This window comes from Ornithodoros turicata, unplaced genomic scaffold (assembly GCF_037126465.1).
Source record: "Ornithodoros turicata isolate Travis unplaced genomic scaffold, ASM3712646v1 Chromosome32, whole genome shotgun sequence".
Taxonomy (NCBI): domain Eukaryota; kingdom Metazoa; phylum Arthropoda; class Arachnida; order Ixodida; family Argasidae; genus Ornithodoros; species Ornithodoros turicata.
In genome coordinates this window covers 607,373-679,461 of record NW_026999357.1, presented here as the reverse complement: position 1 = coordinate 679,461, position 72,089 = coordinate 607,373, and the positions used below count along the sequence as shown (strand labels likewise).

The window sequence follows — 72,089 nt, the reverse complement described above, 5'->3', positions numbered from 1 at the left end:
AGAACGATGAGTGCCGAAGCTGTTCGGCACATATGTTCACAGTACACTATACCTCCGAAACACTTACGAAAGCTTTGAGTCCTCCTCCTTCTTGTTGTAGGTGATGAAATGAGTCAGTCAAAGCGCGTCTATCAGTCAAACATGGGCGCCAACCAACACGTCCCAGAACACAGGGGTGACACAAACCCGCCATTTTTGAAGCCTCCCCCAAGCGGTCACTTCTGGCAAAACCGCCATCTTGTCGTGGTCTCGATCGTCCAATCGCATGCCTTGATTTTTTTATCGCGCTTTGTCATCTGCTTCGCTTCTCCTACGGACGGATGCGTTTCCGCAGTTTCTGGTTTCATGTGTGAGTGGCAATCCTTTACCTGTGACGATGGTTGTGTGCTGCTATATTGGCTGCAATAATCGTTCAACGCGCGCCAGCAAGGAGTCTGGCGTAACTTACCATCAGTAAGTACTCTCACTACGTGCGTGTTCCATCACCGCTTAGTTTCCGTTTCTGTATCGTGTTCGTTCGACGGTACCATTTAGCTTTCCCCGAGAACCCTGTCTGCGATTGCAATGGGTCAACGCGATCGGGAGGCAGGACTGGACGCCAACAAAGAACAGCGCTGTCTGTTCGGCACATTTTCGAAACGTGGACGCAGGTAGGCAGCTATGATGCGTGTTTTGCATGACGTCGTTTGTGACATCGTTGTGAAATTGGCAGGTGGTGGTGCTGCCAAGCGTCCCTGGACTGGGAGGGCAACAGCTCTCATTTCCACAGGTAAACAGCCATAGTGCACGTATTGATGTCGGTTGTTACAGTGTTGTTAAATTTGGCAGGTGGTGGGGCTGCCGGGCATTCCAGGGCTGGGAGAGCAGCAGCTCTCAACTGATGTAAGCATGGTGTTTATAGCATTTGTGGTGTGATGAGCTGGACCCTGTTTATACAGGTATGTGGAACTCTGGGTGCGCCTATTGCCCCTGTTGTAGGTGTCGCACATCCGTTGCTTCACATCCAACAGGTAAATATCCAGCTTTTGCATTATCGCCTGGGAGCTCTAGTGTGTGTTCAGTTTTTGTGCAGCTAACCATGTACGTTTGTCAAATCATCAGGAGGTAGTCCCATCCAGCAGAGCTTCAAGTGAACATATTTCTCCTGCTGTAGGTGTCACGCATTCCCCTGTAAAGCAGGTAAACAGCTGCAGGGTGTGTTCAATTTTAGCTTGACTCACGACGTTGTGAAATCTGCAGATGGTGGGCCTATCAAGCATCCTAGGGACAGGAGGACAAGATCTCTCGGCTGATGTGAGCATATGCTAAAAAACATTCATTGTGGTATCATATGAACATGACCGTGTCATATTACAGGCGTGTGGAACTATGGGGGCACTTGTGGACCCCACTGCAGTTAGTACCACTTTCTAGTTATTTTGATATTAGTGTACTCCAATTTTTATTTCCTTCGAAATTCATATTAATAAATTGAGACAATTCATTCATACATGCCCATTTTGCAGCAGGGCACATCATGTTGTCCCCTTGATCCACAGCTCAGTGGAGTAAGTATTCTTAAGTTAGTTTAACAATGCTGTACAACTTGCAAATACCATTTGCTTATAGTTATCAAGCATTGGACAACTATCAGGACATAATGCATTTATAATGCAAGGCACATATGACTTTGGGATTTTTAACTGTGCTCACCACAATGTACAAGACCCAGAGTATCACACACCTCTTTTCTAGGTGAGCACCGGACTTGGCCTCGGTAGCACTTCAGTGTCCAGTGAATGGCCTGACACGACAGCACCAGTAAGATGTTTTCTGGTTACTGTCTTCATGTAGTTCGTATTCACATTACTGCTGGTTGGCCCATAATGTAGCCACCTGAATTGGTTTGAGCATGTACTATTGTGTCCTGCCTTTTCAGAGCTTATTCAATGAAGGTGAAGCTAGTCCCGAGAGAGAAGGGCAAATGTTGTCTACAGAGTCCCCTATGGTATGCATTTCAAAAATTTTCGCTAATTGCATGCTTCCAAAATCTTATCAGTACCATTCATATGAGGGCTTTGAGACTGGGGGCCAGCAGAGGACAGTCAGAATGCATGTTTGCGCATAGTTATCAAGTGACGATGATGGAAACTCGTCGAAAACCCTCAATGGAGTTGTATTGTACTTCACTCCCTTGTCCCCAGCCCCAGGGTCTCAGATGGATAGAGATATCATCTTGCACATTCTTTCGTAGCTACTCATTTTGCGCCTTTTTTGTTTCGATGCATATTTAGGGGACATCCACGTGCCGCTTCACCCATTCGACTCCAAGCACCAGCAGACATGACCCTGTGGTAAGGATAGTACTCTGAGCTGCTAAGGATTGCATGTTTACAACTAACAGACTTTGTGCAATGGACACAGTGCCAGATGGGAGCCATTTAGGTATCAGATAGGAAATCAGTAAGCTGGTCCATAATGACACACAGAGGCTGGGGGAATAAGAGGCAGAAAACAGCACACGGGGTGTGTGTTTGTCTATCCTTTGTACAGCCAGGCCTCGATGTTTTGTTATGCACAACAGTGGGGTGCAGTTGTGTGAGTCCCCAAATCATACATCTCTCGCGCAGGGTCGGCGTCTACTTGCGGTGCTGGGGGGGGAGGTAAGCAGCGAAATTTGTGCCCCTCGTCCAGACATCAATAAAGCAAATGGCAGTTTGTGCCCCCCTTTCAGGCCAGTTCTGGGGGGGGGGGGGGAATGCCACCCTGTACCCCCGTTGACGCCGGCCCTGCTGTCACACTATTTAAAACGCACTTCAAATAAATTAATTACGGCCCATACCGGGGGTGGGGTTCTGTGGTAAGATCACTTCCTGCTGTTACTTCTGCAGTGCTTTGCGTTAGTGCTACATTTTGTGCTGTGTCTAAGGGATTCTCCAGTTTATTGTAGAGTTATGCATGCTGTTGATTATAACTAACCTACGTACCTGTCACAGATGAATTGTACTCAGTTCAAGGCAATAAAGATGGACTTGACCAAGTTTGATCACATTGTGAAGATCCTGTGATTTGCATGTCTGATTTCTTAGTCATCACTCATCAGCAAAGCTGCAATGCAAAATCAGCTCTTCCTACACAGTAAGTGTGTCACAGCAAAGTTCTGTCAGTGTTAGGTGGTGCATGTGATATGGTTAGACCCTGAAGCATAGGGTTTAACCCTTTTCTCCCCAAATTTGCACCACAAATCTAGGCTAGTCTGATTAGGGGTAAACCCGATTATTACCCATGACACTGTTCCTAAGCTTGTCACTTCAGGGTAGCAATATACTAATCCTCTACAAAATGCACACTTCTAAAGCTGCAGATAAACAATATAACAAAAGGTAGTTCCATGAAAAGCCCGGTTCCTCCTTGAATTCGGTCTGATACTAATTTTTCCTCCCGTATGTGCACAAACTTCTGACGTAGTTATTTCTGCCGAATTTTTACCTCCCCGAACTTGGGAACAAAATAGAACCCAAAAACTTCAGGGTCTCGATATGGCACAAAATAGCCGGCTACAACACACGATGGCATACAAGTTACAAAGCGCATCTTTCTGAGCAGACACATAAAACAGGTGTAGCTGTTTGCAAGGCTATGAAAAATTAGCTTAATGACTGTAATCCTGTTGACAGCTGACAAGTCACCATCAGTAGTGTGAGGTGCATAACTGAGGTGAATTACTACTAATAATCATGGCAGTGAAACCATTTCATGACTGACATCATTTTGTTGACCAATCTTAATGTTAATTAGGTCCACAGTTGTGGCCGACAAGCATGCTATTTCAACAGAAGTGCTTGTGCGTGTATGTGTCCGTTTTTATCCTTGTGTCGTACTGTCTTTTAGTCTTTCACACTGCTTTTATCGGTTTTAACAGATAGTGCAGTTTTGTTGCAAAGTAGCATCGAAATATATACCTGATCTCCGCATGGGATGGATGGCATGACACTTCTTGTGACTGTCACTTTCCTAGTTATCTTCATAACAACTAATAAAGCTTCTGACTACATGCCATCATAGGAGAAACCGGCTGAGGACACACCAGTAAAGGCCTTTCTCAAAAAAGAAGTTGTACGCATTGCCAACCTCCATACCGTTAGTAAAAAGAAGATCAAAATCTTGCAACAAACACAACGGCGGATGAAGCGGAAGGTTGCAAAACTACAGCACGTCATATCAGATCTTACGTCCAAGAATATTTTGCTCCAAGAACAGGTGGGATGTCTTGAGAACCTGGCTGGGGCTAACAAGGACCTGCTGATGAGACAGACGGCTAAACAAAAGGGGACTAGCCTGCCTCACACTTATAGCCCTGAACTGCGGGCGTTTGCACTAACCCTGCATTTTTACTCGCCACGTGCATATGACTATGTACGCCAGGCCTTTGATACGTGTCTGCCCCATCCACGTACCATTAAGAGGTGGTACACGTGAGTTGATGGTGAGCCGGGATTTTCAAATGAAGCACTTTCAGCACTACAGATGAGAGCAACAATTAACAAACAAACAGGAGCACCAACAATATGTAGCCTTATGGTTGATGAAATGGCCATCAGAAGGCACATAGAATGGGACGGGCGCCGCACATATGGCTACGCAACTGTAGGACCAAGCTTGGAGGATTCCTGTGTCGTAGCCAAGGAGGCTTTTGTTATTCTGCTTGTATCACTACATGAACAATGGAAGCTGCCCATTGGGTACTTCCTTGTGGATGGGATATCTGGAGAACAGCGAAGCAATCTTGTTCTTCAAGGGTTATCTCTTGCGCACAACGCAGGGGTCACAGTCGCATCCCTTACCTGTGACGGCGCAGCGGCAAACATATCAATGCTACAAAGCCTTGGATGTTCACTCCAGCCTGACAATTTAAGGACCAGTTTCTCACATCCAGACACTGCAGAGCCTGTAAATGTATTTCTTGATGCCTGCCATATGCTCAAATTAGTGAGGAATGCATTGTCACACTTCAAATCTTTTGTCGATGAAGACGGCTGTGAGATATCTTGGAGCCACATCGAAGCACTCCACTCACTGCAGCACAAAGAAGGGCTTCATGCAGCTAACAGACTGCGAGCAGCACATGTTCAGTGGAAGCGACAGCCCATGAAAGTGAGCCTTGCTGCAGAACTTTTGAGCATGTCTGTTGCAGATGCCATACATGAGTGTCGTGACCTTGCTGTACCAGGATTTGAAGACTCAAGGAACAGAGAGATTCCTTAGAGTTATGAACAATTTATTTGATGTGTTAAACTCGGTAAATATGCACCAAAAGTCATGGAAAAAGCCACTGTGCCCCGAAAACATTGACAGAGCTCACGCAATGTTGCAAATCGCATCAACCTACATACATAATCTACGTAAAGGCCACTCTGGATCACTCCTACTGCAGACGAACAGAAAGACCGGGTTCCTTGGTTTTGTCATATGCTGCAAGAGCATCATTCAACTCTATGATTTCCTGGACTCCAAATCTGCAGTAAAATACCTACCAACACATCGGGTTAGTCAGGACCACCTAGAATTATTCTTCGGCCTAGTACGTGCACATGGGGGATTCAACAACAACCCCACTGCAAGGCAGTTTGCTGCAGCCTACAAAAAGCTCATCATCAACACAGAAGTGGATAGCAGTCAAAAAGGGAATTGTCTACCTCTTGAAAATGTATCTATACTTCACGTGAGCAGTGCTACACAACCGCGGTCAGAAGACGTCATCAACTGGACGTCAAGGGGAAGGAGTGCAGCAGGGGAACAAGAATTTGAAGAGGACGAGCTGTGTGACCACGACTATTTCGCGGACCCAACAGAGCCATCTGTTTTTGGGGACAGAGTAATCGTGTACATTGCCGGACATATTGTGTGCCGCCTTCAGGTGTACCTGAAATGTGAGGTGTGCATTTCCCAGTTGACAGTTGATGTGCCATCCCTTCACCACTCTTTAATAGAGCAAAAGGAGCGGGTTCACAAACTTCCCTACCCATCAGATGATGTCATCATCATCTGCAGGGCATCAGAGAAAATGCTGCGCAGGGCTCTTCTTCAAGAGGGCATGTCTTCAACGACCCTTCTACAAAGAATACTCCTGCAAGTACTGGAATCTATGGTGGACAGAGGCGTTTTCAGGTCTATACGGAACGATCACATGCTTGAGCAAACTTCACTAGAGAATCACTATTTCCACTTAATACGGTGCATCTCTCAGAAGTACTTGAAAATACGTATGCATCATGCTAGCAAAGCACGCACAGAGGAGATGCACAAGATGCGATGTCGGCAAATGTTTACAAAGCTGACTCAGTTTAAAGGACAGTAAACAGGGGTGATGCCTCGAACATGTACCTAAAGTGAGTATCGCCAGGTGTACCTGATGCTTACAACTTGATATATGTACATAAAGCAAGGGTTGTGGGGTTGTTTTGTAATTATTTGTAAATGCTATGATGAGGACTATTTGATTCACGTTTCCTGACAAAGTGCAGGGAATAGAAGAGTTATGTCCAGTTCCCAAAGACCCCTACTTTTCACAAGTTCCAGTTCCAGTACATGCTACATTGTCATAACGAAGTATAACCACCAGTCCTTTTATAATCAGATCATGTAAATTATGTAAATAATCAGGATTATGTCTATAATGGTTAACAGAGACGACTCAAACTTTATTCCCCAACTTCAGTTCCCTCTTTCTCCGTCTGTACCTGCATTAAGTAATTACTACGAAAACCACACGATCAAAATCTTGTTAGAAAATGCAAATACACCACGAGTAAGGCAAGGCACCCCAACGCTACCAAAGAATAAAATGTCCAGTTGCACAGTCGTACGCTGCGACTGAGTATCTACTGTGTATGTTTGCTTCTCTATTTTCTTGTCACTCCTGTTTTCTAATTCAAGGTGACAGCGTGTGGTATTTGTATGTTCTGATGCGGGTGTGGGCTATTTAGAAGCAAGTCTGCACTCTGAAAGGAGGGCCTGTGTTGTTCGACTGCTCCCTTCGTCTGTATCTGTTTTGCGCCATATGAAGATGTTTACTCTGAAAGGACTCTGTCATGGTAAGCATGAGCCAAATAGCAAAACCCAATACTGAATCTATCAATCAACTGCACGACGCAGATGAGCATGAGCACATGTTATATTTAATAACAGCAGCTTGCCAAATTAAATCGGCGTTCGTCTAATGATTCACCCGAATCTGCCAATGTCGTACACGAGATCTGTCAAGTCACAGTTCACTGGATAATAAGCGAATAACCACTATGAAATGAAGTTCCAAGATTTTCTAACCACAGGCAGCACGGCAACTGTTTTGTTTACATCTTGCTCAGGCGAAAGCCATGGGCGCCGCCATTTGCATGGTGGTCACGTGGGATGCAGCTAGACCACGACAAGATGGCGTCCAGCGGCACGGTATTCTCTATGGGCCGTTGTATTGTATGCCACCCCTGTGTCCCAGAAAATGAGCCAGTCAGCCATAACATGCACAGAGAAAAACCCGCGCGCTGTGGCGGCGACACTGTATAACAGTGTTTAAATGCGAGTTAACTTTTTGGGAAGCACAGGGATTTTGAGCAAAAAAAATCAACAAAGAAGAAACGAAAATAAAAAAGGCAGAGACATGGTTAGGTCTCCCTAGAAACGGGGTCGACGCTTCGACAGTGGCACTGTCTTCGTCAGGACAAAAGATGCGCAGGGGGTTACAGATTGCTTAAATAGGTTTGGTGTGTGACGTCATCATCGGTACAAGGCACGCCACAGGCGGTTGTCGGTCAGTCAGGTACGGGAATATTCCAGAAGGTCAAGTCCGGGTGGTGACGTCATTCTCCTTTGGTCCCTCTCCGTATTTGGGATTCCTAAGCAGGGTGAGTGCTGCTTCCGACTTTGCTGAAAAAAAAGGAAAAACAAAGAATGGAAAGAAAGAAGCTCAACTAGGCGGCCAGATTTCTTACCGTTGACAGTGCTCCGAGATCTTCGTTAATGGTTGATTGGAATTCGTGAATCAGATAGGATTCGCGTTGTTCTCTGCACCGATCTGAGCTAAAATTTGACTGGAGAATGAAGAGTGACACATTATTTAGGGCATGACCTGGTTGTTTGAAATGACGAGAGACCGGGAGGTTTGGCTTTTTTGTAACGTCAGACCGGTGGTTGTTGAACCTGATCCGAAATGATGTTTTGGTGACAGTGCCACAGACAGTGCCTATTTATGCAATCTGTAACCCCCTGCGCATCTTTTGTCCTGACGAAGACAGTGCCACTGTCGAAACGTCGACCCCGTTTCTTATTCAACTTTTAATTTCTGCCCATTAAATGAACTAGTGTTTCTAATTTCCCTAAAATCTGTTGTCCGCGTCTTTTTCCTTCCACAACTGTAAGACTTCGTGGCCGTTTGACTTTTGTATTTCCCTCGACCTATATATAATATATATATATTAATATATTGGGACTTATAAACATATGTTCAACGTGCAGCCAAAGAGCGTATGCTATTTTTCTTCATTTAATACTTTACTGGCTTCGCACTGGGCTTTCAGAGGTGAGTCACTCACCCTGACGGGAGGACATCACGTTCATCGTTCAACATCACGTTCCACATGACCTTCCGACGCCACTCGCTCAAACGTCGCCCACCTACGCATTGCTGATGAAGGTCCAATAAGGCCGAAACAGCTGTCCTATGCTGGTGTGGCGACGTTTGGGACTTTTAGAAAGCTGTGAAATATACAAATCATCAAATGTAAATAATTACTGTATAGCTCACCTGCTGTGCACTTTCCAGCTAGGGACTTCTTGGCTTAACTACCTTTTATATTGGATCTCCATTGCACTACTCTGTTAGCCCTAAATGAATGTTCACCTTTTATTTCTCTTTCATGCATTCCAGATAATCACTCCGAACCGACTTCAGGAAGTGAGGCTTGTGAAGACTCATCTACAAATGATCTGCATGACGACCTACGAAGCTTCTATGCAACATTTCATCCCTCCCACATTATGTGTAATGCAATAATTGACATTTTCCGGCGCCACTGCCACGACCTTCCTCGAGACTGCCGGTCAATATTTCAGACAGATCGAAAAACAAATCTGAACGCAAAAGGATCTTTTGTGCACGTCGGATTGTTGGACGGCATCAAAGGAGCTTTGACGTTTGAAAAAAATTCCTACAAATATAAAAGTGCAGGCAAATGTGGATGGCTTGCCATTGTTCAAGTCTTCTGGAAAGTCCTTCTGGCCCATTTTATGTAGAGTCACAAACTCTGCAGGCAACGACACTTTCATGGTGAGCCTATATTGTGACACCGGGAAGCCCAAAAACTTGCAAGAGTGTCTGCATCCTTTCCTTGAAGGACTGCATAACTTGATTCAAGAAGGATTCATTTACAAAGGTGCCCATATAGAAGTTAAACTCACGATTGTAATCTGTGATGCCCCAGCTAGGAGTTTTCTCAATCAGATTAAATCGCACACTGGGTACTACTTATGCGACAAGTGTATTCAGAAAGGGCTATACAACAACCGCAGAGTGACGTTACCCGAATCGAATGCACACAGAAGGACATATATGTCATTTCGACAGCAACAACAGGCAGAGCACCACATAGGCACCTCTCCTTTTATATCACTGGACTCATCAGCCAGCTTTTCCAAGCAGAGTGCATGCATCTTGTTTGCCTCGGTGTTGTGCGAAAACTACTCGTAATGTGGGTTCGAGGTACCCATCCACACTGCCTCAGTGCAACGCAATGCAGGTTATTAAGCGAACATTTGAAGGCATGTGCAAAGCATTTTCCATCTGTGTTTTAGCGTAAGCCAATGGGCATAGAGGAATTGGAGCGGTGGAAGGCGACAGAATTTCGGAGCTTTTTGTTATACATGGGGCCTGCAGTAGTGAAACATTTGCTTCCCGTGTAAAAATATGAGCACTTTCTTTGTCTCCATGTTGCTATCAGACTGCTGGCTTCCACTCAGTTTTGTTCACACTACAACAGCTGTGCCAAAGAATTGCTCACAAATTTTGTTGGAGACTTTGCTGACATCTATGGCAAGGACAACATTGTTTACAACGTACACAACATGTGGCATCCTGCAGATGATTGTTTGACACATGGCGCCCTGGATTGCTTTAGCGCATTTCCTTTTGAAAATTTCCAAGATGTCAAAGCTCAAGAGAATCCTAAGGTCAGGAAACCGACCTTTATCACAGATTAGCCGGAAACTTTCAGAAGGGGTGTTGGTACGGCCTTCCAAGAAGAAAAAAAAACTTGTTGGCTACTGTTATCTCAAAGGTATATCTAAACTGGTAGCGAAAACAAGAGAAAATACCAAATCAGACCCATCGGCAAGGCTACCATCATTAGGCGCGAGCGATCCTGGGTGTTGCTAGTAGAGGTACGACCGTAAACAAAAACAAACAAAAAAAAACTTTACAACAAGGACATGGCTTGTGTGTGTACTAATAGGTTATTCATAATTTCAATGTAGAAAAAAATTTCGGTTGCCCCACTCGTGTACAAATACGAAATCATCACCATCCGAGTTCATTTCCATATCCTGCTCCTTTGCGCATATGTCACAGTGGGCGTGTTTATCCGTGTATCTCTGTATCCGTGCCGTGTGTCCGCGCATTGCAATACAGAGTTCGTACACTTTTTGGGTTAAACAGGAAGCGACGTTCACATTTGATTAACACGTGTGAACAGATGAATACAATGCATCTCCTGTTGAGGGCCCCGCGAAAAAAAAAATTTCGTCATGGGATGAGCGGCCATCATAGCGTGAGTGTTAGCAGGAATCAGCTGTGCACCAGCGATGCATGTGATGTCTTGCTGCATAATGGCCGCTCATTGAAGAAATGCAAACCTCGTGCAACGTGTACGTATAGCTCTAGGAGAGAAATGAACCTTAAGGGGACCTTCCTAATTTCTGTGTGGTCATCACGATGCCCCTCTGCTTGGAGTTGTCAAAATCTGTGATAGCTGTATGTATTTCGAATTGATATGTTTCATTAAACCTGACATGATTTATTTTTCAGTGTTCTCGTCTGGTATTGTTGCCTGGGTGACGAAAAGGAAATACAACGCAAACGAAGCGACCGAATGTAAACGTCTGATTATGCACTACTTATTATTCATACTGATGACGTCATCTCTGACGCCATTTATTTACAAACGTAGTAGTCCGCGCAACGGATGGATGGCGCTGACCGTCTCTATGATGGCGTCATTCTGAAGACACAGAGGCCTATGGGAGTTGCGCTACCTGTTTAGATATACCTTGTTATCTCCTCGATGGAACGACACCTGTCGTTGTCCAGGCAGTAAATGACACTGACGCAGGTGTTCAGCTGTTATCTAGAAAGAGCAGCTTTTTCTCAGTGCCATTGCCATCAGCTGAGATGAATATTTATATTTGCAATCGTTCAACGTCTCACCGTATCTGTTCTATTCAGTCTGTCAATGCATCTAGATAATGTGTACGCCTGCCTTACAAGAGCACTGCGTTGTCTGCATGTTATAGAAGCATCAAACATTTTCATTTCATCAGTTAGCTTATGTTCTGTAGGAAGCACGGTTGTCAAAAAATCAGCACTCCGTGATGTACTCCATCTCAAATGTTGCATGGCTATTTCTTTTGAGTAAAAAACACGTGCAGCACATGGTCCACCTTCAAATACAGTATTCGCACAACACTTTCAGGCGCAACGCAACTGAGCCAATATAAGCCTTGGAACTACTCAGAGGGTTTTAGCTAACCATGTCCCCAACAGTACAATTGGTTTACGGTACCGTATGTTACATTGCATTTTTCCTGTATTTATTAAACTGTGGTACGCAGCACTTACATGCATTTGCTTATAATAATTTAAACAAACACACACGCGTACAAGTAGAAGTGTAGAAGCTATATACTCTAGCGTTACCCATACCTGATGCTATGTGCCGAGTGCGCCAATATATTGCAGAAACGTTGAACGTTCACTGATCAATGCAAGAAGTCAGGGACCGAGCTGCCTAGTGCCTTGCAGTGGCAAAAGCTATAATATTACAAAGTAGCTGCATGGTCACAGCTACAAACAATGGGGTGCTTCTGTCTAGGGGAGTTTATTGCTCTGCCCGGTCCTTCATAGTGTAAATCAATAAGCATGCTTCTGATATCTAGCTCATGCATTTATGCAAGAAAGGAGAAATAGCATTTTTAAATCCACTGTCATAAAAAATAATTATCATGTGATAAACTCTAGCGCAGCTCCTAAACGTTGGTCTAGCAACTTCGGCATTTCCAATGGTCATCAAATAAAATGATAATATTCTTTGAACCACAACATCTTTATTTGAAAAATGATGAATGGGGAGTTTCATAAGTGTTTCAGCCACATCATAAGTCAATCGCTTTCATACCTAAAAACCTCCAGTTTTCAGCGAACTGCATGAAAAATCACTGCAATTAATATTTCTGACAAACAACCTCAATATAACAGTGAAACATTGCCTTACCGTACGAAGCCGCCGATATTTCGAACAGAGACTGTTGTTCTTCTGGGCACCGTCCTCATCATTGGCATGGTACTTAAAGGGTTAGGTGTGACATGTTAAAGGTTCATGCGAATTGTAGTTCTGCTTCATTTAGCTCCTATAAACATGTGGTCGTTATAACATGCGATATTGCAAGGCGGAGATTAAAACATCTGTCAGTGACGTTCTCAACCTTTTGAAAAAGCGCGCAAAAAAGTTGCAAAAAGGCGCCAACCAGCATGCAAACATTCTGGCAATAGTGGGTGAATATCGGGTGTACCGGGCGAATATACCCATTATTTTGCCAATATTGCAAAAGTACTGGTTATATTGGGCCGGTATATCAGTCTTTCAGACCATACTGGGAAACCACCGGGCATCTCGGCCCGGTATACCCGGCATCTAGCCTATATTGGCTGAATACTGGGTATAACGGCCCGATATGCACAATATTCAGCCAATATCGGGAGGACATTAACAATACTGGTCCAATATTGGACCGCTTTTGCCAATATGTAACCAATATTGGGCCAATGATTTGTGCTGCCTGGGCAACGCCGAGCGAATATGGGCCCAATATTGTGTGCTGCTTGGGTGGTTGTGGCTCATGCAGTGGCATGTTGGGAGAAGGTTTGCAGAAAACGCTTCTAAACCGAAGAGAAATATTCTGAGGAATGTATTGTGGCGCACACCTCAATGTTTTGCCGCTATCGTAATGGCCATTATCTCTTAATGACCCTTACTCAAGCGGTGTAGCAAGCTCGTAGTGAATCTGACATTCGCTTGGTTAGAGTGCACTTCACGAAAATGACACTAAATTAGCCCGTGTGAGAGGGGTATTACTTGCAAATTTCCATGAGTTGTGCGCTGTTCTTTTTTCTTCTGCTCTGATGGTAAAGTGAATGTTGGGACTTCATGCCATACAACAATGAGCGGTGCTCTATTTGGTCCATTTGCTGTGATGGAGCTGTTGGTGAGGACGTGGAGATGTGGAAACATTGTCGTGCCTGCTTATTTTCCTCTCATGCGTCAATGCATTCATTGAGAGCTGTTCTGAGCACAATTATATTCCAACATTCAGCATGCATCCAATCAGTACTTGAGAAATAGCTAGCCAATATTTGATGAAGAAATTAAGAGTCATTATGTAGAGACTGACTTGTTCCCTGTTCGTAACACAAAACGTTTTCACATAGGAAATGTTGCTCTGAACCAGAAAGTACTTCCCTGTCGCCGTCGATATTGGATGTCATGATGTTGAATATGCGAACACTTACGTGCAATAGGTCGGTCACACAACCATATTTATTGTGATCAATTGGCCAGAACAAGCGAAATGGAAACCAGTAGATCCCTTTTTTCACTACAACTGACGTCACACTACCTACATCACTGAAGCCACAATAACGGCTGCTGCCAGAGTCCATGCTGGATACTTCAGGCACCCAGCACTCTTGCTTTTGTCGAATTCACAGTCCAATTTCGACGTACCACACAGATTTGCCATTATCTTCTTTTTCTGCTCAAGAAAAGATGCGCTGAATTCATCACCGCATCGTTTGTCCTTTAGTACTTCCGTAACGCAATTCTTGCTGTATTCCATGGAACTGGGAAAGACAGATTTGACATAAAGACTAAATTAAGCTGTTAAAGTCTGACATAGCGTTTTGCAAGGTTGTAGACAGTATTAAACATAATAAGCAGCGCACAAATCTTCTGCTATAGGGTGCGGCAAACTACGTAAAAAAAGGGTAAAGAAAAACAGTAACAATGGTGTCCGTGCTGACGCAATGACTAGAGCGACAGCTATCGTTGAACTACTAAGGTAATGTGGGGATAATTGTACGCAATGGTTAGCAGATATGGGACAATTGTAGGACCTCAACCACAATGAGTCATGATGATGTAATGTCAGAGGGGATAACGCGCGCTGCGTTTGGCGTGAAGATATAAGATTATCATACCGTTGCCTATGGCAAGTGCCTCGAGTGCATGATGCATACATAGCACTGATTTTTTGTCGTGTATATCGAGAGTCATTGATATGAATGATCTGAAAACATTTATATGGAACCTGCGAGGATACGCACAAGGCCTAGACAACTGCCGCAAACATAGGAAATCCAAGAAAGACTGTTCCTTCGGTTCTCCGTTCGGCTGGCCGACGTCACGGCTAAACAGCACGTCGCTGTCCCACCTAGGCCGTCTCGCTTGTAAGAAATAACAACATAGCATTCCAAGGCCGCAAGCTGCCTCGTGATCGCTTCACTCAGCAAACACGGCCGGTGCTACGCCCTTACTACGCACTCCTCCTTTCTCAGTCGCATCATCTAAAACTGTGTGGCAGGTATGCGCCAGCGAAGGAGGAGGAGTCAGATTGACAACCCTGTCATAAACGCCTCTGCGTCTATGGTTCACGTGGCGCCATCTATCGCCCGAGCTGAGTTTTATTTGTCATCTTGAAAAAAACTCACCATGGGCGCTGTCTGGAAGAGATTGAACACGAAGTGAAAGTCACAATCAGCTTCTGCCATGAACTCTATCGCCAGCTTGGTTACAAAGTTATCGAATAGAAGAGCGAGACAAAAAAAAAAAAAAAACAGGAAGGAACATGTCACCGAAACCAACGTTATTCTTCTTCTTCCTTTTTTTTTCTATCATCATTGTAGCCGTAACTCTCTTTTGCAACGATATGGGGTAACTCCGACATGCCACGTATGCAGAGACGTCATATGTCTATGTACAGGAGCACACAAGCTAGTGGAGTATCAACAACGGGGAATTGGAACATGCGTTCTATGAACCTCAAACGCGGGCCGATGAAGTCGAAGGCGAAACAGCCAAAAACTGTCCAGACGAAGTCAAGCCCCCATACTTGCATCAAGGCTAGCAGCGCACCATCAACCCTTTATTGATTTTTTTTAAGATCTGGATGTCTGTCTAGATTCCGCCTGTGGGGCCTTACAGTACCTGGCCTATATCAGAAAGGACTATGCAAAGCTGAACCTGAACGTTTGGGTGCAGATAACGGAAATTCCCGCGAGGGCACCTCAATAACGCTATCGCATCAGTTAATACCAAGTAAATGAGTCCGAGTGCTGCACCACAGCCCCCTGAGTTTCTTTAGTCTCGACGTTTTGCTGCCATCCTTTTCGTGCCACGGATTTCCGGTTGGGGGTGCTATGTTCACACCACATCGGCGTGGCTGCCCTTGTATTACGAGGCTCAAGTGCACGGCCACACAAATAGGCAAGTGCTATCATTCTTTCTCACGTCTTTCTCAGTCACATACCCATTCAAACACAAAACGGCGGGAAGCGTTTAATGCGAGACACGCGAAATTGATTATTCCGGTCCTCTTATGGGGATGTTGGGTAGGTACAGCACCGAATACAGGCTGTTCATCACGACTGTGGAACTGCCGCTCACACGTGAGAAAGCACTTACCAGCACCACTGCTTGTCACTCTCGGGGCTCAGACCTGCCGGCTTTTGCTTCTCATCAGGTTTTCGCGTAGTAAGGCCGTACAACTGCTTGTATTTTGTGGCGCAATCGTTCTCTGCATTGGATACTGCTTTTGGGTCGCACTTCGGTACAGGGACGCCTGGAAGCGAAAGATGTGGTAATGAGATATGTACTAACTAATGTATGTCCAACTAGCATGCGCCCACCTAAAAAACGAAAGACTACAGGATCTACACAAACGAGAACCAAGTAAATGTTGCTATCAGTATTTCATGGTGGTCGCGAATATTTTTCCGTGTAGTTCGTTACCCGGACGACTGGGTTTTAAGCACTAGTGAAAGCGTTTGAAAGGTAAATACCGCATATTCGCGTGAAAGAGGGTCATACGAGGCAACTGAAAATATAATAATCATAAAATTGTGTGGTCTATAGCCCTTTCTTTGTGCGTTTGAATCACACAACCTGAATCACTTCTACAACGTGAGAACCGGAAGCGAAAGGTAGGAAGCGTTAGGTGAGATTAGGTTAGCACATCTCGGTGTGGCTAGTCCAGGTTAGGCTAGGGCATGTGTGTGTGTGGGAAGGGGGGCTGCCGAGGTGGTCTCGCCAGCACCAGACTGTGCCGCCGAAGTGGCTTTGCCTCCTCAGTCAACGTGACGGATCACGTTGTGTTTTACACAACATATGACCTTCATTATGTAACCAACAGGGACAGTGGTATAACTTTCTACCTGGTCATTTTCTATGCTTTCAAAAACACAGTGGTCAATATATCTGTTGACAAATAAAATGTTGGGCATAAATGTTTTGTGGTCCTCCGATTGAAAATAAGCTGCCGAAAATGCAGTCACGCCCACGAAATTGCCATGCAGGAAATTGCCATCAGCGAACTTATACAAAACAGGATAAGAAATGCCAACACCTCAACTGATCTGACCTGATAATAGACTCCCCAACCGCCTGCGTGTCCGCCCAGCTAAGCATAACTAACCTCGTGGCCTCATCGGAACCCTACCGCTGAAGTGCAGCATGTCGCCGCCGCCGGATGGCGCTCGCGCTGCTTTCACTTGAAGATCTCGGCGTAGTATATTCTCCGCGTTGTGATCCATATAACGAAGCAATTGTCAAGTACGACGGTGCGGAAGCAGTCATCGCTGCACCACCAGCCTGCTATTCCGCATTGTTCAAGTGCGGTCGTGAGCTCGAGGCACCTAAATCACGACCTTCAGAACAAAGATTTGATCGGCCCGTAATTCACTATATCAGCGCAAACTGTCACACTCCTCCTGATTTCATGGAGCTCCAATAATACACTACTAAAATACTTCAACAATAATCCACGAATTTCATTGCGCTATGAAGAACAACAGCTAATTTTTAGATGAGCCGCTTTGTTCCTCCTTCCCGGCTTCAACAAAGAACTGGAGCCTTGTTAAAATGTAAAAGCTGATTACCCTGGGTGTGGGTTTTGCAGCATGACTTGTACACCGAATGGAACCTTTTAACTTCATCTGCGCCATAGACAAGGCGTCATAAATAAGTACCCTCATCGCGTTTCCATGGCGTACTGTCTTCGACAGAATGGCGTACATGCAGGCTAGCTGGTGGATAAACTCCATGATAAGCGATGGGCAAAGACACGTAAACACAACACGTACTGTCTTCACAATATCATAAAATGGTTCACTGTAATGATAAACTTTGAGAAGGTACAGTGGCCCTCGCACCCTGAAGACTGTCGAACAACGCCGAGAAAGCTTTCAATCGCATATTTACTAAAACCTTGACAAATTAAACCAACTCAGGGAAAAGAGGTGCTGACGCCCGCAGTCGAACCTGCTTCTATGGTGGAAATGTGGTCTGCCTAGGCCAATTCAATTTGAATCTCACTTTTTCCGCAAGGTACTTCAGTACGGACAGGGTACTTGTAGCCACCGTACAGTGTTCTTCCAGGGCCTATTGTCTCGGTGAAGGTCACAAGTTCTTCTCATCTAATCGTCTTTCGGTAAGCCCTATAGCGAGACCTTCGGCGCACCGGGAGTCCTCGCGTATCCCTTTTTGTAGCAGAGATCGGCGTTTCCTTGCTTTCGACTCCATAGAACACAACTAAGCCACAACCCCACCACTATCACCGAAACTAAAATGAACATAATTACGTGAACGTAGTGCCGGAGACGGCCACGTATCACTTGACACAGAAACCGGAGCGATGTAATCCTTCAGATGAAACCACTCATCTCGATTGTAAAAGGCTGGATCGCGGATAGGGAGCGCGAACGTGAAGAAACCGGCCGCCATCTTGCTCTACCCACAACAGTCGCCGCAGCGCAACTTCTTGCAATGACGGTCGTACCAACCATACTGACATGGATACAGGGCCTTCATTTATTCATATGAGTCATTCTTTATCAAGGAATAAATAGGCGTCCATTCTGTATATTTAGTCCACAATTATGAAGTGTTTTTTTGCCCAAATCGAGCACTGGATGCATGTTGTTTGATCGCTCTTCCGAGGTTCAATCGAACACACTTGCATTTTATCCGGCGGCAAATGCGGTTTGAGTGCATAATATGCTTGACAGAACATGTTACACTACACTGGTAGTCTTGTCATCAATATATGTGCGAGCGCTTTTCTGCATGCATTGCTAGCATTGTACACGGTGTTCTCTACGAAAGCAAGTGCACATTCATTTCTTTGAATTACCACCGCGCACAAGTTCGGTATTACGTCATAATTAGACCAAGATTGTCAACCTTTTTCATGTATTGGTATTGTTTTGCGCCTTGGTTTGATTTGTGAGAAAGAATCCTACGTAACGGTGGTGTGGCGTGACTTGAATATCGCTTTTGAGCTATATCGCCAGCCTGTTGCGATAATAGTAATTTGTAGCGTGTCGTGCTATTTGTAGCAGTTTTTAAGGCAAAAGTGGTCTCTCAATACAGATTTCCTCATGGGGCTCCCCAGATGATCGTCTGTGCAGTGTGATGCGACTGAGTGTACAGGTAAGTATCATGTTCCTCATCCACGGGTTTCTGCTTTACAGGAAGGAACCACCTCAGTGCACACACTGTGGTTAGGCTCTCTTGAATTTTGCACATTTTGTTACATGTTCACATCTGAAACACACCTTGCACCTTGTACACCTTAGGCTCCTTCACCCAGCAATATAATAATTATAGTTCTTTTTAGAAAAGTTTCCATATTCTTTTATGAATAGTTTCTAATCTTTTCAATTTTTAGAAGATAGAGGGTTTGTAAATTCTGCTTTAGACTGATGTTTTAACATTTGTCCAGTGCATTTATAAACAACAACTGTTCCAAGCTCCAAATCGTCCTGTTGCAATTTGCAAGCCATACGTGTGTAGTGCAAGAGGGCACTTGCACATCAAAATGTAAGATGGGAGTCACAGTTAATGCGAAGTGTTTCCTATGAGAGTCTTCGATGCTGAACAAAATTGTGCAAACTGCGGAAAGTGCAAGAAAGCGTGTCTGGTCTCACAACGCTGCTACGACGCTCCCTTTTAGATGACGATTATACTGATTGGAGTTTCAGATGTGCAGTTGCATTTTTTCGAATGTGCTCCATATAACAAGCATGACAAAGTCAGCACTGGATAGCAGGCCCCTGTCTCTAAGCAGCTTTCCTCACGCTGCAGTTGTATTCACCAAAAGCATGTGAGTACTCAGGAATGACAGTCAGTTTGGCACAACCACGCCTGCAAATAATCAGAACAAATGAAGGAAGAAACAAACAAACATAGAAGGGCTGTACTTCAAAAAGGGATAAGTCCTGTGCTTCAAGGAGGCCTTACCACTTTCTAAGTAACTTAATTGATTAAAGGGAGGATCCGCAACGGTTGTGCCTAAAATTAAGTGAAGGTTGGTTTCAGCAGAGACCACCCCCCTGATGCTGACAACAGCCTCCGTTACGTACAAACGTGCGCGTATAATTTATAAACCGCGAAAACAATAAAACGAAACCGAAACTCTGAGAGCAGGCGGTGGCATCGGAATCGAGGAGCGCTACGCCGTGACGTGAGTCGCGAGATTCGTCTGCCGTGATTCCCATCTGTTGTATTGCATTGAAGACGCAAGGAAGCAAGTTACGCTCAACGTGCAATCATGGAAACCGACTCTCGCATCAGAATAGAACTCCACGGGACTTCAACCCGATTCAGACGTGTATTCTGATGAGTAGAATGACTTGACCGTCACCATAAACCACAACGACTCGCCGTATTCGACGGACCCTGTACCAGTGCGCGCGTCGCTTGAAACCGAGGCCTCGGACCCATACACATAAGACTGTCGAACTCAAAGTAACTAATGATGAGTTTCTACTAGGTTGTCGCACATTCTTATACAGGGTGTCGCAGAAAACGTGTCATTGAATTATAATTTAAAAAAACTACACCACCTATGGTCATGCGGTCAATGGCATTTGTTCTTACCGGGATTTTGCCACCTCCTCAAGTGAATGTCGTGTAACGTAAGTTTAATTATGTAAATTTTTGCGAGCTTAAGTCGGAAATTTGCCTAGTAAATGTCACTTTTTTACCCCACCAATGTGAAGAATGTGTCTAATTTAGTCAAATTAATGATAATTGACAGGGATATTCAGGAGCTATCCCATCCGAAAAAATAGCCGAACATCATGCTCTACGGAGGTCGCACAGAATACCGCACGATGAATTGTTCAGCGCAATCTTTGTCAGTCCGACGGAAGGAGGTTGGAGACCCAGCCCTCCCCGACATCGCAGAAAGAGATAAAACAGGCACGGCTTATCACGTCCGACTTTCGCTGGGATAATGCTTTCCCTCTCCCAATTTTAGGAACTGTTACTTTTTCTACTATCACTCTGTGGGCTGGCTTCGGAGCCTCCTTTCGTCGCACTGATAACGATTGCGCTCAAAAAGTCATCGCGCGTTATGGTCCGGCGCCCCGAAAAGCATCATATTCAGCATTTTTTTCCTATGGGATAGCTCGTGAATATCACTGTCAATTACCGTGAATATGAGTGAATTCGGCACGCTCTTCATATTGGTGGGGTAAAAAAGTGACCTTTACTTGGCAAATTTCTGAGTTAAGTTCGCAAAAATTTACATAATTAAGCTTGGAGTGCATCACATTCAGATTAGAAGGTGGCAAAAACCTAATAAGAACAAATGGTGTTGACCGCATGATTCTAGGTGGCGTAGTTTTTTTTATTATAATTCAATGACACGTTTTCTGGGACACCCTGTGTATATGTGCCACGGGTGCACGCGTAACATGAAACATGTTGCAGGTGCACGTGCGGTCGGTGCCTCCCGCAGGTGCCCGCAGGTGCCACTCCGAGTTCCCGCATGAGTTATCTTTTCGTGTCGAACATTCCTGGCTCAAAATGATGAGAACATGTTCTCGAGCTGGTCTTGCTCCACTTCCCACTCCAAACGACGTTGTTTGTCCGTCGGAAACTGGAAATATGCTACGTCTGTTGTTGTATCCGACCTGTTGCCACAACTGATTATACAGCATGTCTTACCGGCCATCCTGGTGGGTGTAAGATCAGTGTGCGACATAACGAACACAATTGCTACGGAAAATTTCCTTCGTCAAAACTGGCAAAATACACAGCAAAGCAAGGCGGACGGCGCTAGATATCTCGCGACTTACATCACGCTCAGTGTTGCTTGCAGAAAAGCGCTCGTGGCTCACACTACCCTGTCACTGAGCCCGTCATAGAAGAAAATCATTTTTATCAAGTTTGACTCAGTTTTCGAAGGAGATATTTTTCAGGCATGGTCGTTGATGGCTAAAGGTGACGAATATTCGAAAATCTCGGAAGGGACCTTATGCGGATTCTCCCTTTAAGCTTACATCACTGCCTGATTAACTGTCCTAATTGTGTAAAGCAATTATTTGGGCTGCATCGGTGCGTCCATATTTGCGAGACAAGGCACCACTGTCGTTTACTAAAGGCTCTTTCTGCGGCGATGCTTGACATAAATCATACTAAGCGCATACACGGCTAAAACAACGGCTGTGATTCTACAGAATGATCTCTTTCTGCCATGCGAATGTATCTTCGGTGTACTTGCGATGTTGAATTGTGCGTGGCTGTGATAATTATAAACTAGCAATGTGAAAATAACTTGATTATAGGCACCACTTCGTCTCAAGCTAAAAGCAAACCACTACATGCGCACAATCCTCCGAGAGCTGAAGATTGTTGCTGAAGAAGAGTGCTGAAGATTGGCGCCGCAAAAGATTGCGATGTCATCGCGATCTTTGTAACAATTAAGAGTCAGCCAATGAGGATCGCGTTTTCAACGGCCGTAGCCGATTATGAACGTGCCTTCAGCGGTCTTGGCCATGAAGAAAAATCACAGTCGCCTGCGAGTTATGACTGAACGTCCACGCGTACTAAATGAAAAAAAAGGGGGGAAACGAAAAAACAAAAACAAATAAAGCACGAAACGGTCTGAAATCTTTCTCAAAAGCGATTTTCTGGAAAGCGTCTCGCACTTCTTTTCTGAATATTTAGGTCTGCAGGTTCCAGGTGATCTGCAATAACTTGCTGGTTCTTGAGTTGCGGGTTCATCAGTAGCAGACGAATTATGACTATATATGTTCACGTAGAGAAGGAGGGAGAGGAGGCAATATGCATGCTTTCTCTATCTAGTTGGCGTTGCCCGTACGCTGTCGAGTTTTACTGTGGCAACGACACACTTATAAACTAAGGCATGTCGAAGGAAATATTCTGCCCTCTGGCGGTACATACTGTTCGCGAGCTGTTACGCACACACATGAAACACGATGCTTTTCTTTTATGATCCGCAGATTTTTGTTGAAAATCTATGACAGCGTTCGAGAGTGCAGTCGAGTTATACGCCCGTCATATCCGCCCGTTATACGCCCGTTATACGTCGAGGGACGGCTTCAAGAATGTAACCCCAACGTGACCAATAACCTAAAATTCATTATTCAACTATATTGAGGAAATTTCGGGAGGAAGGCTGGACAATCGACGTTTACCAGATCCCGTGGCATAGTGGTTAGGATGATCGCTTTCCACGCTGAGACTGGGAGGTGACACGGGTTCGAATCCTGTCACCGGCTGTGCTGTCTGAGGCACAGTTCCTCCTGAAGTCGGCCCAGATGAGTACAGATCAGTAATCAAAAAGCGCCCACTGGACAGCGCTGCACACGATGCTGCCTGCTGTCCAATACACACGTTCTGATTATTTTTCTTCAAGTTATATTGGTACTGATCGAACTTAGCCTTCCTGATAAGAGTCCATCGGCGAAGGTGATGCTTTAGTAGGGCGCAGTCTTCGTTCCGGCTCATTCGCATAGTGGAATTCCGCATTGGATACTGCACGGCACGCGCGAGTGATTTTGACACATAAAACAGTTTTCAGCGATTTTAACACAGATTCTGACCGATTTTATATATTAGTTTTGGTCGGAATTCCCTGAGTAAAGATTTAATTAATTAATGTGAGATAGTTCTGTAGCAACATAATCTCCTCGAGGGGACTTCCGTCTGGTGGAATAATTCAGCTGCAGGAACGACTTCTAAGCTGCTCGCGAATATGTGACAAAAAAGACGACAAAAAAGAAAAAGAAAAAAAAAGGTGCCTAGAACTTGCGGGATTTTTTTCTTTCTTACGCTACGTTTTTTGTTTCTTTGCTTACATTTGTTGTGATGAAGCAACCGATTTTCGATTGTTTTGGCGTGTTTTTGTGAAGTCACTCGTGTTTTGCAGGATACCAGTACATGGTGTTACAATTCGGGTACGGCGTTTGCGGTTCTGGAATACTGACTCGTTTTGTGTCATGTTACCATATGCCACCCAAGGTCGCTTATCCCCACCGGGGGCAAACGACCTTTATGACTAGACTGACAACGGCGACTGTTGTCAGAAGCAATGAGCTATGTTAGTATTATACATGGGTATTGTACTTACAGTCCAATTTAAATGTTCCACATTTTCTATTTATTCGTTGGATGAAGAGCTGAACAAAACCTGTGTCGTCACATCCTTGTTGTTTGAGTAGTTCCGGTAGACAAGTCTTGCTGTATTCCATCATACTAGAAAAGACGGTGGAGAAACTGGTGTTTAATTACAGGGACTCGTAACATATTCTGGTGGATAATAAGAAGATAATAAGAAAAAGAAAACTTTGGATCAGGTCGCGTAAAATGAGCAATACAATGGCGCAGGAGAGATTTCAGCTGTTTCGGCGCTGGGAGCGGCAACCTACGTAGACGAAAAAAAAAAAACAATGTGTATAGGCAGTGTGCAGAGCGACCTCCGTGCTGCCGTGCGGGAGACAACCACAAACATTCTGGGGGTCGTATATTGCGGCTGCATTGAGAGACAGGGAAATTCACAAGGAGTGATCCAGCTACCGTGTCTGTCCATCACCTTGTTTTATAAAAAAAAGGGGGGCTTGGATGCTTCGCGCCGCACGTAATGACACGCTGGAAATTATTTCTGTGGAAGTCAGCCGCCACTCGAGCACCCGACGGCTCCGAACTGCACCTTCTTCATAAAAACCGCCCTTAAGATGAATGGCAGCGGCGACATATAAGTTCAGTTTGCACTTTTTATTTTAATGCGTTAGCATTAGAGTGCTCGCTAGACAAGGATTGCGGCGTGGCCAGTCTGTAGCCACGCTGCGCATGCGCAGTTAGTGTAGAGGGAAGAAGGAAGGAAATGGCGCGACTTCTAGGCAGTGCAGCCAGCCGCCGGCTCTAAAGCGAAGCACACCGGTTCCAAAATATCTTCGCCACTGGCGCACCTATCTCAGTATCCCTAAGTGGCTGCGTGATATATGTGTAAATATTAGGATGCTCATTGATCTCCGAGAACTGACATCAGTCTTCCTTCGCGCTGATTGGGTGAGAGTCATTTGATTCAGGCGCGAGGATCCGAACGGTCGGTCGAACGGAGGAAACATGTCTGTCCGGCCATGCGTGTTCTCTCTGTCTACAACCGTTGTGCTCGCAAATGATAGCGGGTAGCTTCGAGGGTTTTGAGTGCTTCAGATTTAGCTTGTGGGGAACAGCTAGTGTGAAATGAAATGGCGCATCCAGCTGATCAACACAACAGTGGAAAGACGAACATGGCAGGGAATCCCTGCACCTCCAAAGGAAGCAGAAATCGCGAGGCAGCCACTCTTCTTCCGATGTTCCGCAGGTCAATGGTAAGACAAGTTTGGATGCTTCTTGTTTCCGAAGGAAGTAATACAGGTTTATCGTGTGAAGTGTGTTACGTACAACATTTACGAGTAACTCTGTAAGTAAGGGGCGTCAGTGCAGTGCGTTGCCGTTACTTGTGCGTTTCGGATATGCTGCTAATAAATTATATGTGTGGTTATGCTATAGCTGCCCCTCATGCACGTCGCAGCCGTTCATTCAGTGTGATCTAGGAACATTTGTGGCAGGTGTGCTTTGGTCTTCAAATACGAAAGGTACATCGATTCATAACAGTGATTTTCGTTCAGACTTAGGCATCATCAAAAAACTTTTATTCTATTTTTAGAGCTCCCGCAGCCATCGGCAACTACGACACACCTGGCACAGCTGTTCTCGAAAACTGTACACCTTTACATACTGTGTGCGCGAACTGCTCTTCGGTGTCATAGCACCTAAAGCTCCAGTGAAACCTGCGTTACAAGACGTTAAAAGATATGTACTGTAACTTTATCTGAACAGTTCGCTAGGATAAATAAACTTGCTTTATGAACCACCACCGCTCTTTGTTTCTCTGCTATGGAGCAACACGCATGTTACTCTACAGCAAGCGCGAAAAAAAAGGAAAGGAAGGAAAGGAAAAGGAAAAATAGAGGAAGCTGTGACGGAGGGGAGGGGAACGAGAAAAAGACGAAAAGCACGGGGAGAGACGGGAAAGGAGGTTGAGAAAGAAGGTCGGTCTGCGCATGCCCACTTCCCCCTAGCTTTTTTCTCGTGCAGCTGATCTTGACCGCTGTGACTTGCTCCCTTCATGCGCAAGATGAGCAACATGCGCTATATAGGTACAGATGAGCGTGGGTACGAAATTTCGTACCCGTAGCCGCACAGCGCATGCGGGAGCACCGCCCGCAGCAATGCCATTGGTGCAACCCGTACCCGCACATCCCGACGTGTACTCGCACACGTAATAGCGGCCAGCCCAATGCGTACGAAGGTTTCAGTTATGCCACATGTTAGTCACAGCGCGAGATGATGTATTGATGCTAGGGATACTATCCATTTGAGAGCCACTTTCCCAACGCGCCAGGCGCTGTGGTGACTGCTGACAATGGTTGCAAGCTTACTAACGCGAAGCGTATGCGGAAAAGTTGCAGCAATTAGCCCCATGCGGCAAGTCAAAGGTACAGTCAAAGAGTAAGCATAGAACGCGTTGCCAGTAAATGAAAAAGCTGTCATCATCTCACACACCACGAAAGGTATTGGTATGGGGGAAAGCGAAGAACGTTTTGGAAAGTATTTTGGGCCAAATATTCGCAATGAATCGGGTCTTGTACGAAAAGTCAACGGCTCGCTTCGCGCCTGCGCGTATTGCGGATTCGAGATTTACGACTTCCTTCACCACGCTTCACACACTGAAGTAGGTCAGACAGCTCTTCGTCGCGGAAAATATGAAGAACGAGTTCTTTTTGTGTTTTTTTTTGCACGAAATTAATCGATTTCACTGAATTTCGAAATCGATCTACTGATATATAAAGCCTCCAGGTCGCAATGCCAGCACAACTGGCGGCCGCGGCGCCGTAGAAGAAGGTGGCGCGCCACGCTAAAATGGCGTGGCGCGTTGTTCCAGGCGCGCCATGGGTTATTAAGGTTGTGCGAAGGAGCTCCCCCTACTAAGCAAGTAAGCGGCGGCGAAAGAAGGCAGACGCTGCGAGATGACGCCGCCAAGCTGAATTGGAGGAACCCCGAAAGGCTCGTTCGGCTGAGAATAATGTCTTGCGTTCGCGTTGTGTACGGTCGTGTGAAGGTTTTTGCAGCATTAACACATTTTCGTCTGATCCACCAATGGATCGACCATATTTTCCTTTGAAGGAAGTAGAATTTGACGTTGTGTGGAAATTTGAAATCGTGTTTGTCTGTTATCGTCCTCTATACCTCGGGTTTTCCGTTTCCCGACAAGTTAGGAAACTAAAAAATCTCATCACTCAAAAAGCAACAGCGCTAGGGACATGATAAATAACGTAAAATTGTTTCCACTCGATCAGTGCGAAGGCATACTAAGGAGAATTTTTAGCTTTTCTAATAACCGCGACTTCTCGAACAATGGGTTTGCTCACAAGTCTGGAAATAACTATACGGAACCCAGGAAGATTGTTGCCAAGAAAGAACCTATTTTTTCACGGGTTCAAGGATTGCGGCAAATGGGTAAACATCGGGGCCCTCTACATCTAAAGCTATTGAGGCACTTTGCCTGAATAGAAACAACACACGCGTTATGTGGTAAAAATTACATACGTTTTACCCTTACGAGGAAGCGCCTGCTCGTAAACTGGACACACTATATCTAATATGAGGCAATCCCACGAGAACGCTTGCACGAAACGTGAATGCAAACGTGCGCGGCGTAGTATGCTTGCGCCAAATTCCTCCTAGAGCTGTTGTGCAGTTTCTTCACAAGGGGGACGAGCAGCAGCGCGCCTATAGGCGCTGCACGCCGCCCATAGGCGCCAGGATTCATCCTTTTACTCTCATTGTTTTTGTTTAGCGATTGTGCTTGTGTAGCCTACCGTAGTGGCTTTTACGTAATTATCGTCCTTCAATTGCAAGGTCGGACACCTCGGTCATGATTCCCATTCTTCCGCCTGTTTCACTCATTCCTTTAAAGGTTCAACCGTATGAGCCGTTCTGTGAGCGGCAGAACGCGAGTTTTTCTCGGTGGCAAGCGACGCTGTCGTAAAACGCCTAAAGCTAACGTCACGCAACGTTTCTACAATAACGGATTGACGGCGTCCCCAGCGAACGTTTCCGTACCCTCTCAAGGAAAGGAAATCCGCATAATTTGAGAAACACTTTTATTACTTGTGAAATTCACGAACACAGGTGATGATGGTGATGAGTTGGATTGTTCTGGTCTATATGGCTATGGGATTTATGGCTATGATGCGAGAAGCTAGGCAAGTGATGGCGAAATTACAAGGTGGAAAACAGTTAAACGGGAGCTAAAAACATATCTATAACTTTGCAGAAGGTGCGGTACGAACTCCTTCCCATAACCAATGGCCATAAAACATTACATACTTTTAAAAACTGAAACACAGATATGGTATAAGTGCAGGAGTGCGCACTTACAGAGCCACTTGTTGTGCCTCGCTATTCACATGGCATCCGAATACACGGGGCGAAAACAGTATTTCATTTGATATTAATTTGTTGCACTCTTCCCTTCGTGTTTTGCATCTTGCACGCTCACAGAAGAATCACGTGGTTAACATCAGCAGCATCTGATCCTCTGCTGAACGCGATCCACGCGAGCAATCAGGGCAGTTCCGCGTGTCGCCATCCACGGCTAATCCCTGATGGGCAACTTGCTCGCGCCGCTTCCGACACTTCCTTCGTCCAGAAGTCGCCCATCCACGATATCCGAACCCCTCGGAATTCGGTGGTGTCGCTGCTTTTCAATCGTTCTGCCGCTCTCCAAACGCCACTGCAGGCCCCTGGATAATGCGCTGACTAATGCGGTTGGGCCTTAAAACACGAGTTGAACGGCATCTGAGGCAGACTTCCTCTGGTGCACTATGTGCTGTTGGGTGAACACAGGCGCTGTCTGCTGGTGCTGTTGTGGTCTGACGCTTATCACAATAGTGCTATGGAACTGCCTGTTTGCACGTAAAAGAAAAAGCGCTTACCAGCAGTAAAGTTTCTGAGTATCCGGGCTCAATTCTCCCGGTTTTTCAGGATTCAGCACATGGATCTGCATATATCTCTCGCTGCACGCAAACTGGGCATGGGATAACGTGTTGTTATTACACTGAGCAGAGCCTGTAAACAAAAATTATAGTACATGTAAGATGGTCCAACCAACATACAGGAAGAATTTCAGAAGGTCGTACGCTGTATGTGAAGGAAGCCCAGTAAACTGCTACTAGATGCCCAGTGCTAAGAAATGCTGCTACGGCAGTGCACCGCAGTAGCCATTATATTATTGCTCTGCTTGTAGGTTTCTGCGCAGCAGAAGAGGGCGAGGATGTAAAATCGAGTTTTACCGTTCCACGTCATAACAGCGGAAAGGTAAACAGTGGGAAACGCGCCATACGCTCCGCGTGTTTTCCGTTTTGTTAGGGGATACGGTGTTTCATACCTTCTGTATTTTTTACTGTACTTCGTCGTACCTGAAATGGGTGTAACGTTCTTCGTTTCTGAAACACATACAGATGAGATGATCGTGGGAAAACGTGGTTAACATCCAAGTTGCTTGAAGCCGCCACATCTTCTGTGGGGAGGGCAGCGGAGTGTTAATGTGATTGCGTGCTGTGCAGTCTTTTATGGCGGCCAGGGAAGATAGAAAATGCTACTTTGTGCGCGCCGCAAAGCAGCATGATAACTTTTTGGAACACTGCTCCGTCGTGTTATGGTTTAACCCGGCTGACGCGGCTGCCGTGCACACCGGGAGTGCCGTTCTTCTTCCTCTACCTCTGCATGTTGCAGTTTCGTAATGCTTCAAGGCACGCTAGTTCCCATAAGCACTCGTGCACTCAATTTTTGAGGACAGACAACACTCGAGTAAAGAAAATTTGTGCGAAACCGTGCTCCATTATGGTGTTATGAAAATTACACCTAAAAAGCCGTGCGCCATGCACGTTATTACACCTTTAAAGGTGTGAAAAGATAGAGAGTGTAAGGTACCGCACGGACTTGCAAAGAAGAGGTTGCGTTACCTATGCACGTACTAGTTCGCAAGGTACCATTCGCTGCTACCCTCTGACTCTGAGGAAGGAATGCGTCAGAGCGTCTTCCGTAGACCTTTGCCCAGCCCTGTGCGTTGTTACGCGCTTCAGTAGCGAGACAAATGCGAAATAGTACAAGTGGGAAGCTTTACCTCCTGAATAGAAGACTGCAGTGTGAAAATTTTAGGTCTCTCTCAATAATCATTTTCGCAGTACGTAACCAATAATGTAATGTGATGTAATATGATGTGAGCCACTGGAAAGCTGCGCACTATCTGCGAGAGGATGGTCTGTCGACTACAAACACGGCGTCGACGCTTCTATGTGTTTCCTTTTCTTAGAAAACAACTACAATGAATAAAGTAAATGCACATTGTATGTGAAATATGTGCAGCCTTCGGCAGCAACATCAAATATGGAAGAACGTGATCGTGTGCGAGAATCAATTATTATTTTTCCCCTCTGTTGAGATTAAACGCGTATTCTACATAAGGAGTGTTGTGTTTGGTTCCCGATGGCACTGTTCCTTATTCTCCTGCGCATCCTTGTCATTTGGTAAGATGACGCACTTCCCTTGTTTCTTTCTCTTCTTTCATGCCACTCTGTACTAGTCTCTGGTACTTCTGGGTGCGCAACATAAAACCGGTAAACCATTTGACATTTTTGTTTCAATAGCGGAGTAGCTATTCCGCTAAGATTTAAATTCCTAGAGGAAAAGGTATTTCCGCTAGAAATACAAGCAGCTCAGGGCTCGTTTAATGCAAGTGGGAATGTAAAACATAGTCGAGAAAAAGAAAGCGAGGCCCCCCGATAAAACACTTTTTCTCAGTTTAATTTCTTGCTTGCATATTGATCTCATTTTCATTGTGATTTCGTTTCGTTGACATTCAGCTTGACAGTCTGGCGATCCTCCTCTATTTCAACTACCGTTAAGTCCCACTGCAATGTCCCAATGTAATGATTTTGATCGCCGGTGGGATATTTATCACTGGACTTACAAAGACTACTGTTGTCCCAAGCCTCGTATTATGTGTTATCCCTGCTTCATTCTTCTTTTATTGTACTTACAGAACGGCTTGGACGTTCCACATTGAGTCTCAACTTTCCGAGTGAACACCTGCAAAAAGTCTTCGGAATCGCATCCTTGTTGTTTCAGCGTGTCCTGAAGACAATTCTGGCTGTACTGCATCATACTGGAAAACATCGTGCACAAATAGCTGTTAAACTACAGGGGCACGTAACATCGGTTCGCGCCGAATGAACAACGCAGTGAGCTGCGCACGACCGAATAAGCAGCTTTTTCCGCCAGTTCGTAAGCGACAAGTAGTATTCTGTCATGCCAAAACTACGGCAGGGCGAAACTACGACATGGACCCCTGGGCCCTGCCCTGAGCCCTGCGCGTATTTTTCCCCGCGCGGCGCGTGTGTAGAGGGTTGTCCACATGCTTACCACCGGGGGGAGGGCTGCATGCGCGCTTACCCTCACATTTTTCAGCCTGGGTCGACTTCTTTCGACATTTTTGAGGCTTGGCCGACTTGGGTCGTGTATTTTTTTTTCCGCACCCGCAGGGCGGCGCTCGGGTGGAGGCGCTTACCGGTGGGTAGCGCGTGGACGGAGGGCTGCGTGCGCGCTTACCAGCTCACACTTTTCAGCCTGGGTCGACTTCTTTTGTCATTTTTCAATCTGTGTCGACTTCAATCATAATCTTTTTTTCAGCTACAACAGGTGTACAGTAGGCTGTTTACATGCAAAGGATAGCCATACACAAAAGTACAAGCGAAAATATATTTATTAAGGTCATTAGTGTCAGGAATTATGTTATGACTCTGCGTGAACGAGAAAAACCTAGCCCAAAGGGGAGGGCTGTGTGCGCGCTTACCGTCTCACATTTTTCAGCCTGGGCCGACTTCTTTCGACATTTTTGAGCCTTGGGCGACTTGGGTCGCGTATTTTTTCCCGCACGCGCCGGGCGGCGCTCGGGTGGACGCGCTTACCGGTGGGTGGGCGTGGCCGGAGGGCTGCGTGCGCGCTTACCAGCTCACATTTTTCAGCCTGGGTCGCCTTCTTTCGTCATTTTTCAATCTGTGTCAACTTCAATCATATTTTTTTTCAGCTACAACATGTGTGCAGTAGGCTGTTTACATGCAAAGGATCGCCATAAACAAAAGTACAAGTGGAAATATATTTATTAAAGTCAATAGTGCTAGGAATTATGCTGTGACTCTGTGTGGAGGAGAAAAACCCAGCCAAAAAACCTGAAGCAGAAGAGAAACAATACGCGTAACAAAGAAATATTTATTACAGGTACAATACAACAGCATTGAATAGGTATCACAGATCAAACACAATATTTCTTATTAACTGTAATCATACACACAAGTTTTCAGTGAATCAGAAGGGAGAACACGTTTTAACCAAATAAGATGTTCTTAACCAATACGATTACAATCAAAATTACAAGTTTTATTATAAAAAGCCTGAGATGTGAAACACGATAGATGTAAGTAATTTCGAGCGCAATAGGGAATCTAAGTTTCATATTCCAACATGACACAAATTTAATTAATCAATTTCTATTGAAGTGAATAGTGCAGACATCCACATATCCAGAAATCCACACATAGCATTAATATAGAACCAATCATCCAACATGTAGGGAAATAATAGCAAAACGAGAAACGATCACCACATTTAATCAAAGAAGATATTCTTAATCAATATGACTATAAACAAAAGTATAAGTTGTGCTATAAAAAGTCTAATATTCCTATACGTGAGAACCATCAGTGCAATAGTGGGAAGTTCTGATAGTTGTATGTAATTAGCTGTGAACAGCGGAGACCTTGGAAGACTATGGGACACGAACACAAGAGGAAATCAAATCTATAGCACTAGAAAGAAGTTATTCTTAAACAAAAAAGCAAAGGAGAATAATTTATCATTTTAATTATCATAAAATCATCCTCGTGACATAATCTAATCGAACACTATACAATTTTCATTCTAAGAGACACTACAAACACTTTGTTTTATGAATCCAACACAGAAAATAGATATGTTAAAAATGAACTTCACCACATAGCACGCTCCTAGCCAACAACCAGCTCTGATGATATCTGCCCTGATTTGTTGAAGATGGGTGCCGTTAGACGGAACACGAACGACAAGAACACAAGACGAAATAAAATCTATACCACTACAAAGAAGATATTCCTAATCAATATGATCACAATCAAATTACAAGGTGTATTATAAATATTCCTAGATGTGAGAACCATCATTGCAATAGACGTACGGAAATAACGAGAAAAAACACAATCAACAGCTACAAATAATAGAAAGCCAAACCTGCACACCATCCAACACATAGAGAAATAATAGCTAATCAATCTGTCAAGAGGAGAAATATTACAATATAGCACAGACTTAACGTTGAAGAACAGAGGAACACTAAGCGGCGACATGTAAACAACAACAACAGGAAAACAATCTATCATTGAACCATCATGAAATCGAACAACATACAATTTTCATTCTAACAAACACTACGAACCTTGATGGACGTATCCAAGACATAGAAAATATGCAATGTTTACATCTCAGTTTTCACTCTTTTCCTTAAAGCCATGAGACTTTATGTCTCTATCTAAATGACCAAGACGAAGCAACTCCCATGCTTTATCACTGAAAGGGTTGGGGGCTAATTCCTTCGTCCAGCAAACAGGGCGTTCTAGAGGTCAGGTAAGATAGTTCAAAGGCGATATATTTTATTGTGCCGCGCAAATAGATGTCGATATTATTCGCGGGGATCACTATATTTTCGTATCCTTTCCTTGAAACGGGAATCTTTCGTCAAAGTGGTTGACAAGTCGACTAAGTTTGTACGGATGCGATATTGTTATTGAACATCTAGAAAAAGTCCAGATTATTAAGTGGTAGCAACAATACTCAATCAAAAAACGATAAACAAATTTAATTACATCAAGTTTTGTAATATCTTGCAGCAGAAAGTTCTACATAGATGAACCGCACAGAAAAATCAAATGTGAAACAACTCAGAAATATCACGCATTCCCAACTCAGAGATTATTTTTACTTATCTCAATCGAGTGAACAATTGAAACAAATATGACACAATTAATATATCATGCATATATAATGTCCAACTCATAGAATATCAGTCGAACCTGAAACAAAACAATAATTAATTCAGACAAATCATTTCTAAGCAAGCAGCGTGAACACACCGTAAAATCTGTACAGAAACTTGCCATTTTCAATGAATAAACATGATCAACTCGTGGATTCAAGCGATAAAGTGTGATGAAACCCGACGACCCCCAACACCAACATCAAGTTAGGGAGGGACGGGCTCTAGTATGGCCTTGTGCATAGAATCATTGAAAGCGCACATTTTTTCTTACTCATCACATCTTTTTTGTAAATCGATTTCCATAATTCTCATGGCATGTAGATATTAATAACATTCTAAAAAAATTGAGCATAGATATGCTTTTAAGTAAGTGTAGACGCGCACTTGAAAACAGGAGAGACAATTGTTCTACATTGAAAAGTTAGACAGATTTTGTAATCGCTACCACGAGTCATGGGAAGATGTGATAAAACACTGATTCGAAAAGGAAGAGCCGCGAAACGATTTCATTATCGCTGCATTTCAATACGTCGTCAACGTCGGAAGGGCCACTGGGATTGATGGCGGAGATTTTGAGATTTGCTAACGAAGAATTGAAATACACTAGAGCAGATGTAATTGTAATCATTGCAATGGGCAATGCGTTCATCAAGAAAGCAGTCAGATCAAATTATCATATTTCGTTTCGCGGCTCTTCGTTTTCGAAACAGTGTTTTATCACATCTTCCCATGGCTTATGGTAGCGATTACAAAATCTGTCTATCTTTTCAATGTAGAACAATTGTCTCTCCTGTTTTCAAGTGCGCGTCTACACTTAATTAAAAGCATATCTATGCTCATTTTATTGATTATTTTTTTAGAATGGTTTAATATGTACATGCCATGAGAATTATGAAAATCGATTTACAAAAAGATGTGATGAGTAAGAAAAAAATGTGCGCTTTCAATGATTCTATGCACAAGGCCATACTAGAGCCCGACCCTCCCTAACTTGATGTTGGTGTTGGGGGTTGTCGGGTTTCATCACACTTTATCGCTTGAATCCACTAGTTGATCATGTTTATTCATTGAAAATGGCAAGTTTCTGTACAGATTCTACGGTGTGTTCACGCTGCTAGCTTAGAAATGATTTGTCTGAATTAATTATTGTTTTGTTTCAGGTTCGACTGATATTCTATGAGTTGGACATTATGTATGCATGATGTATTAATTGTGTCATATTTGTTTCAATTGTTCACTCGATTGAGATAAGTAAAAATAATCTCTGAGTTGGGAATGCCTGATATTTCTGAGTTGTTTCACATTTGATTTTTCTGTGCGGTTCATCTATGTAGAACTTTCTGCTGCAAGATATTACAAAACTTGATGTAATTAAATTTGTTTATCGTTTTTTGATTGAGTATTGTTGCTACCATTTAATAATTTGGACTTTCTCTAGATGTTCAATAATAATATCGCATCTGTACAAACTTAGTCGACTTCTCAACCACTTTGATTGAAGATTTCCGTTTCAAGGAAAGGATACGAAAATATAGTGATCCCCGCGAATAATATCGACATCTATTTGCGTGGCACAATAAAATATATAGCCTTTGAACTATCTTATCTGACCTCTAGAACGCCCTGTTTGCTGGACGAAGGAATTAGCCACCAACCCTTTGGGTGATAAAGCATGGGAGTTGCTTCGTCTTGGTCATTTAGATAGAGACATAAAGTCTCATGGCTTTAAGGAAAAGAGTGAAAACGGAGATGTAAACATTGCATATTTTCTATGTCTTGGATATCTCCATCAAGATTTGTAGTGTTTGTTAGAATGAAAATTGTATGTTGGTCGATTTCATGATGGTTCATAATAGATTATTTTCCTCTGTTGTTGTTTACATGTCGCCGCTTAGAGTGTTCCTCTGTTCTTCAGTGTTAAGTCTGTGCTATATTGTAATATTTCTCCTTTTGATAGATTGATTAGCTATTATTTCTCTATGTGTGGGATTGTGTGCACGTTTGGCTTTCTATTATTTGTAGCTGTTGATTGTGTTTTTTCTCATTATTTCCTTGCGTCTGTTGCAATGATGGTTCTCACATGTAGGAATATTTATAATACAACTTGTAATTTGATTGTGATCATATTGATTACGAATATCTTCTTTGTAGTGGTATATATTTTATTTCCTCTTGTGTTCATGTCCCATATTCTTCCAGGGTCTCTGCTGTTCACAGTTAATTACATACAACCATCAGAACTTCCCGCTATTGCACTGATGGTTCTCAGGTATAGGAATATTATACTTTTTATAACACAACTTATAATTTTGTTTATAATCACAATGATTAAGAATATCTTTTTTGATTAAATGTGGTCATCGTTTCTCGTTTTCATATGGTGTAGCTATTATTTCCCTACATGTTGGATTATTGGTTCTGTATTAATGCTATGTGTTGATTCGAATTATTGCTTTATGCCTGCGCTATTCACTTCAATAGAAATTGATTAATTAAATGTGTGTCATATTGGAATATTAAACTAAGCTTCCATATTATGCTCGAAAATTACATCTATCAGGTGCCCACATCTCGGACTTTTTATAATAAAACTTGTAATTTCGATTGTAATCGCATTAAGAACATTTTCTTTGATTAAATGGGCTACTGCATTTTAATTTCAAAATCTAAGGACTTGATATAATTAATAAATTATGTATATTATTCACATGTACTGCCTTGTGTTTTTGTTTGTTCTGTTACAGGTCGTGAAGTTTTCTCGGCTGGGTTTTTCTCCTTCACCTGATCGGCATCACAATCGGCACAATTCCCAGCACTATTGGCTTTAATAAATATATCTCAACTTGATTGGCATTACAATTGGCATTAATAAATATATTTTCACTTGTACTTTTTGTGTATGACCCTTCTTCGCATGCCTCTGCATGTTATAAGCGCGCGGAAAACCCTCCGCACACGCGCCGCGTGGGGAAAAATACGCGCAGGGCTCAGGGGCAGGGCCCAGGGGTCCAGGTTGCTGAGTGGACCGGCCGTAGCCTGGACATGACTGAATACTACTGCGACAAGCTACGTCAAACGACAATTCAGGAAAACGCCAATGCGCGTGGTGGCAGGGTTCGAACTTTCACTCTCCGGATCTCCGTCAAGCGATGTCACCTTTGTAGCACGTCAGCTTGGCTTTCACCTGAATTATCTGCCTCAAGTGCAGGGCCGGACAAATCAGTCATGATTCCTGTCTCGTCACGCGTTTGTAAGTCACTCATCCAGTGAAACACGAGGTGGGCGGTATCTGTGGCAGACTTCTTCTAACAGGGTGTGGGGTGAAGACAGCCTTGGTCCGGATAAGTATCTCAAGAAGACTGTGGAACCGGCAGTTGTACGTGAAAAAGTCCTTACCAGCAGTACCATTTGTTCGCCTCTTTGTTCACATATTCGGGGGGAAGGACGAGGCCGTGTTCCCTCATAAAGCTTTCTTCGCAGACAGTCTGTGCAAGTGATAACGTTTTGTTTGGGCACTTTGATGCAACGTCGCCTGAAAAGGGGAACAATTATGCATGTAACGTTGCCCCAACTAACTTGTACAAATAATTTCAGAAAGACTATCTCCCTGCTTTCAAGATTGATTGATTATGTGTTTAATGGCACAAAGGCAACAAAGGCCATAGAGCGCCAAAACTATGGTGAGTGTGTCGGAGATGATTATGGGAAAGATGGATGATGTGAGAGAGAGTGTGGTAGATAAAACCTATCTACAGGTATGAGCGATGAGCGATGATTGATTGACCAGGATAAGAGAGAGGGGGATGACGATAGCAAGCGAGCATGGCAGTTAAAAGCTATCTACAAGTGTGACAATGAGATATTTACATGAGGAGTTCGGTGATAATGGATAAAAGCGGAGCAATGCTTATCATCTACATCTGACTAAGAAACCCACACGTGGTCAAAAATTTGATTACGTTATCAAACGGCACAAGAGGGGTGTCACCCAGTAGAAGGGCTGGGTGGAGTGGGACATGGTATCTGTAGAATGCGGTGAAATACTGTTGGCTCTGGCTTTCAAGAAACCCAGTAGAAGATGCATCCAACAGTGATTACGTGGTAGTCAATTTTTCATATGACTTACGTTTTAAGTTCCTACAGTTTGAAAGATTACTGTTCTCTTGCAGACTTTTCGCGATGACCTGTCTAGAATACAGACAGGTCATGGCGAACAAGTGCATTCGTGTACATTTGTGGTCGTTGCCAGTGTTTAGGACTTGATGCTTCTTCCGTAAAATCGTTCGTGTGCGACGCCGTTTTATTAGGAAGAGCTCAGAGTAAGTGCCCCATTACACTCGCGTCGTGCAGTTTCTTAACATGTGTTATTTTGCAGAATTCGAGAACTCCTTGTTGACACGAAAAAGTAGATTGGAAGGCTTGTACAGGACATCCCGGATTAAATGACATTCATGACAGGTCCAGCACCCCCCCCCCCCCAACGTTTCCCCTACGCGCTTATGAAGAACTTATACGACTTAATAGCCAGTTTGTGAATTGTGAACCGAGACACAATCGGTTTAGTGTTCACGTCTTTGCAAGTGTGATTCCTGCAGCATATGGATGTTCATTGCATCTAAAGTATCTGTATGGTATCTGGATCCGATTGCAAACATATTCCACGAGGTTTGTACGGCTGGTCATTTGTCTGCATTATAGTCTTTCTTAAACATAATTTTCAATCATTGGTGATATAGCATATTGCCCCACGAAGTTACAGCAGGCTCACAACACTGGGCACACGACCAATCAGAGTGCGACGTCGTAGATATTATGCATAGCCATTGGGCCAATCAGGAGCTTCAACGTTTTGCTGAACTTTCAGCCGGTCCTGGCCACCATGAACTTCTACTGGATTTCACGCCTCCCGCCGTTGTACGGTATTGAGTAACTGAAGCGACCTTTGGCTAAAAGAAACATTTTATCCACACAAAGCACAATCGGAGAGCGCACACAGTCTCGGCCAATGAGCTTCCAACGTTGTAGATGGGCGCAGTGGTCCATATTCTACAGCCGCATCCTCGGGTACCTGAGGAGGACTGGCTACAGTACGTTTTGAGCTGTCACTTCACCTCTTGTGATATCATTGCTCTTAAGGCCTCCTGTCCTTCCCCAGTGCTCTGATGCTAAAGACTTTGAATCTCTGTCGCGCACTTGTGTATCTCTGTCAGGAATATATTCATCCAGTTGTGTAATTGTTACGTATATATAATGCATCATGTCTTTATAAAACGTTATTCAGATTGCTTCTGCTTTTCGTTCATCAATTCGTATAAGTAAAAAAAAAATACACCGGAATGCGTGGAGGGCATGGTAATGGGACACTTTCGGGGAAAGAGTCCGGAGCAGATATCGGGAATCCTGATCGGGACTATGTCTTCCCAGTATTGCCAAACGTTCGTAGGACCGTTGCCTGCAGGCGGCACGCGCCCGATTTGTCAGGATCTTCCCCCGTCATCGGTCTGCGCGTCTGCCAATGGGCTGTGCTGCTTGGGCTGTATCGCTCAACTGCAAAAAGGCATCTACGCTGCTCTATCCTTACGATTTTTTTACAAAAATCTATTACGAATGAAACACTGTGTATGAAAGGTGTAGCCACTGGCACCGACATCATGGTCGTTATCATCCTTGAGACTCAATGGTTCTTTCGGATTTTTCTCTTTGTTGAGATGAAGCGCGTGTCCTTTTACCTCGCCTGTTCTTCTACACTCATCTATTTTGTAGCTTCCTCTATCTCCTGTTTTTATATTTCTCTGCACTGTGCCGTGATGAAACAGAGGAAAAAAAAAAGAGAGAGAAAGCGAGACACCTATAAAATGATCTCTGGAAAGCTACTGTATGAACCCTTATTATGTACAGTGTGCTTTTATTGTTTACAGATTTTGGAGAAAAAAAAGAAGCAAAACTGAGACGCCATCTTGCAGGCATGTTATACGAGCCCGTGGACATCCTCTCAGGAACTGCAGGATGGCTGATTACCTGAAATTCAACTTATTATATTTTTTGGGGTAAAACGCGTGATGTACTACGTATCCTCAAACGAACACTTACTTTGAAACACAAATCGCTAAAGTTTGCTATGCATATGAGGAGTAACTGAATCCCCAAAACTCTTGTGTGCAAAAAGAGCGACGCCCATTCCACGTCAAAGGGCCACGTGGTTTCGGGCGATGAAGCTGATTGGGTTGATGGGTGATCTGCTGTTCAGATAGATCGGCCCTATTTGTGGCCCATATAAGCTGCCGACACCGAAGGTCATGCCGATTCGGATTATCTCTCTTACGTTCTTGTCTTCGGATCGCAGAAAAGGAGCTAGGATTTAAATAACGGCTTGCTGAAAAACTGCTATCTTTTACTTCTCCGAAAGCAGTCAATAAGTGAACTGACGTATTTTAGGTAATTAGTCGTGCAGTAGATGCACGCGTTTTCCCACAGGACGTACGCCTGACCGCATAACCCCGGTGCAAAAACCATGCTTATACCTGTGCCGCTCCACAGCCTTATTGTAAACAAGTTCTGTAGATAATAAAACCATCGGGTTGTTGAACAAATGCTGTCTCTTAAACGGCATGTTGGGTGCAACTTGAGTATTTCATGCCGTACGCCGTGTTATTGAGGAATATATGTAACCGACCGTCGCCAAACACGCATGAACGCGGAGGTAAGTAGGGGGATAATAGCATAACAAAAGTATTTGCGTTACTTTTATTTGGTACAGGTAGCGGTCTCGAATTTCTTTTCTGTGCGACCAGATTCCTTACTGTTGAAACTACACTGGTATCTTCGTTAATGATTGATTTTAATTTGTAAATTCTTTTTTATTCTTTCTAATTCGAATTCGAATTTATTTTTATGCTTCAATCAAACTCCGTAAAGGCAGGGAACAACACAAGTCTTACCTCGTTTACAAATTCCAATCAATCATTAACGAAGATCCCGGTGTAGTTGCAACACTAATGAATCTGGTCGCTTAGATGGGATATACTTTCCTTTTTTCCCTCTTTTTTTCTTTTCAGCTACGCCCTCAGTACAGCTCACCCTGAGCTGGCTCACTAAGAAGAATGATATCACCAAACGGACTTGAACTTGCGGAATGTTCCAGAATATATCTCACGGACAACTACCTGCAATGCTAGTAGGGTTACAATACCGCGGTCTGGTCCTGCTGATAAGGCTTGTGTGTCCCCCAAAGAGTAATCTCACTCACAAATTTCATGCCACGCCCCTAATTACGTGCCTTACTAAATAATTAAAATATTAAAAATCTAACAATCCTTAGAACGACAATGGAAGACAGCAGATGGTATAACACACTCCTCCTGAGGTATGGCGACCTTTACTACCGACACCACAAAAACTACGGTTCCTAGAAGACATGTAGGATGCATTATGCGCCAGCGCTCTTCCTGTGGTTATACTCACAGATCGAGTTCGATGCTGCACATTGGTTTGTTATTTCACGCTGTATCTTTGCAACATAATTCTGAAGAAGTTGTTCATCACATCCTTTAGCTTTTAATTGGTCTGGAACACAATTCTTCTTGTAGTCCAACGTGCTGCAAACGATAGCATACAAATATATGTTACATAAGAGGGACCAGTTTCGTGGATAATAAAGTGTCATATAGGCTTCGACTAGAACTGGTCGATGTGTACAGCGGCCCGCGCAGGGGTGGTGGAAGACTTCTTTTGTATTCGGAGCGGCAAGATATGTCAAACATGAATACAGATATTTCACGAAAACGCAAATGCGTGTTCTGTTTAGGGATGCTATATTTAGGACACTAAAATGGTGTCGATTCTGGTGTCGACTTATTGTGACTCCGGTAGAGGCTGTACACAACAGTAACAATCATGATTTCCATTTCCTCGCGTTTTTTTCTGTCAGACATTCATTCATTCAAAGAAGAAGCATTCTCAACAGCTGACTCGGAGCCCCACTTGCGACAGGGTGTTGGGTAATGGTAGGTTTTATCTACATTATTAGTGGATAGCATTACTGAGCTACCCCTCAGAAATTCCTGTGGTCGGCGTCAAAAACTCAGCTCGGGCGATAGGCGGAGCCACGTCAACCGAGGGCGCACACGCGTTTATGGCAGCGTTTTACGATCTTCCCTTCTCATAGCACCGGGTGCATTTGCTAGTCAAGGCTATCACGAGGCAGCTGAGGGCATTGTCATGTTAGTTTAGATTGCATCTTGGAAGCGAGACAGCCCAAGGTCTCCTCTAGCTTTCCACACAGAAGAAATGCCGAGACGAGGGACACGGAAAAACGGGAACAAAAGATTGTTTTCTAACTATTTGATCGCTTCAGTATGGATTTATTTCATAAGCTTGCTCGATAGCTCTCTAGCTTGCTGCTGGTGACCTTCCACTCTTCTGGGGCAGTAGTGCAACAACTGGAGGATCGATGGTATACATGTAGCCAGCAGGTGCTCCCAGACGAAAAGCATCGAGGCTTACTCGGGTGGAGTCCACGTTCTTCGAGATGGTTCAGATTTTCTTAATGCACGCTAAGCTCAAATGTTTTGGACGTTTGACATGGACACGTGTGCGTTTAGGCATAACAGTTTGGAACAGGTAGGCTCACCTCTGCCATTATGGACCTGAAATCGCTTCTGAAAGTCGATCTCCTGGTATTGTGCGAGGAATTAGGAATACGAACTGAGAAATCAATGAGGAAACAGCAGCTAGCAGAGTGACTGCACCCTGCAGCAACCCTCATCAGTAGATGAGAATGAACATCGGGGTACTTTGAAGTTGAAGATAGGAGTAAAATGCAAGCGAGCTGGAGTATACTTGTATGCTTCTCCCATGCCTCAGGGACATGTTGCCAACACTTTGAAGTTGCTCAGCGGTCAAGCTGAATTTGTGAAAAGCCAAAAGCTGAAGTTATTAGAAATATGGAGCATTGGCCCAGCTAGAGCACAATTAGGGACGATACAGACACTTCCGCCTCAAACGCCTCTTTCACACACAGACGCATAAGGCTCTTATCCCACAGTTGTTTGAATTGGGAATAAGAAATTTTGGAAATTAAGAAAGATTCCCCGCTCATTTTAATCCATAGGTCACTCAATTTAATCCAAGCTTTACCGAATATAATCCAGTGGTCAAACAAATTTAACCAAAGGAACACATGTAAACGTATTCCGTCATGGAAACTATCATGACTGAGACTTTCATGATTACGTGAATGTAGCATGATTTATGGCTACCAATCCAACAAGCCATGGGTTTTGCAGAGCCATGCGGTGTTTTATGGCAGCTTTTTGTCATCATGACATTTCACGGCTATTTTCATGATATGCTCCATGAATTGCTTTTATGACTGTTGTTCTAAGTCAGGGCTTTACGTCGCGACACAACTGTGATCATGAGCGACGCCAGAAATGGTAGGGTCTGTGGATTGATTTTGCCAACCTTAGGGTTCTCTAACGTGCGCCCAAATCTCGACAAATGGCAGAACAAATTTATGACTTTTTTAATACCACTGCTTCAAACAGTGCCATGCAGTGTTCTGTAACTACCGATCGTCATTATGAGATTCCGTGACTATTTTGATTATGTGTTTCATGAATCAATTTTATGGGACTACCGCTGTTTCAAACAATGCCATTCAGCATTTCATGACTACCGACGGCAATTATGACATTTCATAACTATTTTCATGATACATGGCATGGGTCAATTTTCCTGGGCTAGTGCTGCTTCAACTAGTGCCACAGTGTTTTGTGACAACTGACAGTCATTGACATTCTATGTCTATTTGCATGATATGTGGCATGAATCAATTGTACTCGGCTAGAGCTGCGTCAAACAGCGTCACACAGTGTTTTGTCACAACCAACGGTCATTATGATATCCCATGATTATTTTCATGATATGCGCACGAATTAATCTGATCGGAACAATATTGCTTCAAACACTGTCGTATAGTGTTTTATAACCACCGACGGTAATTACCATATTCCATAACTATTTTCATGCATATGCCAAGAATCGACTTTATGGGAGTACTGCTGCTTCAAACAGTGTAATACAATGCTGTATGACTATTGACGCCCATTATGACATTACATCACTATTTTCACCATGTGCGCCATGAATCAATTTGATGGTACTCCCGCTGGTTCAACTGGTGTCTGCAGTAGTCTGTGACCACCGCGGTCATTATGACATTCCATGACTGTTTTGATATATGTGCCGTGAATCCATTTTATGGGACTACAGCTGCTTCGAACAGTGTTATACAGTGTTTTTTGAGCAGCGACGGTCATTATGACATTCCATGATATCTGACACAAATCGATTTTACTGGGCTAGAGCTGCTTCAAACAGTGTCACATAGTGGTTTGCGACGTTTTGTGTGTTGGATGTAGTCCAGTCATGACCAAAATCATAGTCACATGAAAATAGTCATAGAATGGCACAAAGACCGTCGGTAGCCACAAAATACTGTACAACAGTATTTGAAGCTGTGGTAGGCCCATAAAATTGATTCATGGCACATACCTTGAATATAGTAATTGCATGTCATAATGACCGTCGAGAGTCACAAAACGCTGTATGACACTGTTTGAAACAGGCTTAGTGCCATAAAATTGATTAATGGCACATATTATGAAAATACTCATGGAATGTCAATGACCGTCGGTAGCCACAAACTTCAGTGGCGATTTAGTGGTAACGCGTAGCATTAAGCGCCTTTTCTGATTCATACTTGACTTCCGGGTATCGACTTCCGATCCAACTCGACTTCCGATTGCCCATCTCCGGTGTATACTTGACTTCCGGTTCGACACTTTCAATTACTATACTTAAGTACAGTTAATTACCCTTTAATTAGCCTCAATCACTTTCAATCACCATGTAGTTATCCTTTAATTACCTTAGGTAACAGCAGATTACATGAGCTAGTCTTCCATTTCATTTAATTCCCTTGAATTGTGGTTACTTGCTTTAGTTACTCTCAATTCCGCTTTAGTTGACATTAATTACACCTAATTACCTATGGTAACGTATAATTTCATTTGATATTTCTCTTAATTATATATATCTTACATTCATTACCTTTAAGCTCAACTGTGTTTCATTAATTGCCTTTAATTACCTCTAATTACCTTAAATTACTATTACCTCTTACTCTTAAGGTCTTTCGACAACTTCAATTCATGAATCATTTAGCTCTATTTATATCTATCCTCTCATATCCCCTTACATAGCCACTTATATACCACTGCCTCGGTGGGGCTTCGCCATCCATATAGACAATAATTTTCGCCGGCTCCACTGCGCGGCCATTTTGTAGCGACTGTGGCGCCATCGTGCGGGTTTTTCCTGCTGGGACTGCGGGCGCTTCGGTTCAGTCCATTGGCGAAGCTGTGCGTTCGCGGTATGGATCGTTGTTCGGGCGCCCCGTGGGCTTTAGAGATGCATAAGTGTATATATTTATGCATATGAATTTGGTTTCATAAGACTTAGAAATGAAACAGAGCAAAAACCGAAGTCAGCAAAGTTCGTGGCATCTAGTAAACTTCTGCGATAGCGCAGGCGCTACATGCATTTCCTTTTTGTTGAACCACATATCGAACATAGTTCTGTTCCCTATATGTATGTTTTAACATTGCGGGTAGTATTCAATGAACTGTTGATGTCATGACATGATTTTGTCTTCACATATTCCTTCACCTGTCAAGCTATGTGTTTCTCATTCATCGTTCTCACTTCCAAATAAGTATCGCCGTTCTTGACTACCAGAATATTCCTGTCACATATACGAACACTTACGAACATTTAAATTTGTCTCGCACGAATGCTTGCTGGTGTTGCAGTGAACAAAAAAAAACAGTCAACACACATGGTTAACAGAATGTAAAATCTACGTTGAATATCGTTGAACAATGTGAAACGTGAATTGAGAACATGAATTTCACGCAGATTTTACGTAAAATTTCGACATGCGAATTGTAATGCAGGAATTCAACGCTGATTCAACACTCATATACCAGCAGTGGAATGGAGCACGTTATGACAACGTTGATAGTTACGCTGGAATTTAACGTAACCGGAAACGTAGAACGAACAACGTTGTTTCTGCACAAGTTTTACTTCATGATTTCACATGCAAAGTGCACACGTAGAAATCATGTTGATTTATCATACGTAAAGCAACTGCATTATCCAATCCAATCCCATCCAGGATCCAATTCAAGTCAGTTCCTTTCAAAGCGAGAATCGGGGAAGCCGCACCAGACGCCATTCTCCTCAGATCGTAACCGCCATGAACTGATGCTTGCGTTTCAAGTTTATTTCGCTTTTGCGGCTCCTTCTTTGTTTCGTAGCTTGTTTTGGTTTCGAACCGAGTTGTGCAGGTGACTGTGATATCGGTAAGCACAGGTTTCACTCACACTGCTGAGATATACGAATCGGTTATGACGGTTACGACGGGCTCTCTACTACCAGGAAGCTGACTCAAGAGATTATCGCCGCTGCTGGCAAGTCCAGTGTGTGCGGTTTATGAGTGATTCGTAAAAAGCGCACGTATGTGCACGTCGGTTTTGAGTTCATAATTTTGTTTACATTTGTAGAGTGTGCAAATAGGGCCACTATTACATGGTGGGCTCCCGAATTGTTTTTCAGCGTTGTTGGCCCTTTCAAATTCGTGTGATAATTATCGTCACTTGTATTTCAGGACAGAGAGCGATACGTGAAAGAAAGGCAGATGTTGAGGAAAGGGCGAGCCTGTACACAGATGTAAGTTTTCTCTTAGCTGTCCGAATTGATCTTTTGCTTTGTTTGTGTTCACTTTTATGCAGGCGCAGTCGCAAAGAAAGAAGACAGCCGAAATGCCGAAATGACGTTGCTTCCCGCGAGGTTCTAGTGCATTTCAACAATTAGAACGGTCAGTTAACTGCCTTTATTGTTCACAAGAGAGAGTACGGAAAAATGTAGTAGTGCTAATCAAATGTAAGGAGAATAAAACCTTACGGCAAGCATATTCTTGTGTTATTATTTATGACTATTATCAGGACAATATGCCTATTTGTGAAATAAAAGCATCGAGAAATAACATGTATTCAATAATAATTAAAAATGTAGTTACGTGTAATTTGCATTTTCATCGCACGTTAATTATACGTTGTCAGTTTGCTGTTGATTATTCCACTTTTTCAACATTGGTATACGTTGAATTCACGCGTAAACTACGTTTCAGTTACGTGGAATATGCGTTCTGGTCGCTGTTAATTTAACCCGTTTCTTCCTGTGACATCAGCCAGGCTGAATCAACGTTAATTGTTAACGTTGACCCTGCATTCACATAGTTGATTTTCAACGTGTTTTCAGCGTTGAATTTGCAATGTTGTGTTGACTGGGAATGACTGCTTTACATAATTAAATAAGTACACGTGTGAAGCAAGGACCCTGTAGAGGACGATGGTCTTCCTCTACATGAGCCCCGACCGGCGATGATGGTATGCCACGGAGAGGCGGTGACGGTGGCCTATCTCCATGGCCGCGCCGGTGGAACTGAAGCCGGTGCTCCACGCGCGTGGCCATCGTTGTCGTCGTCGTCGTCGCCCGCTACAGGGGTCCCCCGGCCGTCAGATGCGTTGCGGACGCATCGCAAGAGCTGGAGTTAACGGGCGACCGTGGTAGGCGTATAGACGTGGTGACGTGTGGTCGAATAGGGGCACGGCACACGTTGGCGGCACTTCAGAGAGGATGAAGACGGGGAGAGCATCCGTGTGTAGGTCACCCTTGTGGTAGGTGTGGACGGGAACAGCGATCCGTCGCAGAGAGAGTGAGGCGCTCGGTGTCGTGGTCCTGGGGTGCCGCGACCGGCACGGGAGCCGAAGCTCGATAGTCCCAGGTGGAGTGAGTGAGGTGCCGAGACGGGCTTAAGTGTGCCGAGGCGTCGGCTGCCGCGACTGCCGCAACCGGCAGGTGAGCGCAAGGCTCGAGTGTCGCGGCCGGCAGTGAGAAGCGTGGGAAGACTTGAGCGAAGAGAGAAGCGTAGGTGAGAGAGAGCGAAGAGTGCGGTAGGAGTGAAGGTGGGCCGTGTGTGCCGGAGGTAGTGCTGCTCGATGGCGTGGTCAGAAATTTGGGATGGTGAAGGGCCGAATTGCTCCGGACGTGATGTTCTTTGTCCGGGTCACCAAATGTAGAGGACGATGGTCTTCCTCTACATGAGCCCCGACCGGCGATGATGGTAGGCCACGGAGAGGCGGTGACGGTGGCCTATCTCCATGGCCGCGCCGGTGGAACTGAAGCCGGTGCTCCACGCGCGTGGCCATCGTTGTCGTCGTCGTCGCCCGCTACAGACCCCACACTCTAACAGTAATATCAACAGGATCATTATTTCTGATTGTTGTTAATAGTTCATGGTAGAACAGGTCGTTAACTCATAATGCCCCATACTTCGATTTTTATGTCGCTCTTCGGTGGAAAACAGTCCGTCAACCAACCGGCATAAAAGGGTAAAGTTACACGACCAAAGCGCTCAGCGGCAAAGGAAAAAGTTTGTTATCACTAATCCGCAATATGGAATGTAAAATGCTAACTCTGTTACGTTGCATGAACAAGATTTTCATAATTTGATTTTCCGAATTGCTTACTCAATTTTTTTTATGCTGTGCACACACTAGGAATTTCGTAGTTCGCGATGAACACCAGGCAGTTCGCTGTGGATCCTCAGTTTAAATTTGCTTGAATTTTGAACAACGACAACTACTACGGTAAGCTTATTTGGTGAAAGCATTGGCTGCTGTGTACACATTTGGCATTGAAATGTGTAATGAAACAATCTTCGAACTTAAAATAACGGTTTGCCGGACGCGCGGGCAAAATGAACTCGTTATTATATAACTACTACACCAGAATTTCTTATTCGGTGAATACGTAAAACAACGTGCATCAACATGACAGCGGTTACGAATTCCCGACGCCTTTCAAGCACTGAGAACTCCGTGCAGCTGGTGTGCACGCAATGCAATAGCCCTTTCGACTTCATTCGTATTACAAATCCCGTCCAACTGGACATTTTGCTTGGGTTTATTCTTCGTATAATCAACCACGGAGCAGTGTGATTCAGATAAACATATGTTGTTGATTTAGAATAATCCAGGCCGTACGAAAATGCCACAAACCATCACCGCGCCTACTGTGAACTTGCATTCCGACAGCTTCACACGCAGTCCCCGCGCCGAACGTGCTCGCAGGTGGCGCGCTGTGTCGAGAGTACGGGGAGTGCCTCGTTCGCGCTGGTTCGTAGCTAAAATTCTGCTCTATACGGACATACACACACACACATACATACATACATACAGCTTTTTCCATTTTGACGCTCCTAACGCTAACGCATTAAAGCACTGTATGACAGTTATAGGTGTGCGCCATAGAGTTAATATAGGAAGACTCTAGAGAACGTACTTGGCGCGCCTTCAATGGGACTCTCCTATCCCCGAGCGTGACCGCCCGGGCGTAGCCATCCGTTGGTCATGGACAGTGTTAGTGGACGAATTTCAGCCCCCTAACTACAGCGGAGCTCCTCCGTTTGTTGCCAACCCTGTGCAGTCACGTCGGACGAAACACGGGGGAACGCGCCGACGGAGGCAACGGCGTCCACCGTTGGAAGCGAAGCTAGCCGTGTATTTGCGTTGAGTACGCACGAAGCTTCGGGATACATGCAGAATTGAGTAGTGCTATCGGAATCACAAGGTGAACGTTGCCATATCAAACGTGAATCATATATTATCTATGAGATTACCTGCGACACCGCCAACCCTTTGCTTTCCACCGACACGGATGAAGACGTTTACCGCCTATGACGTATTGAAGTGGTGTTTGTATGCTTTGCGAGCGAGACCAATAAATCGTTAACCATCGTAACGAATGTAGGCATGTATTTCCGAAGGCAACAGAATTCCAAAGATGAATACCCACAGCATGGCACACAGTAAACCGTGATAATAAAGTGATGAACGAACGGCAGCACACAAGCAAGTGTTGTAGTGGGAAAATATTCAATGCTTATTTGTTTAACGAATACATATGAGATACGCACACAGTACGCCGAATTTAGATAGCAAGTGATGAATTTAGGAAAACGAGCACGTCAAGTTTTTTAGCGGAATGAAGCAGCCAACGGAATGCAACGCCTTCCATGACCAACGGATGGCAGCTGCTCCCGTGTGGTCACGCTTTTTTGAGCGAGTCCGACCCCCCCACCCCCCACCTGGTGTGCGCCGAGCCGCCACGGTAAACTTGTGCTCGCCGCCACCGTCCGGTCGCTTCAAACGGCGCGCCGCCGCCGCCGGTTCTGCCGACCTGCGCGCCACTGTCGGGGTACAAAGTTTTAACGTTTACATTCGCATTTTAGAAACAATGGAAGAAGGCGTAAATCTGCCATCATCATGTATTTTTTCTTATTTCTGTGGCAATAATAATCCGGCCATTCATTGTATGTAGCAAGCACGTCCATGGTGACCATGACATGATCTTCGACTCTCATATACGTAGTGTTCGCCAATTGTGTGATCAGTGGTGAAGTCGTAAACATTAAGCACAAAAATGGAAGATCAGTGACCAGTCAGTGCTTCCACAAACACTGAGGATAATGGGCGGAGGCAAAATATGTTAATGTGACATCTGCTGTGCATAGTCCTATTGTTGCCAGGAAAACACTTTCTGGAAGGTTTCAGAAATAAATAAGGTAGTAGTGGTACCTTCAAAGATTTATATTCATAAAATAAGGCAGCATGGCAACATTTTCGTGAGTGTCACAGAGGAGAGTGTCACAATACAGAGGCGGAGTTTTCGAAAAGTGAAGTATTTTGATAGCATAATATAAGTATTTAAAGATATTGAAACATAAATAATGTATTTACTAAAATACACCGTCCTTCATCAATAAAATATACTTCTGGTGTGAAACGTAAAAACCTTGTAGCTCGGTAACCTTTAATCACATCTAAATGACCACTCTGTAGGCTCGGCTAAGTGTCATCAAATGCCTGCGAAATGACAACGAACAATGGCTTATGCCTGACACGCACATACTCTCGAATGTGTACGCATGGACCTGCATGTTCTTATTTGGCATCGTCCCAACTCGAAAATCAGCCTTGATTCCGATGCTTGTTCTGTGTTCCAAAAAAGCGGTTGTTAAGTTTCTATGATCATCGAGAACACCCCTCTGCTGTTTGTATTCTTTTATTTTGTTTGCCAGAACCTGGTTTACTCGGTTGCCTATTTCTTTCCAGTGGGTTTTGTTTAAAGTCACTTTCATTGATACACTGCTCCGTGAATAGATGCGGATTATCTCCAGACGTCCGTGTATGAATGGACTTTGCGACACGCGTCTCCCCTCGGGGACTCGAGAACATTCATATGTAGGGAACTCGTATCCTGCTAGCCCTTTTATGTGTTTGTATAGATTTCGTTTTGAGCCACTAATGGGTTTTGGACTGTTTATTTGTGACAATTATCTAATTCTGGGAAGTATCCTTTGTAATTTGCTCGCTTCAGGATTGAAGCATTTCAGAGACCTTCAGTAACGGACCAATCCTGGGGCTGAGAAGTGAGAAATTTACGTGTTTGATTTTGTTTGTGCAATTTGTGGGCGGCACCCTGATTTTGAACAAAAAGGCCCGTCGCCCATGTGTAGGGGTCTCGTGATCTTATCTTTTCCGGACTTTCTTCTCGGAAGTCGTCCTGCTGTATATAGATGTAAATAAACTTGTTCCGCTGCGACCTGGCCTGGCCTGGCTCTCTGTCCGCGGACCGGACTCGCGTCGTCCCACCACCACCCTTCACGACAACTATCTTCCCAGGAACCCGAGGAAGGAGTTGACTGCGGTTATGTAAGCAACGAAATTAAACAGAGAAACACGGTAGTCCTGAGAAAATCGCGCCAAAAAAAAAAGACCCTCTCCCCGTCATTGGCTCCCTGTTTCCTTTTCCCTACCACTGTGTGCGCAAGCTCTAATTGTGCATTGCCACAGGAGGACGTGTCGAATATCATTTCTTGGTTCTCTCACAACCATCTTAAAACCAACAGCGTTAAAACTAAGGTAGTTTAGTTCGATCCTAAAAAGAATGCCACTATTTTTTGCAACTTATTGCCACTTATTTCATGCATTGATGAGATATGCCGTGTGGACATTATTTGTGATCTGTGTGTAACTTTCGACGCCAAACTCCATTTCCGCGAACATGTCATGGCAATTAGGTCCTCAGCGCTACGAGTGCTATACCCCGTGGGAAGAAAGAAAAAGGAGTATGGGAAACTCCCTTGGGGGTGTCCACGACCGTCACATATGACTTTTTGCTCCCTTGCTAAAGCTGTTCCCTGGACTCCCTTTCCTTAGCGTGTTCCCCTGGCACCCTTCCTGCAGGTGTTCCTTCACTGCCCATTGCAGAGAACGCCAATGCATTCTGTTTTCCTCGTATGAAGGAGAGCTGCGTGCTTGCACGTAGTTCTCTTTTGGCTTTTCATTTTCCTCAAAAGCGGCTGCTTCCGTTCATCTCTATCTGGCTGCTATGTTTCATTAAATACTTTATCATTCTTGCTACTGGCACGTCTTGGGTCACCTCAACTGGCGACCAGAATGGCGACTCCACCTGCAGTAACCCAGCAAAGAGTGGCTGTAGAAGATAGCACTCGGAGGTTTTGCAGCTCAGGAGTGTTCGATCCCTCGAACGAAAAGTGCAATATGTACCCAGTATGGTTTGAAGGAGCTGTTCCCGTGGCTAGGTTCACCGAAGACGCGGACAAATGCAGCCTGCTAATAACGTCTCCGACTCAAGAGGTTTCCAAACATTTGTGCAACCTTGTTCGGCCTCACGAAGTTTTGACCGCGGCATATTTCAGGGCTGACCAGGAGACTTGCTGGTCATGATACTCCCAAAAACAGTTTGAACGCCTCAAGCTTTTCACGACAAAGCAAGGTGGTACGGAATTAGTAAAGGATTTCGTGCAACGCCTTTCGGCCATCATCGCTCACTGTGCATGTGAAACTGAAACGGATGTTCGTGCTTGCTCCTTGCTCACAGCATTCATTGTGAGTCTGCGAGACCAATGCGTTCGTGCCAGAGTGGTACTGGAAAAAGGGCTGACGCTGGATAAAGATGTTAACTTGGCTGAGAACGTCAGAACCTAAAACAACAAAGCCTCTGCCCTGCCTTCCGCGATGCCTTCCGCAATATTGTTTACGCATTTTCTTATTTATCACGATGCCGCCGTGAAACCGCCGCATGCACTCGGCAAAGAGCTTACCAGCACAGTCGTTTGTCATTGCCGGACATCAGGCCTCTAGAAATAATGCCATGTTCCTGTTCGTACTTCCTTAAGCACACATCTTCGGCATCGGATATAGTTTTTTGATTGCACTGCAAGCCTGAAAACGAATAAGACGACATATTTGGGTACTCATAAAGCAATTCAGAGTCCCCCTTTTATAACTTGCCTAGGGAATATCCCTTGTTAGCAGTTTGACTTGTCCCACATAGATACGAGGGGGGACCCAAAAGAAACCGGAATTGTCCTCGTGAGGGCGGATCCCTTGTAATACAGGCTTCCACCACTAGGTGAGAGTTTTATGAACTGTTTTGCATCAGTGCACAAGATGGCGTTGTTGTGCAACGCTGCGTTCGGCTTCAGTGAATTCTATTGTTAGACCCCTTCAATGCGTTTGCCTATTTCGCGATGGCTGATTTGCACGAGCAACGTGCGGCAGTGAAATTTTGTTTCCTGTTGGGCAAAAACGCATCAGAAACGGCAGTTATGCGACAGACGGTTTACAAGGAGGCTGCTTTGAGCAAAACACAAGTGTAGGAATTGATTTCTCGATTTAAACGAAGCGAAATGTCGATTGACGATCAACCTCGTTCCAGACGGACTTCGACCAGCCACACTGAATTAAATGTCGACAGAATTCGTCAAGCCCTCTTGCAAGGCCGCAGTCGGACCATTGATGAGCTTGTGGAGTTGGCAGGGATGTTGTAGAGCTCATGTCAGCGAATTTTATCGAACGATTTGCACGTGAAACGAGCTGCAGCGAAATTTGGCCTCGACTGCTCACGTCCGAACAGAGAGAGCTGAACATGGCTGCGTGCCGTGCGTTAAAGGACCAGTTGGAGACGGACTCCGACTTTCTTTCTAAAATCATAACAGGAGACGAATCTTGGTGCTACAGTTACGAACCCGAAACGAAACAGCATTCTAGTCAATGGAAAACAGCCAGTTCACCACGTCCCAAGAATGCACGACCAGTGAAGTCGCACGTCAGGACAATGGTGATCTGTTTCTTTGATGTGAGGGGCTTCTGCACTTGGAATTTGTTCCGCCGGGTGAAACGGTCAACCAAAGCTCTTATTTGAAAGTTTTAAGAAAGTTGCGCCAAGATCTACGGAAGAAGCATCCCCAGCTGTGGCAGTCAGGTGACTGGTTCTTTCACCATGACAACGCACCTGCCCACACCACGCTGAGTGTTCAGCAGTTTTTGACCAAAAATGGAATGACCCCTGTGCACGACCCTGCCTACTCATCTGATCTCGCCCCCTGTGACCTTTTTCAGTTCCTCTGGATGAAGAAAGTCTTCAAAGGGAAACATTTTGCCGATGTCGAAGAAGTGAAACAGAAAACGGCACAAGCACTAAAAAGCATCAACGTCGACGAGTTCCAAAACTGTTTTGAGCAGTGGAAAAAACGTCTGGACAGGTGCATTGCATCAAAGGGTGGCATCAATCACTTTGAAGGTGTTTGAAGTTAGAGCATGCAACAATAAAAACACAATTTTTTAGGAAATAATTCCGGTTTATTTTGGGTCCCCCCTCGTACATGTGCCTGGAGGCACAGTAGGCCAAAATGAGAGCAGATGAGCAAAAAGTGTTCGGTTGCTTCATTCTGGCCGCAGTGGGAGAAAACAGGTGATAAAAAGCGTTCAGCGCGGTGAAGATAAAAATTTACGGGCAGCGCCAGCTATCAGGCGCTACCCGTGGCATGGAGCTCGCGTCACCTAGACTTATTCCCGGTGCAGTTCTCAAAATTCGACGGAATGGTACTTTTTCCCCTTCTTGCTGTTCTTTTTTTTTTTTTTTCATAATGTTACCAAGAGAAGGCATTGTTTACTATGGCAATTTACAATTTCACACACAAAAGGGCGTAGACCTCTCATTGTTGAATGCAGAAAGTATGAGGCATTATGCATGAAGAATTATTCAGAATTACATATACGGTGTAATTACGGACCGTGAATGGTGGCCGTGAACCGTTGGGGGAGACACCGGCACACCGTTGAAATTGACAAGGAAGAAAAAAAGGCTCGTTCCCTTCTTTTGCTGCGGACTCTTGGCTGCGACACACCAAGCATTACTGTGAGTACTCTTCTGTGAATTTCGTAGTTTGCAAGAGCGAACCGTCACTCCGAACGATGTCAATTTCGTACGAGATTTGTTTTGACGCCTTACCAATGTGGATTTTATGTAAGCGTTCAAACGTGAGGAGATTAGAACGAATGGTCTCGTGTGCAGATTGATTCTGAGCGTGTTAAGATGTTCTCCTCTTCCAACGTATCGTAGTCACGATACGATACCGTACGGTTGCTTGCAAGCACTTTATACGGGCTTAAACTTTTTAATCGGTCATGCTGTGGAATAAATCGGGACAGCAGGTTTCAATGCCAGTCGTGCGTATCTTTGTCACTTTAGTGTTCATTGGTACAAGAACCTGTGGGCTAAGCCCCGGATAGCGGGTCAACTTGTGTGTTCCGCTCGTTTGCGGTTCGTTAAGCGGCAAAATCGCAACGCAGCCTTTGGAATCTGCAGACTGTGGCGTTTCACGACGTTCAGAACGCGCCAACGATAACAATTTATACGTGGTAGCTCAGCCCTATTTTTCTGGGGCTTGCTCTATTTCCTTCTGTTTGGAGCACAGCCGTTCTTTGCCATTACTTGTTGTAAAGGAGAAGTGTACCTGGTCTTGTGGCACTTGTATGGTCACGTTAATTGTCACAAAAACGCTTATGCCCAGGGCGTTCCATAGATTAGTGGCATGTTTCAATGCAATGGGGAACGTCCTGCGCAATGGTTGTTATTCAGCGTTATGCATTTTTAGCGTATTTTTGTTTTCGATTATGTTGTTGGCAACATAACTGCATAGCTGCCACACGCACGGGAATGCGCCCAGTTTCCAGCTGTTACATGCTCACATGTGTCATGCTGTGTCATGTTGCGGAATCTCAGCAACAAGAATTGGCTCACTCTTAGCAACGGACTTCGCCACATGACACGCCCTTACGTAAGCGCCGTCTCAACTGGCATCACTCTTCACCTTATTTGCTGAAAACGGGAGATGTACGTCATATTTGTAGCATTATGCAGTTCATAATTCCCACAAAAATGGCGTACGATCCCCTATTCATCAAATCAAGGGACAGAACGTTCTCATTCGGGATGACGGTTGGCTAAGAGCGTGCTATGTGGTGAAGTTTATTTTGGTGGTGGTGTAATTCCCCAACCATGATCATAAAATACAGTTCTTGTTGCTGTTGTTGAACCAGAGGGGTAACTGTGCGCTACCTGAGCAGGAGTTTACCTCATAGCAAATTCTCATCACCACTGAACTCACCGCACCATCCACCTCACAGTACTGTAGGGTTACTGCTTCCGATTCGAAGAGCGAAGTGGGCGTACGCCTTTTGTAGCAATGTGAATATATACTGATTGCTAGAAGGCATACGCCCTTCTCTCCCTTCAAATCAGAAGCGATCACCCTATCATTCGTGGTAGTGATCGGCGCACACCGTGCAATGAGGTGAAGCTCAGTTTTGGAAGTGTAGGAATGATTGACTCTGAGCATGCATTGCGGTTCTGTTTTATACCTGGTTCGCACTTTCAATACGCCATGAAGTAGGTCAGTAGGTAGCCTTTTGCGCGCCCTCGCAGCTTTTCCCCTGTGAATGTTGAATGGTCTCATTGGACTGTTCTCAAATAAACATACAAATCGTAATAGAAAGGCTAGAAAAAAAAGCTGAGAGAGAGGGAGAAAAGGAGTTGTACGGACGCAAGACCCTCTCTCAACGTCCAAGTCCGGGAGACGCCATGGTCGATATTCTGCCGGATTCGGCCACAGCCTTTCCCACGACCTCCTAAATTGTAACGACCATGTCATATGTACCCCTTCCCAGCGCCGCATTTGGAAGCTAGCGGTGGCGGTACTCCTCGAGTCGGCCTCAATTTCAGCAATGCTTCGCACTTCTAGCGGTAGGTGTCCCATGGAAGAGCCTATTTCAGAAGTTGATTATCATCGTTCATTCTAGGTGTTTTCATAGGAGACTATCGTCTGCTGCGCTTTCTGCACGTTCAAAATTCAAATTCCCATTGTGCAATCATGATGTAGATCTCGCGGGCCGACAAGTAGAGCCCCTAGCGGATCGTGCGGACGGGCTTCTCATAGGGGTTGCCGATTATGGCACGGTCGTTATAAAATCCAGTAGGTCGTGGTCTTTCCACGTGTGAAGGCAAGTGGCGGTAGGCTCAATGATATTCAAATCAAAGGAACTCTCTGCGGCTTCCACTGGGCTCTGTGTGTCATGCCGTGTGCGAAGTGTGTTTGTTTTGTCTGCCAACATCTGTGCGCTTGGATTCTGTAGGAAACGGGTATCGTAGGGGTTTAAATCTTATGCTGCGGCATGAAAAAACGGCGCACGGAACTCATAGGAGACACTGTTCGTAACACGCTAGGCCTGCCATGAAGAGTTTATCTATTCTTTCTGCCTCGATAATCTCACGAGCGGTCTTGTTGACAGATCTTGCTAGCACTTTGCTTCGTCGCAGTGCAGCGGATGGAAAGGAGCTTCGGTAGAGAATTTCTCACTCTAATTTGTTTTCCTTTTTTTTTTTTGCTGTTGTTGATCTTTTATATTTTTCCTCTTCCTTTTTATTGAGCCCTGTTCATTGTCCGTTGGGGAAAAACGAACAGCTAGACATCATAGCTAGACATCATAGCAGCTTATCAAGACAAATGGACAGTAATCAGTGAAACAGAATGTACCGTATTTTCACGCGTATTAGGCGCACCGCAGATAAGCCGCGGGTAATACGACGCGACTGCTTTGTGCGCTAAACCAGTGATGCACATATAAAATCAATAGAGACGCTCAACGTTCGTCGACGCCGTACTCCCTGCCAGCCGCCCTGTTCCCGTACTGGTCCGCGAAGTCGACGACTTTTAGTTTGAAGCCGCTGTCGTAGCTGTGCCTTCGCGTTAGAGCCATGCCGCACCTCTAACTGCCGTGCCCACGAATGCTGCTGCTCTGGTCAAATGATAACTGATGCTTAGATGACCACGTTTTATCCCGATGTCAGGTGTATTGAACCCTTCCCGTGGGTCTGCCGACAGAGGCGACCGTAGGGAAGGCCATAAACCCTGTCCACATTCCGGTGTCGGCATGATGTATAACATTTGAGGTCAGTTCTATAGTGTTCTACTAAGATCGGATTGTGCCCTTGTTGCGTGTTTTTCGTGGATTGACGGGTTAGTGGTGTTCCAGGAGACATGAATCACTGTCACCCCTTCTGTTAAAGCTGCGTGGGGGAATGTATTCGGAAGGTCAGTCCACTCGAATGTGGACCCGCCGCTGTTCGGTATTGTTCGTGCACTGGCAGGGCGGTCCTGTTCCGAAAAACATGAGGCACTGTCGGCCCTTTCGTTTAATCCGGGGTATGGGGAAAGAACCAGGGAAAACTAGTCACCAGATAAGCCGCACCCGCGGATAAGCCGCAGAGCGTCCGTGACAAAAAAATCGCTAATAAGCCGCGGGTAATACGCGTGAAAATACGGTACTCGTCTCTGACAAAAACAAATGGGGTACAGTAAAAAGGAATCTAGAGGTTGTCGCTTATGTGCTATCACACTGTCCTAAAATTGTCCTTAAAGATGGCCTGTGGACATTCTGATTATACTATGGGGACGCGGTATAGTGCTAAACTGACACATTGAGGACAATTTGAGAATCAGATTTGACCCTCCTGAGCCCAAGGATGACAATGTGTTCTTGGGGTGGTAGCGATAAAATATACCGACGAACCCGTGCCCAGGCGTTCTTAGTCAAGGTTAAGGACTGGATGCCGATCGCTCGCGTTAGAAATAAAAAATGGCTCCATATGTGTCTCATTTCCTGCGTGATCTAGGGTGCCTACATCAGCGTGGTTCCGTCTTAGGGTGGTGTCAATCTTTGACACACCACATGATGCCGCCGGCCCCCTTGGTCCTCATTCCCTAGACGGCGTGGTATTGCGAGCATACTCTCTTACTCTTAGAAACCAACTAACTTCACCGTATACCACGCTCTCAGTCAACCACAATCTCGTTATCTGCCCTGATTTGTTAAAACGAGAGGTGTACGCCTTTTTTTGGTGACACTTATGCCGCACATAATCAAAAACAAAACGACATACACGCTTCCCATTTTCGACAAATAGGAGGAGGCAATGATGGTTGGCTAGCAGCGTGCCATGCGGTGAATTTCATCTCGGCAATACCCTTGACGATTCTGACAAAGCAGGGGACCAACATGGCGGCCGCCTGAGGGACATCGGCTGGAGGTATCACCGCGCTGAAGTCGGATGTATGTAGGCTCCCTTGCCGTTATCGCGTTGTTATCACTGTTCCTCCAAATTCCGTTTGGTGCGTTCGCTAGGATCACATTCTACACTCTTAAAAATGAACTCCACTGCATAGCACATTCCTAGCCAACTATCATCCTGATTTGTTGAGAACGGGAGGCGTGCGCATTTTCGTGACACTTATTCAGAATTGTCCAAAACTGCGTACGCCTCGAGCTTTCCACGGATCAAAAATGATGAGGTATCGGTCTGTACAACAGTGGGCCTTAAAGGGACTATGAAATTTCCCGAACCCTCATAGTTTTTTTTTTCTTTTTTGCTGGAAACTATTCTTGCCGTCGAGAAACTAATATGCCAGAATTTTTTCGGGTGAAATCGCTCCATTCTGTGAGAAGCGCGCGCTTGAAGTGTCTCTTCTGCGTTCCTCCTCTCCCGCGCTAATTCTCCTGCTGATCGAATAGTTGTACAGACTCTTTTTTGGCCCCCGTTACGTCACTGGCATCGCGTAATGCCAAGTTAGCGGCGTTGCGTTGGCGCCTGCTCGTCCCCAAGAACACACGCGGTCCTCAGGATGTCTCCAACATGTCATCGTGTCTTCGGCCTTCGCGGTTATCCAACGTCCTGAGGATAACACTCTCGGACTGTCCGTGAAGAGTCATTCAGGTACGTCCTGTACCCGTCCCTGTGGGTAGCCTGCCAAGTTAGCGGCGTTGCGTTGGCGCCTGCTCGTCCCCAAGAACACACGCGGTCCTCAGGATGTCTCCACAGTGTCATCGTGTCTTCGTCCTTCGCGGTTATCCCACCGGGTGGTCCACCGTAAAATTCTCTGCCTCCAAAAAGGATGACTGTCTATGATACCTGGAGCATTTCTCGTGGAATGGAGGAGCCGCGATTCTGTCGCACAGCTCTTGATTTTCTGGGAGGACCAGTTGATGACTTCCTGAGGATGTCATTCAGTCATTCAGGATGTCAGTCTCGGGGTTTTACATTATGCATCATATTCACCAGCTCGCTTGCTTCCTAGCCATTTTTTCATTATCTTAACGTATTCAGGTATAAACAAGAAAATGGCCCCGTCAATATCATATATGATAGGATAACCTGATATGATTGTGCATATGATAAGGTAAACTGAAATCAAATCACAAAATTAAAGAGACTTGTGAACAGCCTGAATGTGAGGCAAGATAATGCTTTCCATTCCGGCGATCCGATTGCTTCCCGTCATCAAAAGCTGTCCGTCTCGTCACTGAGAAACATATGACACTAGATGCTCCGCGGATATTGACGTGAATTAGGGCAACCAACCATCCAACATTGTCTCGGTATGTCGGCGAAACCCACAGGATGCTACTGCGACAGACTGCGACCACCGCGCGGAAGCTGGCGTCATGGACCAGATGACCGCAACGCATATGCATGATCCTACGGCGCATGCTCCTGGCGGGACCACGACACGTCACGATGACGTGTCGCGCGCCCGATCGTAGTTCGCGTCAAGTTAGGGCCGGGTCCCATAGCTTTATGCGAGCAGCAGCAGCAAAGCAGCAGCGGTGCGGCAGCAGCAACACGGCAACATGGCAGCAGAGCAGCTTTCTGCTGCCGCTGCTCTGCTGCTGGAGGCGTCCCATAGCTTCGTTTTGAATTAGCGGCTGCAGCGGCTTAGGAAACACAAAGCGTGTTGGCAACTGTGGCATTGTTTACATTTCGCACATTCCGAAGGCGTACGCAGCGGCTAAGCCTTTTAGTGCACACACCTAGGAACGCAATCCTAGGTGAAAGGCGTTTGTGTGAGAGATATATTGTGGATTTGGAGCTCATAAGTGAACTTCGAGATGAGTGTGGTGGTGGTCTGAGCCTCGTATTACCTGATTGACTCTTCGTTGATGTGTAGTCAGTTTCATGACATTCAACGTAGGTTCGTCCTCCTGCTGTGCAGAACCGTCCTTGCTGTGTTGTGTGGAGATTCTTCTACGGGATTTTGTCGTATAAATATTGCCTCGTTACTATAGTATTCGATATTTTGACTTACGGTGACTGTCAAATGCGTACGTTGCTATTAGTGAAATAAAATTGTCTAACGAAAACAAAGGCCCCTTCTGCTAGTATTCGCTGCTTTCTGCCTGTTTTCACAAGGAATGGGTTCATTATCTATCTCTGTCGAACCTTTTTTTGTTGTCTGAACGTTGTCTATCTCCATCTAACCCTTTCCAAGGGTCAGTTTCATTTACAACCACCTAGCAAGGTCTTAGAATACCGACCACAAGAAATTTGTTCGGTTTGGTTTTCACGCGGCATGGACGTGAAAGTAATTTGCTTGTACGTTATCAGGTCACGGGCTTTGAAGTACTTTCCAGAAAACAAGCGAACATGTAGCTACAACTGGTACACAACATATGTATCACGTAGGTCCGGTCGAACACTTTATTGAACTTATGAACTGAATTATGTCCTGAATGCGCACTTCACGCAGTCCCGATGATTGAACACTCGCTCCAAACTACTGGCAATCACAAGCGTATCCAGATCTTCAGAATCAAATTACGGAACAAAAGGAAACAAACCTTCTGCCGTCACTCACCGCCCTGCTAACCCTAAACACCGTCGAACGAAAACAATACCAACCAGCCTCCTGATTGGCTTTCGAGACCGGCTGCTCAGGCTGCAGAGCAACAGGGCAGCACAGCAACCAAAAATTCGGATACGAGAGCAGCAGGGAATTTCTGCTGCTCTCGCCCAGTGCTATGGGACCCCTCGTGTCGCTGCAGCTCTGCTGCTCCGCTGCTGTTGCTCTGCTGCTAGTGATGTGTCGTTCGTGGACGAACCCTTCAAACTGAACTAGTCATTCGGGTGAACTGAACGAACTAGTTCAACAACAACCAAAACATTAGTTCCTCAATTCAGTTCATTGGGCCTCGACACCCACAACGCATACGCTTTGATACGCTTCCAAGTGTGACATCTGCGCCATCTAACGAACGTTTTGAAAAGCTAACAAAGCACGTGCGCGCATGAAGAAGGGCGGGAGACCACGGCGCATACGCTGTGGCCTTGAGTGGCTGTGACGCTGCGCTGAAGTGGACTGTGTGAAGGAAGAGAACTGGATGAACTAAAGAACTAAACGACGTCGCGAGTCGTTTTGAAGGACTCGCAGAGCCTGCCGTTGCCTGTCAGAACTGCTGCTCGTCCACAGCGCATGCGCTTAAGGAAGAGCGCGGTCGGTGCGGCGAGGCAGAGCTTCAAGTGGACTTAGTGAAGGTGTGAAGGAAGAGAACTGGATGAACTAAAGAACTAAACGATGCCGCGGGACGTTTTGAAGCACTCGCAGGGTCTGCCGTTGGCCGTCAGAGAAGGTGCTAGTCCACAGCGCATGCGCTTAAGAAAAAGCGCGGCGAGGGAGAGCTTCGAGTGGACTGTGTGAAGGAAGAGAACTGGATGAACTGAAGAACTAAACGATGCCGCGGGACGTTTTGAAGCACTCGCAGGGTCTGCCGTTGGCCGTCAGAGAAGGTGCTAGTCCACAGCGCATGCGCTTAAGAAAAAGCGCGGGGAGGGAGAGCTTCGAGTGGACTGTGTGAAGGTGTGAAGGAAGAGAACTGGATGAACTAAAGAACTAAACGATGCCGCGGGTCGTTTGGAAGTACTCGCAGCGCCTGTCAGAACTGTTACTCGTCCACGGGGGAGGGAGAGCCAGCAGAGCGGCTTTGAACGCCGTATGGATTGAAGTACTCTGGGCAAGTGAACTATATGAACGGCGAACGCTGAACAAGAGTAAATCATTTAGAACTGATTGCGCTGAGATCGCTCTGAGCTCCTTCTCGCAATTGTGGACTGCTAGTGGCGCCGTTATGTTCTGACTTCTGGCTGACTGCTTGTGTGACTGGCACACCCTGGAGCGGGCACGCTATTTTTGCGGCAATACACTGCAAGCTTCCCAATTTTTCCTCCACAACGCTACGTTGTACTTTTCTTCTAGCTCTCTCATGCATTTGAATGAAATGAGTTGAAACTGCGGTTACTCTATCACACTTCTGTGTTCTCAAATTCGCAGCAAGCAGGCGTAAGTGATCAGAAATACACGATTGTAACATTGAACGACGACGGCACTTTGCATATTGATCTGTGCATTACTTTTCTCGTTAAAAATATACGTAGAAAATTAAAGCAAAATAAAAAAGCGACCTAAAAGATTACGTTCGCTATGTTGATGTTCTCGAACCTTTGGAAAACTGAATTGCAGGATCATTTTGTTGTATCTCTCTTGGTCGAGACACTTTAAAGTTTGGGACTATATTACTTGATTGTGTTTAATTGCGAACAGGTGAACGAATGAACTATTCTTTTAGGCAGTTCAGTGGAGTGAACTGAACTAAATGAATTAGTTCACAAAAATGAACTGACTTGCCCATCACTATCTGCTGCTGCTGCTCAAATCGAGGCTATGGGACCCCGCCTTTACTCACGGCGCACGGTGTCTTCGCGCGGCAGCTCGACAGGGCGTGGCGCCAGCTGTACTCCCTTCGCGGCTCCGTTTAAATTCGCTCCCGAGAAAACTCCTCGCATGACGAAGGTAAAAGTTTGGTTCTAGACTCGGAAAAGTGTTTTCTTTCTGATGAAAACGAGAAAAATATCATTTTATAATCGTGCTGTGTGGTTTGGTTTTGTGTTCGTTGATCCGGGTGTCAAATGCACCTCCGGATTGTGCCACATCGGATCAAATGATAAGGTTACTTGTATTTTACAGACGCTCGTGACAACTCCACGTTCTTGAATCATGACCGCAAATCCCGACCAGGTGAGTTGCCTCACAACAGTATTGCCGACGGAAGACTTATACGAGTAGTTCCACGATACTGTTGTGAAGTATCGATTTATCCAAAATCGCAAGCATCGGACGGTTCCAAAGTCTTTTATGTACCACATGCATCCAAAGCTGTCGTTGGTTATCCAGGTGGGAAAGGGAGACGTGTACACGCGCGCTTTGGAGAAAATCAACCCTACAGTGCCAACAAGATGGGGTGTCGAAGCACCCTGCTGTTGGGCAAAGTTTGATGGTCTGGTATCGTCTAGGGGTTCCTATCACATCATTGCAATCTTCTTTCGACATTATCCCCACTCCACTCACCAACTACAGGTGTTAGATGAGGCGATAAGATATAATTAGAGTTGTGCTTCCGAGTGTAGTCCTACGCGGGTCAGAATTATCTAACCTGCGCTTTGCCAATTCTACCTTTTCCTGAAGGAAAGCACTCGAAAATTCGCAGTGTAACCACATTGGTAAAGTAGTGCCGACGAAATTCTCACATTTTATTTTTATTTTCTGCGATGACAGTGCCACTCCTTTTCTATTGATGCGAAATTCACTGTTGCGCGTGAAAAGAAGGCGAGTTCCGCAACACTTGAAGTCACAGGAAATATTACTTAATGATTTCTTTAAACTGTGTAACATTCCACTGCGTAACAGAAACAAAAAAGACGAATGAAAAAAAAAAAACGAAACACTGAACACCGAGGCTGAGTGCTTGTCACATTGTACAATGTGCATTGTGCATTGTGCAATGGTACACACGGCCTGAGAAAGCACAGAGCATCGAGGGTAGTGTCATTCACTTCGGAGTGAACTTTTGTGAAAATACTGGCTGCCAAACTGAAGGTCCGTTCAGCTTCTGCGCTAGAAGAAATGACACTCAGATATATCTGTACCTATCACGTAGTCAGCAGTCCTCTGCCTCCGCCTGTCATAAAAAGTGCTATTTCCTTACTAAGTGGTGAGTCTCTGCCTGATGGCCTGCAGGTGTTTTACTTTTCAGTCATATTCGCTGTCACGAAAATCCCGGGATTTTCCGGAAGAAATGTCGGGACGTAAAAAATTGTCCGGGATCCAGGGATATCCCGATTGGCAACCCTAGATATAATGCGACAGTGACATCAGGTAGAGAATTCAAGGAACCCGTAAAAGAATGTTTTGGATGATGGGTGATTCAGGACTAGAGTGGCTGATATTTCCATCAGCGTGCTCTTCTGGGCTTCGTACCTATACAGGAGCAGGCCAGTTCGTCAACGAGTCATCCAACTTGTCATTACATACAACGATGGTATGACGAAAACGACACAGCCCGCATGCATCGGATTGTGCGCCCTTGACGAGAAGCCCCAGTTGGACAAACATACCGACAAAGCAGTGAGAAGAAACGAAGAGTTTCGTAAAGATCTTTATCCACTGGGAACATAGTAGCTTTTGTTTCAGGTTCCCGCCAGTCCCCCAGGCAGTATGAAACGTAAAATGTGCACATGCATGTGACATGGATGAGACTCCTGCAGATGATGGCTGCCACCATTGGATTAGCGTCATCCGATAGCTTTACATGGTCTTTCACATGATATAAAGTGGCTGGGTTCAAGCGCATATTTTGTCCGCCTAGTATCGCAAAACCACTAGTGGTACGCGAAAATTTTGCACGTTCTTAATTATTTCTTAAACTGGGAGAGATCTGAATTATGCCCGTACTTTGCACTGCTGGTAAGGTACCTGTAACGTTGCGAGCGCTACCGTGTAACGACGGACCCTCAAGCAAGACGCTCACACTTGGTGTTCGTTTCCAGGAAGGATGTGTAGAGTCCCCTTAACCTCCCCTTTTTCCGTTTATTTTTTCCCAAGACACATCGTCTTCGTCACAATACGTTTTATTGAGACGCAGGGCTACCTTTCCGTGGAGCGATTTTTCCACACAAAGGCGCTCCTGGTATGTTTACGAGCGCGTTTTGCTTTGCGTAGTCTTTGCTTGGTAATTTATTGCCCAAATGTTGCATTGTGTACTTATTTTGCACTTATGGCACGTATGTTTATTTTTTCCTTTGGAGATGCAGGGCATGACTTTCGTGGGCGCCTTGAACTTGCTATTACGCACTTTCATGCAGAAAGTTACAATACCTGAGAATACAAATTTGTTACCGCGTGGTTGCAGCAGTCTCTTAGATTGGGCGCATTAAGTGATAGTTCCGAAGCTGTGCACGCTATCTTTAATGAGTTTTATGCCCCGTAGCGTTATTTTTGAACCACGAGGAGTACTACAAAGCCCGTAAGACCGCTGTGATGACAGTATGTTGCTGCTCCCAAGTATCCAGACAACACGGTGATATCCAGTGGACATCCAGTGGATATCAATGGCATGCACTCCTAGAGTATTGTTGAAGAGCAGGCGTTCAGGAGTCTTTTGAACTGCGTTGTTCCCGAATATGTTGTGCTGGCACGTACGATCCATTGTGCCTGAAATGTTTGAGAAAGCTAAACAGAGCGTTGAGTGCGAACTGCGTTCTATCTTTGAAGAATCTCCATGCAGCTATGCCACTGGCTGGATAGATGGCTGGACCTCAAGAGCAGGAGACAGTTTCCCTAACGCTTCATGTACTACGAGAAGACATCACGCTACGGAATTTCGTGATAGCGTGCCGACACATGAAGGCTGAGCACTCGGCAAAGAACTTTACTCGAAACCGTCATCGAAGAATGGCACATTCCCGCGTCTCTTCCTGGCTACGTTGTCACGGACAAAGCGCGCAATTCCGTTGCCGCTGTCACCTGTACGAGGTGGACGAGCGTAGCACACTTTGCGCACATGTTACAATTTTGTGTGCATGATGCGAAGAACAGCACACCTGGGTTTCAAGACATTTGCTCAAAGGCAAGGGCAATTGTTGGGTACTATAAGTTCCTAAGTTCCCATCCATACTTCCTGCACTCTTTTACAGCTGCTGCAAGTGGATTTTCCGTTTCATTTCTGAGTACATCCGGGAATGCATATTTGAGGTGCATGCTCTGTTTAAGGTTCCCAAAATATCCATTCGGGCCATACAACCCAAAATATGAAGTGGGTGCAAAAAAGGATTGCCTACATTTCTGCCATTTTGGTTTTTTGAGAAAAGTAATAATTAAACAGTGCAAATTACAAACAAATTATGCAAACTACACTCATGCAAATTTCATGGAAAAGTTCTCTATCAGGCCGTACCATCCATCTGCAAAAACCATGTGCATGATTCTCTGACACTAAGAAAGTAACAATACAATACAAAGTAAAAAGCAACGCCCAAGTCAAATTAACTGTGATTACACTGAGGGAAGGTAAAACGGGTGGGAAAACTTTGTATTACAATTAAGATGAACAAGGCTTTCGTGAAGAGCCTACACTTCATCAGGTTAAAGAGTAGCCGTACAACAGGACGTATAAATATATACCAGTAGAAAGGGAGGGAGAAAGGGAAATAGAAAAGCAAAAACACAATCTGGGACGCTTATCTAGCTGAGGGAATTGAAAAAAACAATAAGTAAAATAAGTAAAAAGCGAAGCAGACTGGACAAGACCAAAAACCACATGGGTTAAACATATACGCTGACCCGTTACAGTTGTTCAACTTTTCATTAAGCTTCAAGTGGGTCGTCCTTCCGTTATCCAGGAAGTGTGGATGTTGGGGGTGGATGTGTTTGCAGACCGGGGGGGTTGGCAGCGCGGCCGGCTGGGGACTGCGGAGCGACCTTTAGTCCTCCCCGAAACTCCCGGTTACAGGGAGCATCGGAAGGGTCGCCTTGCCTTTTGGGGCTGTCCGCGCTGTGAACTTTCCCCCTGTTGTGTGCCTGTGACACATGACCCTGGGCTGTAGTTTTTGGTCTTGTCCGGTCTGCTTCGCTTTTACTTATTTTACTTATTGCTTTTTCAACTCCCTCAGCTAGATAAGTGTCTTCGATTGTGTTTTTGCTTTGCTATTTCCCTTTCTCCCTCCCTTTCTACTGGTATATATACGTCCTGTTGTACGGTTACTCTTTAACCTGATGAAGTGCAGGCTCTGCACGAAAGCCTTGGTCATGGTAATTGTAATAAAGTGTTCCTTCCCGTTTTACCTTCCCTCGGTGTAATCATTAAGAAAGTGTAATACTAAAAAAAATCTAAAAAAAAAAAAGAAATCACCTTGTATATCACAGCTGTCGCCAAGCCTACTTGTCTGCAGAAGCTGTTCCTTGGCGTGTCGCAGCCAAGATCTTATATGGGCTTCTATCTCACTGTCGGTGTCGTTCTTGAGGAGCCGACTTGACCTGATGCAACCTGAGAAGTAAATGTAGAAAAGAGTAAGCAATGCAGCAGTTACGAGAAATAAAAGAGATTACTCTTATGCCTAGCTCTCTCTCACACGGTTATGCCCAATGCAACGTCATGTTGCAAATACCTCGAGCAGCATTGAGGCAGGGTTGCCGCACATTATCTCTCACTTTTTTTTTTACGTTCACAAAAAGAAGCGTAGATATACATGCCATTATTTGGAAAGAGACAAGGGTTAGATTGTATGAGTCAACATTATTCAGTAAGATTCACACTGACGACAAGGACAGCACAATTACATGCTCTTTCTAACAGTATGCTGTTAAAGATTGTGAATCATAAAGCTAAGGCGGTATGAGGGAGCAAACCGGGATCACCCTCGAGAAATTCACCGACTTCACGGATCGATTTCTCGAAAACCCCACACTTTATTTTCCCGATATACGTATACGTATATGCATACGTAAATGCATACGCATTGCCATGCCATTACAGTAGGATCGGCAGCTGGACAAGCGTGGAGAAAGATGTTTAATCGAGTCAGAGGATTGCACACTTTTGTGAAACAAATAACCAAATATGGTAATGAAGCTAATAGATCCCATGAATAGATAACAAGAATAAGGCCTAGACACACAACAAATGAGCGAACTGCCCACCACAGCAACAATCACGAAGAGCACAGTGGGACCCAAGCTAACCAGAGTTGCAATGAACCTGCAAATACCAGCAATGAACCCCGAAGCATGCATGGGGGCGATGCATTTTGTTACCGTTTGTTATCGTTGTTACCGTTTTGTTAAGATGTGCGTTTTTTGGGGATTGTCACGAACGCCAATCCCAAAAAAACGCACATCTTGGCCACACGAGTAACGTCTCTGCAAGTTCCTCACGTTTCACCTGAGTGATCAAGCTGGAATGATACTGCATGAGTGTTTTGAGATATTGCAGGGAAGCATGCATGCAGCCCAGAGAACGCGTATCCCCTCCTCCCACTGCCCACCAACCGCTGCGGCTCAGAATGGCAAAGAGCGCTCAAACTACTGCTTTCCAATATCAGTGCAACATATTTATTTCCTGAACACAAATAGCCTTGTACACACCACGTACTACAAACGAGAGTACATAAACACTGTGGAAAAACTTGTGAAACACAGTTGAGGTGCAAGTTTCTACTAATTCTCATTTCACAACCTTCTGTCATCTCTTTCGGAATATAAAATAGTAAAAGGGTGTGCTAAACACAAAGCAGAGAAATGCTTATATACAGGGTGTCACAGCTAATGTCAACGGCAGTTTTAAAACCGGCAAAGTGGTCTATGCGACCAGCAGCTGTTGAACCTTTTCAAAAGCATGATCTGCCTACCCGTTTTCCCCTGAATGCTGCTAATAAGCTAGGGATGAGAAAACAAACCTTCCCTAATTATAGGGTCGATGTGTCAACGAGAAGGCTTAGACTGCATTGAGAAACACTTGCCCCATGTCTTAGCCAAAGTACACATTTTCTTTTTCTTTCTTGAAGAAAAGTGCACCCCGTTACAACCTAGAAACCCACAGAAAAGGTGGACATCTTTTCAAACTACGCGTGAACACTATTCTATCCAAATGCACAAAGCTCAATTACATTACAATGCACAATTACATTCAATGTTAGTGTTTAATGTTTAATGTTAGTGTGAATCTTTAGTGGTTAATGGACGAATGTTACATACCATGATTTCTGTGCTGCAACGCTCCTCCAACTTCTTCACTGTAGCGTTCATGTGTAACTGTACAGCAATGTTAATATTTATCATTCACATATTTTTACTGTAAAAAATAAGGAATACTTTTTGGCATACTTAAATAGTTGCCGTAAATACTTTGTAACTTAAGCGTATCAATACAAACACAGTATTCAAGTACTCAGATACATTTTAAAATTAATGAATTAATATGAATGAATTAATGAATGAATTACTATACTGGACCAAAACCACACAAATAATCATTTTACTCTTACACACATACTTCAAAATTTTAGCAATAATGAAAAAGTCCTAAAGTGACCAGCATGAGCTTTTGCTAAACCAACATTTTTTGTCATGATTCGTGAGACTATTTGACAGAGCTGAGAAATTAGTTGTCAAAACTAGGGCACCATATAGAGGTTCCAGGTACCCGTATGGTACTGTAAACGTATTTTTATTCGCGATGTATTAATTTTCGCGAATGGATTATTCGCGAGTACTTAATTTAGCGATTTCAGGGCTGTTTCCTTTCGTGGGATAAACGTCAAGCTTTGTTCGCGAGTACAATTTTTCGCGAAAATTAATACATTGCGAATAAACAGTAACGTTTACAGTATCTCCCGCACTCTTGCTCTGTAGACATTTGCGCAGTAATCACTTGAAACAATGCCTCAAGCATATTTTGTTTCCAAGCGTTTAAGTATGACTGAACCAACTACGCCTGGCAAATGTTTTGTGTTCTACATTGTGTCCAGTGTGACCTTATAATAATTACAGTTCCTAACAGTCTTGCCACGTACACCTGACTGCTGTCTTTATTGTATTTACCAGCTTTTACATAGTATTTAGAAAAATGAACTCTATTTAAACATAGTTATAAATACAATTTCTCAAATATCTTATTTAAATACAGAAATAAAGTCAGGTATTTATAGATTAAACAGCATTTTAAATGAATTATGTTTTGTTGTAGTTTAAATGCAGTGTACTTGAAGACTGCTCATCCCTGCACCAGACGTATGCCGGCTGATTCACCTGTTCTCATTTATTGATTCGTTGATTTATATGCATTCACCTATTCATATATGTCTCATTTGTGAGACTGTCAAACAAGCACTGCTGAACTCAAATTCCACTTGATTGCAGCAACTGATTCCACTGAGATCTACTGGCAACAGAGATCCGTCGACATATCAGAAGGCACCCATGAATAAACTCCAGCCACACTCCAGATACTTAACCTCTTAAACATAAGCACATTTGCACCCACCGAGCTTTGCAAATAGAATGCTTCTAGTGTGCGACATGCTCAATCATTCAAAGAACGAATCTAGTTTCAGTAAGGTTATGGTTGGTATCTTTTCTTACTATTTGTAAGCATTATGTTATGTATATCCCCTCACGAAGGAGAATTTCTGTAGTGACAACAGAATGCATGATGATGCTGAGGGATGAAAAGTGCTTTGTTCAGCTCTGTGGCAGGTGCAAGTTTTCCAGCATGCTTTGAGGAAGCACATAATGTGCTAGCCAACATTTA

The 72,089-nt window shown here is 44.6% G+C and overlaps 1 protein-coding gene and 1 long non-coding RNA gene across 2 annotated transcripts; one reads left to right on the top strand and one right to left on the bottom strand.

Moving 5' to 3' along the window:
• Positions 1 to 1,283: 1,283 nt before the first annotated feature.
• LOC135373831 (uncharacterized) lies at positions 1,284 to 1,781 on the top strand. Its single transcript, XR_010416611.1, has 4 exons — positions 1,284 to 1,293; positions 1,357 to 1,395; positions 1,509 to 1,547; positions 1,735 to 1,781. It is a non-coding gene; the product is annotated as an uncharacterized LOC135373831 (long non-coding RNA).
• A 25,572-nt stretch (positions 1,782 to 27,353) lies between these two features.
• LOC135373800 (uncharacterized) lies at positions 27,354 to 70,585 on the bottom strand. The gene is made up of 9 exons (XM_064606866.1): positions 70,535 to 70,585; positions 69,677 to 69,746; positions 68,724 to 68,828; positions 53,381 to 53,501; positions 41,524 to 41,657; positions 37,459 to 37,594; positions 30,977 to 31,101; positions 28,871 to 29,003; positions 27,354 to 27,435 (listed from the first exon to the last, which is right to left on the bottom strand). The coding sequence occupies exons 1-9, from the start codon at positions 70,583 to 70,585 to the stop codon at positions 27,354 to 27,356; spliced, it is 957 nt and encodes a 318-aa protein (XP_064462936.1).
• Positions 70,586 to 72,089: the final 1,504 nt, after the last annotated feature.

What these genes read in the sequence shown, in the direction of transcription:
- LOC135373800 (XM_064606866.1), bottom strand. Translation starts at nt 70,585, where the DNA reads ATGAACGCTACAGTGAAGAAGTTGGAGGAGCGTTGCAGCACAGAAATC. An exon ending in GTTACTCGTGTGGCCAAGAT is followed by an intron (nt 68,829 to 69,676) that starts GTGCGTTTTTTT and finishes TTTACTTCTCAG; the next exon opens with GTTGCATCAGGTCAAGTCGG. An exon ending in GCGAACAAATGGTACTGCTG is followed by an intron (nt 31,102 to 37,458) that starts GTAAGGACTTTT and finishes GATGTTTTCCAG; the next exon opens with TATGATGCAGTACAGCCAGA.